Raw genomic sequence first — 53,641 nt, 5'->3', positions numbered from 1 at the left:
ATTTAGTATAAAGTCAAGCGATGAAAATTAGAGGTTTAATAAATTAATTTTGATGCATTCATTTTTGAAATGTTTTTTTGACAACTATCTTTATACAAAATTAATTCAAATGTTTAAAATTTTCATATGTAGACACATCACTCATAAGGTATGCAGGTTTCAACTGTTTGGATTCGTCATCTGAAGCCGATTTGACGGATTTTAGACATGAGTTCACCAAGGGAGTCCCTTGGTCAACTTACGAACACCCTAGTTCTACTCCATTTACATCCCACCAATTCAAAGGAGTTTTTAAATAACTGTTAATTACTTTGTAGAAATTAAGATCTCTAAAACTTCTAACTTTCACATTTCTGAAATCAATTTAATAATTTCTAACTTTCCATTAAGTCATGTTAGCAACAAATTAAAAAAGAGAAGCAATTTGAACTAATTATTTGGCCATAGACTTTATAAACAATTTTTAATAAAAAACTTTACTATGTAGTTTCTAAATAAGAAACTCTTCTATATTCTTAAAATTAAATTAGAAACTGCCACATCAAATTAAAAATTCTAATAATACCAGGGATGTAGATGCTAAAGGAGTTTTAGATGTTTGCTATACTCTCAACAATCGTAAAGACTATTTGACAGCTTTTGTTGAAAGATTTTTGTGGGAAAGAGTAGCTTGCTATATGTAATGTGAAACCATTGAATAATAAAATGGAAGCAGCTAACAGTCCTCCAACTCCAGTCCCTCAAAAATCTCCGGATATTTTCAACTAATTTTGTAAACATCAATACTAAATCCTGTAAATATTAATACTAAATCCTGTAAACTAATTCAACAAATCCTGTCAACATAAAAATGCGTGACAGCTGTTGGGGACCACCTTCTGTGAACATACACATAGTATCCTGTGAACATACACATGTTATCATGTAAACATACACATATTATCCTATAAACCAAGGTTCTAAATAGCGTTTATCGCGTTATAGCGGGGAGCCTCCAAAAAAAGCTATAGCGAATAGCGACGCTATAGCGAAAGCTATTCCAAATAGCGTTTTTTATTTTTATAAAAATTATATTATATATTTGTACTAAATATCAACATTATTTAGTCTCATAGAACAATAAATAATATCAAATTGATTAAAAAATTATAATATTCATAACCAATACAAAGTCCAAATTGCGACTCAAAATATCTATAGTAATACTAATATCATAAACTATCGATCTTTTTTTATTTAAAATATCTTTAACATCATAACATAATTTATTTATTTTCTATTTAAATTTCAAAATAACCTAGAAATTGAAAAGAAAAAAAAAACATACTTCTAGTAAAATAAACAGATGATCCTTGAAGAAATTCTTGTTAGTCCCTAAAATTTCCATAATTTAGCAATTATTTATTTGATTTATCATCAGTTAAAAAAAAACCAAGAGCAAAATGAAAAAAATTATTATAGCGGATCTGAATTTGATATAATGTAATATTCATCAAAATTAAATAATATCTTCACCATTTATTTATTTTAAAGCTCATATAAATTGAAAAAAAAAACAACAAATGTTGCATAGCGCGCGCTATTTGCGCTACACGCTATACACTATAGCGGACCGCTATTACCGCTATAGCGTCTGTAGCGCAAATAGCGTGTTTTAATGCCATAGCATAGCGTTTGGTCTCCAAAAACGCTATAGCGCCGCTATAGCGCGCTATTTAGAACACTGCTATAAACATACACATATTATCCTGTAAACATACATATTGTACTTGAAATTATGACAGTTGAAAGCGCATCAGAACTAAGCTAAAAATAGAAGATTTTTACCTTTTCTCTAATAAAATACATCTTTATTAAAAAAAATTCAAAAGCATGCAAAACTGAAGTTGAGCTTTTCTACATTAATCTCCGACTTTCTAATTCCGCTTGATAACTTTTAGTAGCTCGAAACATTAACAACTCGCAAAAATTGCAATTTTCAACGTTGAGTAGGTTTTTGGCATGCACGTCGGATTATTCGTACCAAATTGAGTTTAGGCCAGAAATTGCGGGACTTGCTCTCGGCCTCACGCAAGGTCCGATATTGAGTTTAGGCCAGGCCCAATGTATGTTCGTTCTATTTTCATTTTAAGGAAGGTCCAATTTGACGCATCTCACCAGTGGTTCTGTTCATATCCTCTTTCATTGGCCAGGTCTCAGGACGCCATAACTCATCAAGGATTCTAAATTGTGAATTTGTGATCCCTATCCTGAAAGGCAATCAAAATCATTGGCTCTTTGAATGATTATCTTTGCACTGCAATCAAAACCATATGTTTAAGGGAAAATTATCAAAATGCCACTCCAAAACCTTCAAATTGTCAAAATGCTACTCTAAACTTTGAAATTGTCAAAATGTCACTCCAAACTTCATTAATTTGTAATTTTGTCATTTATACTCAATTCTTATACTATTTTTATTAAAAATTAATTGAAAAATATTGTTCTGAAATACGTATTTCTGTACCGAGTTGTGCAATTTTGAAATACGTATTTCAAAACAGTATTTTTCAGTTAATTTTTAATAAAAATAGTATAAGAATTGAGTATAAATGATAAAATTAGGAATTAATGAAGTTTAGAGTGACATTTTGACAATTTCAAAATTTAGAGTGGCATTTTGACAATTTGAATGTTTTGGAGTGGCAAATAACCAATTTTCCCTATGTTTAACTCAAAACTAGCTCCAGTCCATTTTTTTCTCTGTTTTTTTAAGTAAAATTTGGAGGTCAAGCTTATCCAATTATACAGAGAGCACTGTCTCTGTCACTAGATCAAAAGCTCTAGTCCAGTTTGATAAATTTATTTAGTCAATCTCTTTTTAAATTGCGCAGAAACAATAAATTTCAATAACAATACTGATACTTGAAAGATATGGCATTTTTTCATGTCAATTTTTGTTGTTGGCCCTTTGAGTTAGACTTCTTCACAAAGTTTTTTTATTTGTTTTTTCATTTACGGACAGGTTTTACTTGAGGACGGAAAAAAAAAAGCCAAAGAACTCGGGGCCATTTTTGTAGAAACGAGTGCAAAATCAATGCGAGCAGAATTAGAAAATTTAAATGGAGAGGCGTAAAATGTATTATTAATGGTCATTGGGATTTGAAATCAAGTATGGACAAATACAAATAAAATTCTAATTACAAGACTATAAGTATACATTTAGCTTTTTACAGGGAGAGTTGAACGTATAAAACTTATAAAAATTAAAATAATTTTCAATATACATAATTTAAAAAAAAAAATCATAAGAATAGCTAAGCACTCCTAACTTACTCTAAATCCGCCCTGAAAATCAGGGGTTCAAGATATTAATATTCATTTTTTTATGTGAAAAGTTAGCTCAAATTCTATATTAAAGATTATTTTGTAAGTGTTCGACTACATGTCCTTGAAATATGATATCAAAGATAAATTATACATTGATGTGTAAAGCGTAAAAATATGAAGAAAAGTTTTGCATGATAAGTTATGCATATTTACTGAGTCCTACTTTTATATATTGTTTGAATTATGTGAATAATATTATCTATAATTTATTAATTTGTCTTATAAAACAATGTCAGTTAAAAGTTTGTCTTTATCTTTTCTGTACATTTTTTTAAAGTTATAAAATTTATTTGTTAAAATAATGTATTTATGAATATTAAAATGAGATGTCATAGAAAGTCAAAATATCACTCAATAGATGTCATATTTTTTAACAACACAATTTAGAAAAAGTGTCTAATTATTCCGCGAAAGAACCGAAGGCAAGAATATAGTAAAAACAAAAATTAGTAAAAAGAGGACAAGTAAAGGCGATTGGGTATTTTTGATCCAGCACTATAATTGCACAAATTTTAACAAGAATCAGATAGTTTATGGTTGAGACATATAATTACTTTTATAAACTTGTGCATCACAAATATTTAAACTAGTAAAAGTTAGGAGACTAGACTAGGAGAATCAATTCTCATTAGAAAAATTAGAAATTTTAAATGGGCTTTTGTCAGCTTATATTCGTTCAAAATTCCAAAGAAAGATAAGTTTTTAAATTTCATTTATTAGCAAAAAAGATAGCAATTGAATCAAATTCTTCTAGCAATTTGGATTTTTAGGCAACCTCATAATTCACTATACACTAATAAAAATTCTTTTATAGCCATCAAAATCGAGATAACAGGAAAGGTTTTTATGGATTTTTAATTATAATTTTTTTTCGAAAGATCATATTTAAAAAAATTTAGTTTTTTTTCAATTTCATATAATATAAAAAAAATTCCCATAACAGGTACGGGAGTAACATAGTTTATTAGTAATATTATGATTACAAAGTATCTTAGTTTTGTAACTGACACATATGAAATCCTCTTTTAATTTATGATTTTTGTGTGGATTTGAAATATATATTTTTTTATTTTACGTTACATTTTTAACTTTGACATATCTTGCTTCTGATACGACACTTAATACAATTGCAATTTTTTTTTTGGTCCATTTATTGTATGAAGATTTATATTGAAATCCATCGTAAATATATAAGGTTTAGCTACAATGCAATAATTCACGGCCATTTTTACTAATACCCCAAAAGAAAAAGTTAATTTTAAAAATAACCCCGCATTTTATTTTTTTTCAAAAATGACCTAACCGCTTGGCCCACGGGCGGTCTTCTTTTTTTTTTTTTTTTTAGAGATCTGAGTATTTTGATTTAAATAATTTTGTGAAGAAAAAGTTTTCTTGTTTAGAGTGTATGCCAAAAGAATAAGACATTTGATAAATTTATGAAGTGATGTCGTAACTCTTTATAACTTTGATTTTATTTGTCAGTTAGATATCACAAGTCTAAATATAACACTAATGAAGGACTTGGCATTTATTCAAAAATTTCTAAGCTCTGACAACTTGTTGATCTTTTTTCTCTTTTTCCGATTTTTATAATATATGTATAATATATACATATATACATATACACATATACATATATACATATATACATATACACATATACATATACACATATACATATACACATATACATACACACATATACATATATACATATACACATATACATATACACATATACATATATACATATACATATATACAAAAAATAAGACATTTGATAAATTTATGAAGTGATGCCGTAACTCTTTATGGTACTAAAACAGTAGTTTAGAGCTACTAAAATATGTTCAAACTCAAATTAGATCTCTGTCCATGAACAAAGCACCCTAGACTGACCACTACTGGTAAATCAGCAAGTCTGGATTGATACAGGGACCAAACTAAAAAAAATGAGTGCACCAGCAGGTAGAGCATTCAAAAATACACATAATTGACACAAATTTTAATTTATTTGGATTTTTCTACAGTTAGTTATGAATTTTCAAAGTTCAACTTTCGAAAAAACTTTAAACATCCATAACTTTGGCTAGGAAAGTCGGATTTGGGTGTACGAGCACTTTTCGGAAAGGGGAGGACGAGACGAATCTGATTTTGCCTGGAAAAATCTCAGGCATCGTTGTATCGAAAGCATCAGAATTTCAAAAAAATATTGTTTAGTGCCTCAAAAACTCACTTTAAGTTTTCGTACCACGGTAGGCATTAAAAAATAGCGATTTTCAAACCATCTTAATAAATAGTAAAAAAATTCAAAAAAAATGTAAAATTTGGTCTCCAAGCACATTTTAATATAGATTAAACATCTAACGGTTTGGATCGACTATTTGGACTTCGAAAATAGAGATGAGCATGAATTAAAACACCCCGTTTAATTCGCGAAGTAGCGTAGCCTTACTCTACATGTATATATATATATATGTATATTAGTATATATAATATAATACATGTATATATATGGATATTATATATATAATAGAGATAGGCTAATGTGCTTTCGGTAGCATATGGGTCGAAATACACACGGTCCAAATTTGAAATTTCAGAATTCAAAAAGTCGATCTGAACCGTTCATCTTGTTCTCCATATTAATATGTGCTTGGAGACCAAATTTTATATTTTTCTGAATTTTTGTACTATTTATTAAGCTACTTGGAAAATTGCTGATCCAACGGTGGCTTAATAAAACAGTAAAACCGTTGGATATGTGTATATGTATATGTGTATATGTATATATGTATATGTGTATGTGTATATGTGTATATGTATATGTATATGTATGTATGTATGTATGTATGTTTGTATGTATGTGTATATGTGTATATGTATATGTATGTATGTATGTATGTTTGTGTATATGTATATATGTATATATTATACATATATTATAAAAAACTGGAAAAAAAAGAAAAAGATCAACAAGCTGTCAGAGCTTGGAAATTTTTGAATAAAGACCAAGTCATTCATTAGTGTTATATTTAGACTTGTGATATCTAACTGACAAATAAAATCAAAGTTATAAAGAGTTACGACATCACTTCATAAATTTATCAAATATCTTATTCTTTTGGCATACACTCTAAACAAGAAAACTTTTTCTTCACAAAATTATTTAAATCAAAATACTCAGATCTCTAAAAAAAAAAGGGGGGGGGGGGGGGAAGAAGACCGCCCGTGGGAGGGGCGGTTTGGTCCCCTAGGAGACCGCCCGTAGGGGGGGCGGTTTGGTCTCCTAGGAGACCGCCCGTGGGCCAGGCGGTTAGGTCATTTTTGAAAAAAAAAATGCGGGGTTATTTTTAAAATTAACTTTTTCTTTTGGGGTATTAATAAAAATGGCCGCAATAATTCATGACCTGCCTCCAATTAATCCTGCAAAAGAAAAAAAATTCAAAATCTATTTGCCTAATACATGTTTATATGCTATAACTGTTTAGAATATTTTCTTATATGCTTTTAAAAAATATTAACATTTTCAATTTTTTTAAAGAAAAGTAAATTTAACAAATATATATAAATGCTAATTAAAGTTTTAGTGTCCGGTCTTCTCAGATTGCATAGTTCAAAGATTTTCAAGACATTTGATTATTGCTCGGATGTAATAAACCAAAAGTCTAGAATGATATAATAAATACATCCGAAATTCTACGTAGAAATAATTTTTTTTTCCAACAATTCAATACAATTATTTTTATTCAGTGAGCAAAAGCAAAAGTAAGATCATATAAAAAAATTGAGTAAAAGTAAGATTAGTCAAAATTGGAGTACAGATGAGTAAAAGTAAGATTATTTTCAACAATTGTATTTGCTGATGGCATACTCATAGCAGAAATTGTAGAAGAATGTAGAATAATAAGTAATTTGTGCCATTCCCAGAGGCACAAATTTCAACAACGAGCTTCACCAACAGAACGAGCTATGCACCTTTTCAAGACACAACAAAGCGTCAGAATTCGAACTAGGCATATTACTCAAGTCAAAAGGGAAAAAATCATGCCTTGTTCCCCTATTAACTGGAAACCTGTTAATTACATCTCCATTGTGACATAAATCCCCCTCAAAATCTCTAAAACTATCAGAACTAAATAAAAGAGGATCAGTATGGAGTATGGACAGAAATTTGGCACCTCAGATGCATCATTATCAAAATTTAACTGGGAGGTTAAACCTGCATAAAAGAGAAGGGTTAATTGCATTTTGAGGGAATCTTAACCAGTGTGTCTCGGCTATATATTCTCCAGGTACATGGATTAAAGTGAACTGTTCTTCTGTAGTCTAATGGGATCCTAATCCGGGTTGGGTTTTATCAGGCGGGGTGAACCCCTACCCACTACCCGCTACCCACATCTCTCCATAGCTATAGATGGCATGGATTTGGCCACATTGCCATTGTAGTGCCATGAACATGAGCATAAATGATATATATTTATATATTTTGTTATGCTGATTCCATTAATACATTCTTAATTTTTACAAGTCTTGCTATTGATCTCGTACATATTGCAATCAGTGGCATAGCTAGGATTTGAGTCACGGATAGACAAAAAGTTTTGGGTTACCAGATTAGTGGGCAAAATTAACTTATATATTTGAATCAATTTAATCAATCTCACCAAATTCTAAATCAGATTCAAACAGAAATAAAAAAAAAATTAACACTCAACAATTTTAGTCAATTATCAGTCGCAATTTGTAATTTAATTCATTCAATTAGATTGCAATATTGAATTGTCAAAGAACAGAGGTAGACAATCTAATTTTCAGAAGTAGACAAGCCAACATATTTATACTACTTCATACTTAATTTTAAAATTTTAGAGGTAGGTAATTTTGCCTACCCCTTTTACATGATGACTCCGCCACTGATTGCAATTAGTTTTTTTTTATTCATTTGTTATGCAGATTTATAACGACCTTCGTCATAAATAAACAAGGTCTAACGACTATCTGCAATAATTCATGACAAATTAATTGCCTCCAATTAATCATGCAATATTTTTCCAAAATCTATTTTTCTAAAATATGTTTATATTTTTGGCTATAATTGTTTAGAATAAATTTCTATGAAATTGACTTTCAGAAAATATTGACATGTTATTTTTGTTTAAAAGGAACAAATGTTAATATGTTCAATTGCTAACTAAAATTGTTGTGACCGGTCTTTTAAAATTGATTAGTTTAAAGTTTAAGAAATTCAATTATTACTTAGATTTAAGGAACTAAAGTCTAGAATGATATAATTTTTGGACGCATTAATTATATCATTCTAGATTTAGTTCATTGAATCTATGTAGAAATAACTATTTTTTTTTCCAACAATTCAACATAACTATTTTTATTCACTTAGCAAAAGAAAACAGTAATCATATCAAAAAAATGAGCAAGTGAGATTAGTAACATATTGATACATTAATTTCTTATTGTAGGCTAGATAGTTCAAACAATTTTAAATAAACAACCAACCAACTTTCAAGCGTATATGTGCCTATGTGGCAACAACATTGTTATTAATTTTGTTCTCAAATGCAGAAACAAATTTCCGTTATCAATAATTTAATGAGTGGCTGGTCATCTCTTTAAAGAAAATTATTGCTATCAAAACTAAGCAAAAGTTATCATTCCTATATCCGTGACATTCATTGGAGTAATCTTTATTTCTAATTACAAATCCATTCTCACTACAATACCCCTTCCAATTCGCCATTCCCAGCTCAACCCCTACTGAAGTTCGAACCTGGGTCTCCATAGGAGAAGACACATGCCCAGAGGTGAAACCAGGTTTTCAAGCTATGGAAGTCAAACATAAATGGGGGGTCAATTATATAAAACTCAAGTACAAAGAAAATGAATTGACCTCCATTCACTATACATGGATCCGCCTCTGCAGGTGCCACTACCATCAGCCCGTGTGTTCAGTGGCACTTAAGAGCAAGTCACAAATTCCATTTTATCAATATTATCTTTATAATATTTAACTCATACTAACCTACCTAAGAATCATCAGGGCTAGGCTCTTTGGGTGTCTCGCTTTCACCGCCTTCTTCTAGCCAATAGCTTTCTAATAACTTTATGGTCTTTTCATAAATAGCATCATTATCAAAATCCTGTAGATTCTCCAATTTATCCAAACCCCCACATTCTTCAATTAATACAGCATATGCATTCATGCCAACTTCATCCTTTGTCTTCTCCATTTCTCCCACCTTAAGTACACTCTCCAGCCCATTCAAGCATGCATATAACAGATCAGGATCACAAAACTTGAGACCATTGCATAGTGTTGGGATACATCCATCACCCACCAAAGAGCTGTAGAAAGTTCAATTGTTGGCCCAATTCTTTGTTAGTTTAGAAAATTGGAAGAAAAAATAAAAATAAAATCTATGCTGCATGATCCGGATATGAGTACCGTATAAGAACTTTTTTCAAACACTTGGGATGATTTTCAACCAAGGTACAATTTTAATTTAAAATACCAGGTATTATTTCATAAAAAATTCAGTACATATTTTTGTTTACAACAAACGCAGATCTGTAAACAAGCCAATAAGGTGTATATGATCATCAGCAGCAACGAAAATGTTGGTGAAGTTCAAAAAATAGATCGAAAACAATTTTTTGGGGGGAAGTAAAAGGCACCCTGATCCAATTTCCAGATCACCAATTTTCACCCACAATACAATGAACAAAAGAATTCAGCATTTGGATACTGCCATACTGGTGGTTGATTATCGTCAGCTGACCTTAAAAAAGTATGTGTGAAGTGTCATAGCTGGTATGTATAGTATGCGTATCCATATCGGATAACTTACCGAATTTGCTCGGGAGAGCCACCAGAGGTGGCATTGGCAATAGCCCATGTTGACTCTTTCTTTATATCTGTCTCACCATGCTGGCTTAGTTGTATAAGAAGAGGAACCATTTTTGCATCAATTATAGCCTGATATAAAATGAGCATTTATTTGCCATACATACTAAATTTGACTTTGTAAAAAGAATAGAAAAGATAATAACTATATAACCACACATATAGTAAAGATTGACCTGAATTTGGGCAGCCATCCCAGCACAGATATTGGAGACTATCATGCAAGCTTGTTTCTTTATGTTTTTTATATAATTTCTTACAAGGAGTTTAGGCAAACATTGGAGTAATCCAGCATCTATAAGACACTGCATACACAGAGATAACAACCCGGGATTAAAGAAAGTTATATTTACCTGTATAAGACCTTATTCTGAACCTAATACTGACCCTATTCACATATAATAACCACTCATATTGCTGCTAACACCGAACTTTCAGTACTTTGACACAAAAGGTCGTGCTAATTCATTTTAATGCAGTAAACCTCTTGGAAATCTAATCTACAGATTTGGGAACCAAACCAATTGGCTTTATTTTGGTTCCAGTAGTAGACGTCAAATCAGTCACATAATATGTATTTTAAATGTACATAACCCATCTATTAACTTGACAGGTTGGCCTCTTTTGCAAATGACCTAGTTGGATTAGGTGCAAACATACAACTTTTGGGAATTATTTACCGAAAGCTCATTGACTACTTGGCAAGATAATCCTTACATAAATTGAGATCTGAGTATTTCTGACATCAAAGCCAAAAAAAGCTATAAAATTTGACCTGAACTTGAGAATCATCATCAGTTGAGACATTAGCAATGGCCAAAATTACAGGAGTAACAACCTTAGGCGATGAATGCCTGGAACGATTGATTTTATACATTACATAAAAAAACAGAACAATTTTAAAGGATAAAAAATGCCGCTTGAATCTTACATCAAAAGCTTCACAAGTTTTGGACAAATACGCGACTCAATCACCATTTGAATTTCATCGGTGCCATGATTGCAGAGGTAAGATATAGCCCAACATGTGTCTGATAGAATTTTCTCGTCAATTGAATTAAGCAGCTGCTGAAGTATCTGTACTACAGCCTTTGTCTAATACACAAAGGCCAGAGGGGAACAATCAATAAGCTAGTAGTCCATCCAGGTTTAAGACTGTTACGGCAAAACAGAAAAAGAAAAAAAAAAAAGATAAAAACTTTTTTTTTTGGTGAAGTCCAGCCAACATTTCTCATATTTGTATCTAGCTAAGAGCCTAAGACTATGTTTTGGTTTTTATCTCCAAGCAATTCAATCTTTGAAGCAATTCAAGGGATTGACTGAAATGCCCCCCAACTTCTTAATGTCAATCAATAAAATATGCCCATAACAATTTCATATGAAATTTGACTCTTATCTTTTAATTTATCTCGCTCGAATTTTAGTTATATAGAAGAAGAAGAAGAACATTACTAAAAAATAATGGTACAATCGCACGAAGTTATCATGACAGGTATTTCTTGCAAAAAGAACATATACCAAAATAATCATTCAAAATAACAAAAGTAATGAAAAAAAAAATTATCCAGCTGAACCTAAAGGATTTTATCAGAAAATTGCCTGAGATTTAGATGGCAGTTTCCCGAAGCAAAGATTAGACAGTGTCCATGTAGCCATTCTTATATTTGATACTTTTGCATGTTCATTGAATTGGGATAGCAGCTGAATGACACCTCCATTATCAATAACAAGTTCTCTACACCTCTGTGAATCAGCTGCTATATTTCCAAGAGCCCACATAGCCTAGCAAGCACATATACAAGGAGACCAAAAATATCATTATCACAGATGAAAAATGCACAGTTGGTATTTCAACTTCAAACCAAGTACAAGATTCAGCACATAATAATTGGCCACTGGCCGATTTCTCACTAATCGTGGTTTTGACTTTGCATTGGGTCAACTGCATGCCCCACCTGACATCAAAAAAGTGCATGGGACTTGTATGTACCAGAAGCACCTGGTTGGTTGTTTAACCATCATGCATTTAATTGGTTCTTCTACAACCACTGTTGTAAACTGAAAACGGGTTAAGCATGTGATTAACAATGTCACATAATTGTGGTGATTAAAATTGCTAAGACAACAAAATGATGCTTATTGTACAAACTAAAAGAGAAAAAGAACTCAAATCAGAAGCAAACCTGTTCTCTAACATTGCTGTGTGGAGATTCAAGAAGTTTAATTAACTTTGGCACAGTCCCAGCATTTGTGACTACTTCTGTATGCTCTGATGTGCCAGCAGTTATATTGGTGAGTGCCCATGCTGCCTCTAACTGCCAGAGAAAGAAAGAAAGTTAATTTTCTAGAAATACATAAATGAAAATGAAATAGAAACTAGCAATACCGGTAGTTGGGGATTCTTGTTACTCGAAAGCAACTCCACAAGTCTTGCCACCACACCTGCTCTAATAACTTCTTCAGCGAGAGAGTTCCCTTCTATAAAATATTTAAGAGACTTTTTTGAATTAAAACAAAAGATTGGCGGAGGAAAGGGATAATAACACCCCCCCCCCCTTCCCCCCCCCCCGGGGGGCACCACCACCTCATATAAATTGAAAATTTGCAATTATGTCTATTAAACTTTGTAAATTTTTCATGTACCAATACTTTTCAGTCCCCCTTATAATAAAACTACACACTAATCCTGCCCTTCAATCTCAATTTTCTGGCTCTGCCCCTGCTTCCATGTGTACAATCACATTCCAAATTTCATTATTTACAACCAGTAATATGTTCTACATACTTGCAAGTAACACCCGATCATCATTCCTTACCTATACACAAATAAACTAAATCAAGTACCAGCAGATGCTACGGGTTCCAGTTTCAGATAAATTATCAATAAGTAAATTTGGCAGAGATCACAACGGATAATTTCTAATTCACAAAAAAAAAAGTAAAGGGATAATTAAGTCAGGATTTTGCAAGTCACCCGAAAGAGTCTGAGCGTTAGTTCAAAAATGCCATTTTTTAATTAAAAGTACAAGAAGAGAACAGGTGAGAGCGTGTTATACCAGCAGACAGAATCTTCCTTATGCTGACGGCTGCTTCTAGTTGCAGAGAAATATTCTCAGACTCTAGTCCATTAATAATTCCAAGAAGATTGCTCGACTAACTAAACAAAAAAGGATGTGGTCAACTTGACTCGAACAAAATCTCAAAAACTGAAATAGTAAAAGGAATCAAACAGATTGATACGCATGATCTCTCGCATAATTGATTCCAATATGCAAATCCCCACATAGATTGAAATGTCACACTCCTAAAACCGGATGCCACATTCAGAATACAATGAAGTTTAAGCTCTTTTCCGGCTATGTTTAATTTGTTGATACAGGACACACAAACAAAGTAATTTGCTAAGCAATTTACATAAATTAGCAACTTTAAAAAATACAAGGAAATTTGGGGTGTTAATTATAGCATTGTCTACTAGGGAAGTAGGAAGGCTTACAGATGGAATTTTCCAATTCCAATCAAACACTCTCCCGAATAAGGTAAATCCATGAAACTCATTCAGCAAGTCTTACGCTTACCTAGTTTTTTTTTTTTTACGCTTACCTAGTTAACTTGCTTCTTTTGCCACCAAGCACGGTCTGAAATACTGTACGAACAAAAAGTTACAAAATCAAAATATAAGAAGTATTAGCTCACATCCGCATCAGTTGTACTTGCAGAAGGAGAAGGATCGGAAGGAGATGGTGGGTCGGACAGTGGCCTAGTGGATCCGAGGTCGGGTTCTGGCTCAGTCGAGGGAGTAGAAGCATCGTCGCGACGCCTCTTGGTAAGGGTATCCTCGCGACGGGACTTGCGGAGCTGGATCAGCTGGTTCTCTCTCCTTCTCCGACCGCTATTCACGTCCGCCTGTCCCTTGTACGCCTTCCGACGCGAGTTCTCCGGCGTTCGTTCCGGCGGAAGTAGCGGCGGCGGCGGCGACATGATAGTTTTTTTTTTTTTTTTTTTCTCTGGATCGCGCTATCGTTTCTCTTCGTCACACTCTGAATTGTATCGTCGTGCAATCTCCCGCGCGAAAATAATGGAGCGGGATCGGCGAGACTCGAGGAGTAATCAACAAAAGGAGCGGACTCAGCGGAGATAGGAGTGTATTAAAATGCGGTCTATCCGTCTCTGTGGCCGAAATATTAATGGAGTCTATCCCGCCGAATATGCAAATAGATCGAGTTTTTGGTTTTTTTTCATGTTCTCGAATAGTTGAATAATGAAAATAGATGGTGAGTGTCTGATCGAATTGATCAAGTTATGTAAGAACACGGTTCAAATATTTCGGTTTCCTAGCATACCTCGGTTGCATATATTACTATACTTCTATTTGACACCTATTGTAATGATAAACGGCTCGTCTCGCTGTGATCTTGTATGTATTTTCGAGATTATGTCAGCTCTAAAAAAGTCAAAATATGAGAGCACTCATCTTAAAGTAGGCTTACTATTTGGCAGCTTTCAACAGTTATCCGCATATTCGGTTGTAACCTGCATAGAAATTTATATGCGATTACGTATATTCGGCCTTATATTACTACCGCATATTCGGCTGCATATTATTAGTTCATATTACCACATACAATATATTACTGCATATTTGTTTAAATGTAATATGAATTCTCATTTTAAAATCTGCATATATAAGTCCGCATAAATTTTCACATATACGGCCGCATACAGCATATGCAATAGTCTTTCGCATACCGCATAAAAACCGCATTTTATAATATTGGCGGAGAGTTATTCAGACTTTTACATCAAAAATAGTCTAACTCTCAACAACAATAAGGAACTTATTTTCAACATTTTTCTACACTTATATATTATTTTGTTGTATAAATAAAGTAAACCACTACGAGTATGGTAAAATTAATTCACATACTCAATATAAATTTCTTATATAATTAATTTTCAATAGATATTTGATGAGGAGAGTTCCAATACCTCATTGTTTATCTTTGTTTTCAAAGTTCAAATTGTCAATTTGAATCGCTCAACATGATATTTGTACTAAAATATGTTTTGGGATGAAATTTTATAATTTTGCAATTTTTTTACTATTTTTAAAATAGGTACAAAATAATCACTGTATATGGACTGCTCAAAAACATTGATTTTCCACCTATTTAATTTTTTTTTTAATTATAAAATTTCATCCCAAAAAAATATTTTAATATGAATATCATATTGAATAGGATTAATATATTAGACTTTAAAATTAAAGATACAATGCATGAAGTATGATGAGGTGTGAAATAGATTCTAATAGTTTAAAAATCTGTCTTGACCCATAACTTTGCCGAAATATCTACAATTTCCACAAACGAGATTTGTTATGAAAAAAAGTTCAGCACATTCATTGCCGACATTTTTATTTTTACCCAATTAAAAAATTATTTTAATAATAATAACCAAGGTTTATAAAAAATTTTAAAAATATCCAACCCGTGGAATTTTTCCACGGGTTGGAATTTTAATTCCCACCGTGGAAAAATTCCACGGGCCCAACTTTTAAAAAAAAAAAAAAAAATTGTATTTATTTTTTATTTTTTGTATTGAAATATTAGAAATATTGGATATATTTCTTTGAAAATAGATGAAATACAATATAATTTGATTTATTAGAAAGACTGCAACAAATAACCCGGATCAATATTTTTCAGGTCGGATTTTTCGCGGCTGTAAGAAAAATTAATATATTTCTTTATGTGTTATTGGAAAAAAATAAAAATGCTTAGATTCTGAGTTATTGATCCCGGTTCAAAAGTCACTTCTATGTAATCTAGAAAATATTATGATCTTTCTAGTACATTTAATTTATTAAAAGTTATATCTATTTTGAAAAAAAAATAAAAACTTTAATTTATTTAATGATTATTATTCAAAAATAATTCTCAAAATAGATAAAACTTTTAATAAATTAAATGTACTAGAAAGATCATAATATTTTCTAGATTACATAGAAGTGACTTTTGAATCGGGATCAATAATTCGGAATCTAAGCATTTTTATTTTTTTCCAATAACACATAAAGAAATATATTAATTTTTCTTACAGCCGCGAAAAATCCGACCTGAAAAATATTGATCCGGGTTATTTGTTGCAGTCTTTCTAATAAATCAAATCAAATTATATTGTATTCCATCTATTTTCAAAGAAATATATCCAATATTTCTAATATTTCAATACAAAAAATAAAAAATAAATACAAATTTCTGTTTTTAAAAAAAAAAAAAAAAAGTTTGGCCCGTGGAATTTTTCCACGGGTGGGAATTAAAATTCCAACACATGAAAAAATTTCACGGGTTGGATATTTTTAAATTTTTTGATAAACCTTGGTTATTATTATTAAAATAATTTTTTAATTGGGTAAAAATAAAAATGTCGGCATCCATTGTACATTCACTATAAATCTGCTTGAACATAAAAATAGCACAGATTTGATAACGATGATGGCTTTTTCATTGTAAATTGTAATACTGGTTAATATTCCTCTCTTCATAACAGTGTCTGATTATAACTATATCGCTAACTCTAACTCAATATCTCCGGTCATTTTTATTAATACCTATAATTTTTTTTTTTTTTTAAAACTGCTCTCGCATTCTGTTTTTTTTTTTTAAAACTGCTCCGATCGCTAGGTTCACGGGCAGCCCAGATCCTCTAGCAGACCGTCCGGGCCAAGGGCAGTCCGCTAGGGACCAGACTGCCTGGGGGCCGGGCGGTTCTCTATTTTTTTATTTTTTTTTAGATCTTGATATTGTGAAGAAAACTTGTAATATCCAACTGACAAATCAAATTAAAGTTATAAAGAGTTACGACATCATTTCATAAATATATCAAATGTCTTATTTTTTGGCATACAATAAAACTTTTTCTTCACAAAATTATTTAAATTAAAATATCAAGATCTCTCTTAAAAAAAAAAAATAGAGGACCGCCCCTGATCCGGACAGTCTGCTAGAGGATCTAGGGGTATTAATAAGAATGCCAGTTTTAAAAAAATCGGGGTAGTTTTTTAAACAAAAAAAGAATGCCAGTTTAAAATTTTTTTTTTTTTTAAAATATTAATAAAAATGGCTGCAATATCTCATGAAAATAACAGATCAACACTCTTTGAATTAGAAGTATACAAATTAAAACAATATTTGTATTATTCCGAACGATACAAAATTAATACTATTTTTCATACATTTAATTAACATTATTTTTCACACTACTATCACACACTCGACTCGGATAAACATTATTATTAATGACAGGCCAAACACAGTCTATTATAGGTACCATGCACGAAATAATATGAAAGAAGACGCAACAGAGAATCGAAAAAAGCCACGAATCGGCTCCTCAATGAACGAAGAGCTGCGTTCTGTCAAGCAAGAAAATGATAAAATTTTCAATACTATGCCAACTACTAACCCCTGCAGTGACTGCACGGATGAGTATGACTGATACAAATAAGTTGGACTCTAATTAATGAATAACTTTCTCAACAAAAAAAACGCTGATATAAGATTATGTACATACAATGCCTCGGTACACGCGCAACATCTTATCTAATTAATTAATGAGGAGAGTTTAAATACACTATGATTTTGTTCTAATATACTTCATATCTTTTATCTTTATTTTTAAAGTCGTCGATTTGAACTGCTCAATATGATCTTCATAATAAAATATTCTTGGAAATTAAATTTTATATTTTTTAGAATCTTTTTGCTATTTTTTTACAGGTACAATATCACTTTATTGGATAGTTTAAAATATTTTTAAAACAATGATTTTGTACCTATCTAAAAAAATAGTAAAAAGATTCTATAAAATAAAAAATTTAGTCTCCAAGTATATGAAGATCATGTTGAGTTGTTTGGATTGACTGTTCGGACTTTGAAAATGAAGATAAATGATATGGAGCATATCGGAATACAAAAATCATGATACATTTGAACCCTCCTCTTAATTAATTGATTTCAAAGCAGAATTTAGCAGGATCTTACCACGAGATTTTAAGCTGTTCGTCAACGCAATCTAAATTAATAATTGATAATAGATAACAGCTTAATTACGTGTTGTTCAAATTTTCCTAAATAGTGACCTTGTGGAATCCAGGCATCCATCCTGCCAACACCGGGTCCAATTATGTAAATACACCAGCTCCAACAACTAAATTTTTAATTTTGTCAATTTCCCCATGATGTTCTCCAACAGATACTTTATCAGCACAAAAACTATTATAAGTTATAACACAATAAAGTGTATTTTCTCATCCACCAACCATGTCTCAGTCGAGTGCGTATCCTCTGAGATATCTCATATTTTGCGTGACCGATGTGTCCGCTTCCTATTCAGGGAAACAGCAGGGAATAGTATTATTTGAGCTTCGAGATTCGTGTAGAACGTATTTGAACGGTTGTGATTTTCCAAAAAGTCACGCAAAATATGAGATATCTCAGAGGATGTGAATTCGTCCGAGTCTCACTAAATTAAATGCGGGCACCGGACCGGAGTCCCTTTTACGGTTCCCATTGTCGGTGCATTCAATTAGGTCTATCATGGGCCCACTCGCCAAATAATACTACATTTTGGTTGCTTAGTCCAAAAGTTTTATGTAACTAAATCAGTTTGATTTGTTCTATGAAGTTAGATCGAGGGTTGCCTAAAGTTGAAGAGGTAAAAAGTCCCTTTCATTTTTCCTCTGCTCTCCTTCGTTATCTTTCAATTTTTATTTAATATAGGACAAGGACATTCTTTTTTTACTAATATATTGTCAGCTGACCTTTAAAAAAAGGACATTATTTTTATTTATTTTATTAAAATATTATGATACATTTCAATATTTTTTTTGATGGTTCATTTCAATATATTTTAAATATTATTTTTAAAAATTAAACACGCATCTCCATATGCATCTCCCTATAAAAATGAGAACTCACGACAATGTACTAAATATGTAATTATGTCTGAATCACATTCTCAATTGACATAAAATAAACAACAAATTATTGATATTGTTATCAGCGGATTTTTATCATTTCCAAAGATAACTTGTTTAGTACGGACGAACTCCAATTACATCGTTACATGCATATTATAGATGAGTTTATGTCGAGATAACCAAATATTTATGTTTAGATTCGTCCAATCAGTCTATATAATATCAACTCCAAAATCTTTTGAATCGATGTCAAATGGTGAATCTAAACCGTTCAAATCAATCTATTTCATTAATTGTGTGTTTACATGTAAAATTTATAACTTTTTGAATTTATTTGGTATCAAGTCAAGCGGTCAAATGTGTGAGTTTTTAAGTTAATTTTAATACATTCATTTTTTAATTTTTTTACTGCTTGATTTGATACTAAAATAACTCGAAAATATAAAAAATTTACATGTAAACACATCACTCATAAAGGAAATTAGTTTGAACGGTTTGAATTAGTCATTTAAAAATCTATTCAATCAATTTTGAAGTTAGTGTCATGTGACACCGATGTCATACTAACCGGACTCATCAATATGATCACAGAGTGATATACTAAGCTTTTGAATGCTGTTCTCAAATACTCGTAAAAAAACACAAAACAGTATTTTAAACAAATTATTTAGCAATTATTTTTGTCCGAGTAATTAGACCTGAAATACTAATTTTGACCTTCTGGGTCAGGATCCGGTGTCACTAATTAGCGCCTCATCCTCATCCTTCACTGACTGCTCATCTGACACACCTACCTCGAGCGCACCGTGAGTCCTCTGCTTCAAATCCTAAATAAAGACGCGCTAATTTTCTCTGCTCTTCGCCTCTTCGCTCCTCTTTTCTTTTCTCCAACCTAATTCATCAATCGTAACTTTTTGATTGGTGGCGTCGAGAAATGCTCGTGGTTTGAGCTCTAGATCTATATCTCTTTCAATTGCCGACACGGTAGTCTCCATTGTTTCTAATGGAGAACTCTCGACCAATTACTCCTGGTCAGGTGCGAAACTTTTGAGATCTAACCGAACGAGTTTCTTCTTACGGATCGTGCATTATAGTTCTCGATCCGAATTGATTTCCTTTCGTTCTGTGCTATTTAGCATCGTGATTTCCTTTTTTTTTTTTTAAGGTGGCAGATTTAGCAAGTAAAATAGTTATTTCACAGAAATTTCCAATGGGTAGGGGCCTAAAAAGCGATTTTCTTCTTGCTTTCCTGTGTTCTGATATGTTGTAATGCTAACTTCATACGAGTGCTAAATACTAATCGGATTCTATCCATCTTATTACATATAATTGTGATTTTCGTTGAGAGCATTCGGCTGATTATCAATTTGGAGTACTGTAGTGGAAACTTGTAAATTGTTCCTAACATAATGACACTTTCTATTTGAGGCAGGTGTCAGCTTTGCTAGGGTTCATACCAGTCTTTGTTGCGTGGTTATACGCCGAATATTTACAATACACGAAGAATGCAGGTCCCTCCAAAGTGTGAGTAATTAATTACACACTATCTTAGCAATTCTTATTATTCTAGGATTCTGCATTGATTATACCATCCATTTTATTTTCAGCAGGCATTCAGATGTGAACTTAGCTATATTGGATAAGTCGTCGGAGAAGGATGGTGAATCTGCTTCTTTAATTGAAGAAGGTCATCAACCTTTATCAATTAAAACCACTCATGGTTCCTCCTCTACATTCTCCCCTCTTCTCAGGTTAGCATTCTGTAATACAAGTACATGGTTCTTTTTTTCTTTTCAGTCTGACCTGCCACCTGTACACTGTACAAGCAAGAGTGTCTTTGTTTGGTTTTGTCTGTTGTTGTGCCAAACCCAAATTGCATATTAAACCTTAATAAAGCTGGTGAAGGGTGCATATTTGATACTGACAAGTATCAGATACAGTTGTAAATTTCTAAGCAGGAAATGGAGTTTAATGAAAGTCATGAAGAAAACACAAATGATGACATAAGCCATGAAAAAAATCAATTTCTGAATATAGTAATCTCGGACAGACCAGTAACCGGAGAGGGAATTAGTAGAGTAATGGTACAGTAATACTTGATTTTCCATCTTGTAGTTTGATGAGTGTATCATCTTTGGATGTTATTTGCTAATGATATGATTTGTTCAGATTCCTGTGGATGGATGAGGCGTTTCTACTAGAGAATCGGCTGACCTTGAGGACAATGTAAGTAAATATTCATGTCATGCAATTAGTTGGCGTATCTGCTTGTATTACTATTATGTGAGTTATGATGATTGGTTTGGGTAAATAATTTTTTTCAGATCTGAATTTGGTGCGTTCATGCTATACTTCTACATATGTGACCGAACAACTCTCCTTGGGGAATCTACGAAGGTACTCTTTTTATCTCAAAGACGGAAAATTCACTGCCAAGTTTGCATTTGTAGTTATACCGTGACTATCCACCAATTTAAACTTAGAACCTCATTTAACCCGTAATTCAGAAAGATAAATTCAACCGTCACAGGGAAAGGATGTTTTACGTGTATCATGATCAGCACTTGTCTAGTATTGTATCTTATATTTGTTTTCCCACCAAAAAGCTAGACGGCACTATTGTTGTTTTTATTTATTGGTATTGGTGGTAATGGTAATATATATATTTTCTGGGTGCAGAACTACAACAGGGACCTATTTCTGTTTCTGTACTTTCTCCTGATAATAGTGGCGGCATTGACTTCATTTAAGGTGCATCAAGATAAGTCAGCTTTTACAGGGAAGTCAATACTATATCTGAACAGACATCAGACTGAGGAATGGAAGGGTTGGATGCAGGTTCTGTTCCCATTCTCATTCCCTCTCCCCTCTCTTTGCGCCCCCCTCATTATTAGTTGAAGTTCTAACATGGATTTAGCTAATGTATTCAAGTTCTTACCTGGTCTAATTTTATACGTGCATAGTCGGTATGTAAGCTAAAATCTTATTAAGAATTAGTCTGTGACTTAATTAAATTCAAGTAAAACTGGAGAGTGCTTACTGTTTCAGGGATTCTCTGAGTTTAACCACAAGATTTTTCTGTCCATCAATTATAGCATAATATTGATTTGTACTGCTTATATGTCATGTAAAACAAGAGTGATTATGTTTTTTTTAACACTTATCATTTGATATGACACACTTTCCCTTCAATATCGGCTAAGATTCTATTTGAAGGTTCTTTTGCATAATTGGATGTTTACAGGCCGCAATGTTCACTCTAATCATGCATTATTGTTGCTTTTACAGGTTTTGTTCTTAATGTACCATTACTTCAATGCAAAGGAGATATACAATGCTATTAGGGTCTTTATAGCCGCATATGTATGGATGACTGGTTTTGGTAACTTCTCATACTATTACGTAAGGAAAGATTTCAGCCTCCCAAGGTTCGCTCAGGTGCTTCCACTAACTTCTTTCTCCGTTTCAACTATTTCAGTTTATCCATTCAAAACAAGGGGCTTCCATTTATGTTATCTCAGTAGGCAGACTGTTATTCCCTATTGGCCCAAGTATTATTGTCTTATCATGTCAATAGTCAGGGTTGATTTTTTACTTTTGTTTTGTTGTATTCAGGTAAGAGAATTTTACCACAGAAAAAGATAATGCTGAAATAGAATTTCAGTAAGGCACAATAGTAAACGTTTTACCTGATGGAAAGGGAAAATCTACGATTAAAAAATCCAGGGCCAAGTAAAACCAGCTGATCTGGTACTAGTCCTGTTTGCACAGAGTACAGGCAGCTCATGTACTCTATAGTCTATAGTACCATCTGCTATATAGTAGATCCATTATTTTAGGGTCTGCAAAATTTTGTTTGTTTGCATGTTTTCTTTATTAAATTGTAAAATTATGGTAATTTCAGTTATCATTTTTGTCTTTCTATGTCAAAGGATCTCTAACATATTTACTATGAATATGCAGATGATGTGGCGCCTTAATTTCCTGGTAGCGTTTTGTTGCATAGTTCTTAATAATGACTACATGCTATACTATATCTGCCCCATGCACACTCTATTCACCCTCATGGTCTATGGCGCGCTTGGTCTATTCAATAAATATAATGAGAGGGGTTCAGTGATTGCTTTCAAAATGGCCGCATGTTTTTTGGTGGTGGTTCTCATTTGGGAGGTTCCTAAAGTCTTTGAAATATTATGGAGCCCACTGACATTCCTTGTAGGTTGGTACTTTTATCGTTTCTTGACTGATATTATGGAGCCCATTCACATTCCTAATGTCTTTGAAATGTTGTTCTTGAAATTTTAAATTCCATATTTTTAAGTTATCCCTTCTTCATTGGCCTTGCTCATACAATATACAATATTATTTCCATTTTCCCAAAAACAAAAAAGAAAATATTGTTGTTGAGGTATGTGCTGTACCCTCATAAAATTAATCAGAAATGCTCAAAATCAGAAAAATAACTTTCAAACAATTAAACATAGTGCATTTTATTGGTATAGTATATTCAGAGCATAGTATAATAAAGGTATAAATGAGAAATGCTCTTTACTTAATTTTTCTATTTCTGGACCGCACAAATGCAGGGTATAAAGATGCAGACCCATCAAAAGCTAACTTGCCTCTGTTGCATGAGTGGCACTTCAGATCAGGGCTTGATCGTTACATTTGGATTGTGGGAATGATCTATGCCTATTACCATCCCACTGTGAGTTCCTTTTCAGAGATACACAGTGAATCTCAAAAATATTAACAACAAGAGAAATAAGGAGGAAAGGCAGAGATTTGAAGAATTTACAATGCAGTTTGTGGTTTATGAAACAGGTTGAGAAGTTGATGGAGAAACTTGAAGAATCAGAAACAAAAGTCAGAATTTCAATTAAGACATTTGTTGTGACAGTTTCTCTTGTGGTACTTCTTTAACTCAGTATAAATTATTATCAACCTCATGCATTCATATATTGTGCTAATTATTGTAAGTATTTTCTTAGGTTGGGTATCTTTGGTATGAGTACATTTATAAGCTAGACAGAATTACTTACAATAAGTACCATCCATACACATCTTGGATTCCAATTACGTAAGCATTCCTCTCTCTCCACTCCCCCCCACCCTCCTAACTATGGATTTTAGGATTTGATTTGATTTTTTATTTTTTTTTGGAAAATGTTAAAGGGTCTATATCTGTTTGCGGAATTTCACACAGCAATTAAGGAGTTGCTCGCTGACACTTTTTGCGTAAGTTTCCATAGCTTTACATAATTCCTTATTTTTTAATTAAGTTTGTATTCACAAGATTGCCAAACATGGTAACTTTTTTCATTTCATTAGATGGCTTGGCAAGATAACACTGGAGACGTACATATCTCAGATCCATATCTGGCTGAGGTAAAATTCTAAAGCATCATTTTTTGTATGTTACCTCTTAGTTATCATTTTGTATTTCCTGAGGATTTTTTTTAAAAATTTATCTTTCTGTATTATGTTTTCAGGTCTGATGTGCCAAACGGCCAGCCAAAGTGGTTGCTCTCTATTATTCCTGGTTACCCAATGCTCAACTTCATGCTTACTACTGCCATTTATGTTGCGGTATGTGTGCCTCATACTTGGGAACGGAATTATAGGAAAAAGATTTGACTGTTAACATACTTGAGTTTGGTTCTCCGCTAGGTCCTCATAACAGAACTGCAGTAATTGCATTGAGAATTGTAGTTAGTACATTTAGGAAATCTTGGAATGTGCACTTTGCTAAACTTGAGAAGACGATGCAGAACCTGAAAATAAAAAAAGAGCATGGTATCTGCTTCATATAGCTCTAGCCATTATAAAGGGATATAATTCCTTTCACTTGTTTGACAATCTTAAAAATACAATCCAGACTGTTGGATTCCCCAAATCAAGCAGCCACGATTAAAACCTACTTTCAATTTAGCTGGTTCTGTCACTCATGTGACTCTCCCTCTCTCTTTTCTCTCTCCTTTACCTTGCATTGCAGACACTGATTAATTATCCTGTTCTCTCTCATGAACTTGTTGTCTCCAAACCTTCAACTCATCTTTAAAGCTTCCTTGGAATCATTAAGTACTGTGTTCTACTGTTCTTTTTTATGGCAAAAAACAATTTTACTTGTACACAAAAGTGCATTTGGAGGAAGCTCCAATTTTTTGGATTGTAGTCAAGTTTTCCTTCATTCTTGTAGAAGTCCCTCATATACCTTTGGAAGTCTTCATTTTCCTTAAAATTCCTTTTTGTGCTTTAATTTTTTATTTTAGTCTGTTTATATCAATCAAGACTCTTGGAGTAGCAGTCTAAAATACTACTATTTGATTTGGATTATTGCAGGATATAAATATCTACAGCATGCCCTGAATATAGAACATCCAAATTTCCATGTCTAATACACCCTAAACATAAACTATCTTTTATAACAAAGCTCTCTAGCCGTTTTTTAACCAGTTCTGAGTGTCTCTAGCGATCTTCTCCGCTGTTAAATTCTGTGGCATGTTCCTTTCCTGGAAAATTCTTGTGTTTCTTTCCTTCCATATGTTACAAGTGACTGCCATAACAAAGGTCTCCCAGGTATTTTTACTGAGGGCTGTAGAGTGCGTCATTATGTCTGTCCGTGGAATTGTCCCAGTTTTTCCATTTCTGGAGGTCTGTGGAGAATAATAGTTTGGGGATATCAGGTTGCAGTTTGTACCAGATGTGTTCCCCACCAGTCAAAGTTTATTTATTTATCCATTCACCTTAGAAATGGGTACAAAATGGATGCTTCCAAGTACGCTTAGGGAGGAAAACAAATCTTCTGTACTAATTAGCTCTCCCTTCCCCAGACGACCAATTACATTGGTTGGATGATTTTTAAGAGAAGCTTGATCACTATTCAATAATATTAGAAACAATTTAACCAAAAAAATTAAGAACTTGGAGAGATGAAGTGGTAAGCAATGAGTGGGTGGTTTGAATTACAAATTTGGAGAGTTCTGCAGTTCTAATGTGTTGATGGACAGGTCTGATGCAGTAATGGAACTGTCTGGTGGCAAACGTTGCTGGTTGAGAGAGAGAAAGAGATAGATGAGAACAAAGAAAATAACAGTTAGAAGGAAAGACACAATAACAAAATTATCTTAAGAGGTGAAAGATAATTAAGAGAGAGAAATCACATGTCACCAGATCAGGCTGGCAATAGAAGTTGGTTTAATCAGTACCGTTAGATATGAACAAATTTAGTGTTTCAGATTGCATTGTTAAAGAATGAGATGGGCGATACATATGTTGACATTTCATTCTTCATAGGGTAAGGAGGGATGTCCCTTATCTGGGGTCGAAGTTAGAAGGAAATTAAGGGATAATATTTAGCTTTTGAAGGGGTAATTGCATGAAATGTATTGCTGAAATATTAACCCTAGGTCTTGATGATTTGTTAATTTGTTTTATGCAGGTGTCACACAGGCTATTTGAGCTGACAAACACACTAAAAGTGGCTTTTCTGCCCAGCAGAGACAACAAGCGCCTTACTCATAACTGTGTTATTGGAATTGCTCTCTCGGGTGCACTTTATATCTTGTCATTGATCATAGTCAGCATACCGGCAATGCTAGTTTAAATCAATCCTCAAATTTTTGACAGGCATTTGTTCAATCATTTACTTCCGCGTGGAAGCAAAAATAAGCATTTTTACTTTGTTGGATGGGGGTAGAGTGAATGGTTGAAATAATTAGTAGGTTTGAAAAGCAATAGTAGGCTCAGTACCTAGGTGAAATGTTGACGTGTAGATAAGCAAGGAGATATTTGCATCTCTTGCTGTTCATTTTTTTCAGCTGATAGTTTTGTTTCTGAAACGAGTGATGGTAGATGGAAATTGTGTATTGGAATACAAGAATTGGAAAAAAAAAAAAAGTAGATATATTGTTCTAAGTAATATAATTGTATCTTTTTTTCATGTTTTGATAATGCATTTACTGGGACCAAAGCTTAAAGCTCATTCCTGTGTTCGTTTTTCCTTAATACATCCTTATAAGATATTCCTGAAATATGAAATTATCATGCACCAAAACATAACTAAATAAACACAGCATCCAAATATTAGAGTGGTGGAGTGAGAAGAGAAAAGTTCAAAAATATAGAAAAAAAAAAGTACAGTGTTGCAATTACCGCAACTACTACCATTTTGTCTTCAAAACCTTTTGATACTTCACGGAATAAGGAGTAATTTTACGGAATATGGAGCCTCATACAATTCTAATTGTAATTCAAACCACGAATGGCTAAATGAAACCAAAACTGACAAGTCGTTCCTTTTTTCATTATGAAGCTAAAATACTACCGAGGTTTTACAACATTCTCACTTCGCGAATTCAATAAAAGTGTATCAAAATAACCACAACCTTAAAAGAAACTTTGGATGAATTATAATCTTGACTACAGTTTACATTAGCAGGAAAAAGAGGAAATATATTAGTAATAATAAATGATACAACTGATATCTCTAGGTTTATTGATAAGTAACTCTCTGGAGCCAGGCCTCTATCTCCAAGTATATAGCTTATCACAGCTGAACCAAACCACTAATAACTACTACACCAGTTCAAAAGATGGGAGGCATAATAACTGCTCTGAATAAAATTTCAGCTATCTTCTGCTTTTGCTCTCTCCCTTCTCTCTCTCACGTTTATTGTACAGCCTCTCAAGAACACGCTTGGCTTCACAGTTGGGGAAGTTGCTCAGGTCATAGTAATGTGGAGCTATGTCTATTAGCCTGTAACAAATATTTTAATTTTCATTATCATCAAAAGAACCATATCTCCAATTAAATTTTGCTAATGAAAAGAAAAGAGTGCGGATAACAGAACATACCACTCTCCCTTGATATCGGTCACAGTCCGGATGAAATTTCGGCTGGTGAGTACATACTCATTGTAGATGACCCACTCCGGCTTATGATCCATACAGTTTGACGGATGCAGATGTACCACCTGTTCACAAGTATAAATAAACATTAGCACAAAAGCCAGATGTGCCTCGTTACCATTTGGTAAAATCCTTTTTCATTTAGCATTACAGATTACTAGTCTAGTTGGTCTTTTGGTTGATCAGATCAAAGCCATACTCGCCAAATGCCAATATGATGTATATTTATAGCCCACTCAATGTCATCAGATTGCAATTCAATTGTTCTTTTCCTCAGTAATTCAATGGTAAACCATATTAATGATTAGCTAAATCATCTCAGAAGGATTAGAACTGACAATCAGCATGTATATCAACAAAATTCTATTTCAAAAATCATGATAAATTTAACTACTACAATTTTACAGAATATCGGTCACAGTCCGGATGACATTTCTAAACACATGAACCCGTAATATTCTCCCATGAGGTGTAAATTCAAATCTATGGCTCTAAACAATTGAAATCTTAGCTCGGCGCTGCTTGAAGCCAGCTCAGTGTACTTCAGATGTAATGGGAACAAAACGTGGAGCTGCCAGATGAAGGCAAGGGAGGCATTGAGTATGGTTGGCTGTGGCCGCCGAGACATGGAGGCTAAAGTGAAGGCGTGGAGAGGTGTGACAAGCCCGAGTCAAGGACTGGAGGGACTACGCAGAAGGGATAGGAACTTAGGAAGTGTTGGGAATTGAGAGTGATATATTGTGAATTTATTACTATAAAATCAATGGTTAAGATCTATTGTAGCAGAATACTTGCCTAAAAATTTATTTGACAGGATAAGTTGGGCTCGGATTGCTAATAATCCTAATCAAGGTTCAAAACTTCGGGTTTAGGAGTGACGAATGTAATGGGTTTATGGTCTACGAGTTGATAACAAGTCGTATGTCAAATCAAATCAACCATTACAAGAGCATTTTTTTCTAGCATAGTATCTCCCTCCAGTCTCCACCTCAGAAGAATTATATTTATTTTGCTCAAGGTTGAGCCAGAATTCATAAAGGCATAGGAAATAGAGGACAATGTGGAGGTAGATAGATATATATATAGAGAGAGAGAGACTTGGCAGCCTCTGCCAAGGTTTCAGGAAAAAAAGAGATATAGAGAGGGTTTGACTTCCTCATGTGTGGCTCATGCTACTGCTTTACCGCCAAAATGATGAGTTGTAGTGTCATATCATCCTATTAGGGGGCATTTGCAGGTATGAACACAACATTGTTCTGTGATGCAAATTGCGAATGTTACAACGTAATGGATTATTCTTTTTTTCCAGAACAAAAACCTATCCTGTTAGTTCAATTTTGGGCGAATGAACCCATTAAACATATTTCTGTGAATCGAATAGCAAACAGTACCAAGGAATGTAATTTATTTCTGCTCCAGAACAAACTAAATCCTATGTGGCCGTTCGGCAATAAAAGTAGGATTAAATCTTAATCCGCGCTAACGACCTCATGTTTGGTCATCTTAATCTGTAGATAGATGCTAAGGAAGCTTAATCCAGGGGTAGAGGTTCCTTAAAATCCAGGCAGGGATCAAGGTTTCAGACAAAATGAGGCTAAAGGAGGGGTCCTTAATCCTTGCTAAGGAATTGGTGTTCAGAGGATTAAGCGACTAAGCGTAAGGCTTAATCCCCCCCCTTGCCGAACAGCCCCTATAAATTATTTTTCTGTCCTCCTGAAGGCCCCAAACTAGTTTAACAATTTTTCCAGAACAAAACAACAAACACAAACAAGTATAGGGTACCAGATTATATTAATACCTGCAGAGCGTCCTGGTAAACCAATAAGGTATAGCGGAAGATCTAATCATATATATAAAAAAAAGTATATGACAATTAAAGACCAACTAGTGTGGTTACAAAAGTTAAATACCTGGTTGTCCTTGACAGTAAGATAGTGGCCAGTACGCTCTAAGTGTGCAACCTGCATGAAGTAGCCAGCAAGCATAGCCTTCCGAATGTTGATGTAGTAGTCACGGCTACTGAAGTCAGTGCTGCACATCTTCAGGTTATACCGGGACATTATCCTCACCAGCTGCGACCTCACGTTATCTGCTGACTTCATAGCCCTGCTGTTTACGAAGTTCTCATAGCACCATTGTGGGTCTTCATCTACATCAGGCAACAACATTAAACTCAAGTTATCCATTCAAGTTTTACACAAACCATTTAGCTTAGTTAAAACAAAAGATGAAATAATAAAAGATTATGGGACTTAGTAGGCCATACTGTTCTGTTTGTAGGCGTGATACACATTGAGAAGAGTGAGGTGGTCCCCGTCAACATGGCCGAACCGGGCCTTCGCCTCATCAGCAGCCTTCTGAGCCTCCCTGGGCCGAAGGAAGCAATTCGGTACTAAAGAAACAAACGCATAATAACAAGTGGGGCCCACGCAGTTTTGTGGGTCAATTCAGCAGAGCAGAGAGAGAGAGAGGCGTGAGTGATGAACAACACCAATAGAGAGAATTAACTGAACAAAGCAACTATCTGCATCAGCCAATACCTCTATGATCATCCCGATCGATTTGGCATAATTGCATGACAGTTGCTCAAAATAACAATAACAAAAATAGTACTAATAATAATAGTAATTAAATTGAACTTCAAAAAGACCTAAAATGGCATCATAGCACATGCCCATGACATGATATGATCCAAACTCCCCAATTATTCTCCCACTTGTCGATGTACATCAAAGATAATATTTTCATGGCATGAGTATGTGCTATGCCAACTTTGCATATGTACATATGCTTCCAAGCCAAACTCTAAATATATAGCATTGCAATTACAGAATTGTCCATTGGAAATGCACATATTTCCCACTTCATTATTAAAAGAACTGACAAAATAACCAAGATATGTCTATGACACATCTATTAAACAAATGTCAGGATAAACCAGTTTTGCACAGAATGAATTAGGTCTTACTTTATACATTTCCAAGGAGCACATCTGATATGCCACAAAAATGATAATTGTATAAATATAAGAATCACCTAAACACCAACAAATCTAAAAAGACAAAAACATGTACCTGAAAGCATAGCTGAAATAGAGAGAATCTCGTTTGAGCAATTGAACTCGGGGCTAACCACGAGCATCTTGGCCATCTGCGGATCCAGTGGAAACTCACTCATAATCTCCCCCAACTTGGTCAGATTCCCTTCGTCATCTAGCGCACCCAAATAGTTCAGCACCTCAAGGGCCCGCATTAGGGTTTCTGGAGCAGGTGGATCCATGAAGTCGAAGTGCACCAAATCGTCAATCCCCAGCTTTTTCAAGGTTAACACAGTGTTTGCCAGGTTGGACCGCAATATTTCAGGGTATGTTTGAGGCTGCAAATCATTGCTGAAGCTCTTTTCGGTGTAAAGTCTGAAGCACTTTCCAGGTTGGGTACGACCTGCACGACCTGCTCTCTGATGTGCACTCGCTTTGGAGATTGGAGATACTAACAGAGATTCAACCCGGATTCGAGGGTTATAAACCTTCTGTTTCGAAAATCCAGGATCTATAACATACACTATACCATCTATTGTAAGGGACGTCTCAGCGATGTTAGTAGACACCACTATTTTCCTCCCAGGCAGACCCCCCTCTGTTAATGCAGGTGGGGCAGGATCAAATATTTTCTGTTGCATAGCGGGCGGTAGAGTGGAATACAACGGTACAGGCTTAATAGGTCCTACCTGATCTCCCAAGTTGCTTATCTCCTTGTTTAATTTTCTACATGCATCCTCTATCTCCTCTTCACCAGTAAGAAATACGAGTATATCGCCAGGCGGCTCACACGTGTGGATTTGCACAACAGTACGAATAGCAGCTTCTAAATAGTCTCTCTCGGGTTCTTGGGTGTAGAAGATCTCTACTGGGTGAAGTCGACCAGGAACCTTCATTAATGGAGCCCCATTGAAGTACCCCTGGAATTTCTCAGCCTCCAGGGTAGCACTCATGACCACAAGCTTAAGGTCAGGTCGGTTCTTTAATACTTCTTTTAGAAGCCCGAAAAGCACGTCAGTAGCTAGAGTTCGCTCGTGTGCTTCATCAAGTATTATAACCTTGTATCGCTCTAGAAGTGGGTCCGTCATTGCCTCTCTCAGAAGCATACCATCTGTTAAGTATCTGATGTAAACAACAGTTTTTCACGGGGTAGAGATTAGATTCATAAATGCAATTCTTACCGACGATGCACTCAAGGTAGGTTCACTAACTGTGATGTATAAAATATAAACCAGAATATATTTAACGCTGTAACCAGCAAAGCTATAAACTATATTACTAATTGGCATTTTGAACAAAGGATGATTCACTTGGGGTAAATCAAGAAATTTCACGTATATTATTTCAACCAGAAAATAATTTACACTTAAACCAGTAAACTAAATATTACCAGTCATGATCTTGAGTTAACAAAAAGATAATTTAACAGCTTACTTGAGCATGGTTTTGTTGCTGCTGCAATCTTCAAAACGAATAGTGTAACCAACCTCTTCTCCAATAGTCACATCCATTTCTTCTGCCACACGTCGTGACACTGACATTGCAGCCACTCTCCTTGGCTGTGTGCATGCTACCATCGGCTTCTTTCCAAGGTCATCTAGGTCTAAAACAAATTGTGGTATCTGTTACATCAAAACCCACAACTATGTAAGTTCAACTCAATATCCACTTAAAGCTTGTTTTAATGTTTTCTTTTATTGGAAGACAGATGGGATTGAAATGGACCGGTAAAACCCCATCGGTGCAGCTGGAATCAATAATCAGAAGTTACAATAAAAGAAATAAAATCACAAAACAGAGTAATTTCCTCAAGATAAACATATCAGGAGGTCATAAGCCTAAATTAGGTACAAAACTCTGCATTTAGGAAATACCAGACCTAGTCAAACAGAAAAAAAACAGTGATTAGAACCAAGGGAGCAACCAAAAACAAAATCAAATCATCTACTTGAGCTAATTTCCAATTCCCTGTTGCTATGTCGCAGCCTCAATCCAATATGGGACTAGCTGTGCTGGATTGTGGTCTGGTCTACACGCAGATATAAGGAGACAAAAGAGAGGGCAGACCAGTCAGATTCCCGGGCAGCAATTAAAATAAAACCAAGAGACTGATGAAAGGACCCACAATTCAAAAAAAAGACCGAAGCCATGAATTCTAATTTCTCATTGCAAAGCAGGCCACAAAATGTCAGAAACAGAGAAGAGCACAGGACCAATAACTCGAGTGTAACAGTAGCCGGTAGTTAGGAATATTGTTACGACAGATCAGCATTTTATCCTTATGTAATATGCTGACGTGTCATTCTGTAATTCAATAGAAAGATCTAGACAAGGGAATTTAGCAAAAAAAATTCAGATAGCATCACCTACAAAAGGCCTATCATTACCAATTCAGACTATGAAAATCAATATCAATTCTTGAATTCTCTCTTTCAATTTTGGCTTTGCCATTAGTGTATCTCCTATCTAGATTCTTTCAAATTAGTTTGATTACTTTGCAAATTTCTATTACCCAATTTTATTAAGCTCTTGAGCGCCACATGCTAAGTAACAACTAGCAATCAATTGGGAACTGTTTCAACTTTCAACAATAACACCGTAATTTGCCTAATATCTCGGAAAAAAAATCTACCTGAGTAGTTTTACCGCTTCCAGTCTCACCAACAAGAACCAAAGTCTGATTGTTCTTCAATATGCGCAAGAAATCATCCTTCTGCTGCCAGACTGGAAGGGTCTTTCTTTTCTCCAGTATCTCGTAGTACCTGGCGGAGTACGGCCGGCCGGTCCACCGGTTCACCGCCGGCATACTCGATCCATTGGGGCGGGCCAGCTTGGCGGAGACGGAAACCTCGTCCTTCACGTCAAATAGGCTTACCTTACGCTTCCTCTCCGTCGTCATAACACTGTAGAAACCCTAAAAATTCTTTAGTTTGGAGGAGAGGGAACCCTAACCCTAGATCGAGAGAGGTCCCGAAGGGTTGAGCGGGAAGGTTTTGGTTGGATGCGTAAACCCTAGTTTCAGTAAGGTAAGAATATACGCTAATTATAGGGGGAATTTCACGTGTACCCCTCAAAAACTTCAAAATTACGTGTTTTCTCCTCTAAAGTTTAAAATTACGTATTTCTCTCTCTAAACTTCAAAAACTCACGAACTTATCCATATTTAGGGGTACAAATGGGTTGGATATTATCTGACTGTATCCAACTTCGTATCCGAAAATTTAGTACGGATATCCGATATCTGAATATCCGTGCGGATACGGATATGGATATGATTTTGAATTTTAATTATCCGTATCCGAATAATAGATATATATTATATAATTTAATATGAATTATGAAAAAAAATATGTTATTCACTATTATAAAATGCGGATATCCGTATCTGATTAATATTCGATTCACATCCGTATTTGGAAAATAAAAACGGATACGGATATGGTTTTACCACTATCCGATCCAAATCCAATCCGTTTGCACCCCTGTCCATTTTATTATATTTTATACTAAAACTCATTCTAAAAATTTAAAATACCCATTTTACCCTTTATTAAAAGCATATAAAGTCCATCAAACTCAAATTTAAATCTAAAAGGTTCTTCCATCGTTCGATCCGCGTACATTGCATTAAAATCTGTGCATAGTATTTCAATATTCGTGCTGATCTAGCATGCACGGATCTTCAACATTCGTCCAACTAGGAATTATATGACTTATTTAACTAAGAGATCCCAGAAATAGGAAAGCGTCTGTAGTCCAACGGTTAGGATAATTGCCTTCCAAGCAATAGACCCGGGTTCGACTCCCGGCAGACGCAATTTTATTAAAAAAATTAAATGTTTTGAATTTTGTTATACTTTTCTCAAACAGCGGTAATGTTCTTTTTCTTCATTCTTCATAAACAAAAACATTTATGTAACCATATATTCTTGCTTGCATCGTCTGATAAAAAAAAATATATATAAACCAGATAAATTATAGCCGGTTTAAAATTTCTCATATCTTTCATGTCTCACATATTTATTTTATTCTTCAAAGTTTAAATAATTGATTCAAACCGCTCAATGCCTCAATATGATTTCCATACTAAAACTTAGTCTAAAAGTTGAGCTGTTCAGACTGACTATTTGAACTTTGAAAACTAAAAAAGAAAACACGAGACACGAACAAGATATGATTTCCATACTAAAATTATATATATATATATAGAGTAAGGCTTGGGTGCTATGGGCATAGAGGGCTATCGTGCTACGGCTCAATATTCGAGTTTTCAAAATCCTAACGGTCGATCCGAACCGTTCATCTTGTTTTCCATATTAATATGTGTTTGGAGACCAAATTTTACATTTTTTGAAAAAATTTTACTATTTTTTTTGCTAGGTAGAAAATCACTTGATCTAAAAAATTATGCACCATTAAGATATTTGATTTTCTACCTATCTAAAAAAAATAGTAAAAAAATTTCAAAAAATGTAAAATTTGGTCTCCAAACACATATTAATACGGAGAACAAGATGAACGGTTCGGATCGTCCGTTAGGATTTTAAAAACTCGAATATTGAGCCGTAGCACCGTAGTCCCCTATGCTATCCATAGCACCCAAGCCATACTCTATATATATATATATATATAGAGGATGGCTAAGATCAAAGTGGTAGTTCCTGAGCTTTGGTGCTACCAATTCGTTTTTCAATTTTCAAAGTTCAAAACGTCGATCCGAACCGTTCAAGTTGTTCTCCATATTAAATTGTGCTTGGAGATCAAATTTTACATTTTTCTGATTTTTTTTTTACTATTTATTAAGCCACTTTGAAAATCGTTGATCCAACAGTGGCTTAACTAAACAGTAAAATCAGAAGTCACCGTTGGATCAGCAATTTTCAAAGTGGCTTAATAAATAGTAAAAAAATTCAGAAAAATGTAAAATTTGGTCTCCAAGCACAATTTAATATGGAGAACAACTTGAACGGTTCGGATCAACGTTTTGAACTTTGAAAATTGAAAAACGAATTGGTAGCACCAAAGCTCAGGAACTACCACTTTGATCTTAGCCAACCTCTCTCTCTCTATATATATATATATTTTTTTTAATTACTATTATTTTAGAATAGTAAACAATTTCAAAAAAATATATACATAAAACTTAGTCTAAAAGTGCATTTTATTATGAAGATCGCGTTGAGCGGTTCAGATTGACTATTTGAACTCTGAAAACTAAAAAAGAAAATATAAGACACAAACAAGATATGAAAGACACAAAACATTAATTTGAACCCTCATCAAGAAATTGATATGCATTATGATTTAGAGCTATAAAAAATAAAAGCACAAACATAACTGTAATACGTGCATAATAATAGATTCGTTCTACTTGTAATTTTGTTTCCGATTACTTTAATTGTGCTATATCACTTTAATTGTTGTACGGTGGGATGTCTTCTACGTGGCAATACAGAGCTGGAAACAACTTCTCACCTGCTAATAGGTTGCGAATATGCAAGAATTTTTTTGAGAGGACTACAGTGAAGGCAGGCGCGAAGCGCATCGGAGCCTCCGTAAATTCTGGTGGATACACTAGTGGAAAAACAGAAATCAGGATCGGCCTATCTGGATCGGTTATATGGACACCCGATCCTAATAAGTATCTGGATCGGTTTATTTAAAAAAACCGATCCTAAAAACTATTCAGATCGGTTTTTAGTAACAACCGATCCTAGTTTATTACTATTAGGATCGGTTTTTTGTGGAAACGGATCCTGATACTATCAGGATCGGTTTTATTTTAGAACCGATCCTAATAGTTCAATCATTTGGATCAGTTTTTAATAAAAACCGATCCTGATAGTATCAGGATCCGTTTCCAACAAAAACCGATCCTGATAATTAAAATATCTCAAATAAATCTTATTAATTGAAATATATCATAAAATAGCATCTGGATCGGTTCTATACATAATAACCGATCCAGATAACTTAAATACATATAACAAATTAAAATATATCAGAAAATAGCATCTGGATCGGTTTTTAGCAATAAAACCGATCCAGATACTATCAGGAACGGTTTTATTGCTAAAAACCGTTCTTGATAAAATTTTTTTTTTTTTTTTTTTTTTTTTTTTTTTTTTTTTTTTTTTTTTTTTAAGGTAGCATGGTAAAATCTGGCCAGCTTTCAAGTACGTTTTTTTTTTTTTTTAAAGAGGTTTATAATTAAATTAATTTCTTTAAAGAGGTCAAATTAAAGATATTTCATTCCCTATGTACATCCTATATATGAACCGTCTGATCAAATTCGAAATAATATGGTCTTGGTCTAACCATATATATTTTGTTATCTCAGGTAATATGAATTCGTTTCCATTTGTTCATGACATCAATTAAGCAATTAATTTTATGGTATTAATTTATAAATAACAAATAAATAATTAAACAAACAATTATACAAACACAAACAAGTTGTTTATTTTTTTTTAAATAATCTCTGGTTATATATATATATCTCAGATAACTTAAATACATATAACAAATGAAATATATATCAGAAAATAGCATCTGGATCGGTTTTTAGCAATAAAACCGATCCAAATACTATCAGGAACGGTTTTATTGCTAAAAACCGTTCTTGATAAATTTTTTTTTTTTTTTTTTTTTTTTTTTTTTTTAAGGTAGCATTGTAAAACCTGGCCAGCTTTCAAGTATATTTTTTTTTTAAAAAAGAGGTTTATAATTGAATTAATTTCTTTAAAGATGTCAAATTAAAGATATTTAATTCCCTATGTACATCCTATATATGAACCGTCTGATAAAATTCGAATCAATATGGTCTTGGTCTAACCATATATATTTTGTTATCTCAGGTAATATGAATTCGTTTCCATTTGTTCATGACATCAATTAAGCAATTAATTTTATGGTATTAATTTATAAATAACAAATAAATAATTAAACAAACAATTATACAAACACAAACAAGTTGTTTATTTTTTTTTAAATAATCTCTGGTTATATATATATATCTCAGATAACTTAAATACATATAACAAATGAAATATATATCAGAAAATAGCATCTGGATCGGTTTTTAGCAATAAAACCGATCCAAATACTATCAGGAACGGTTTTATTGCTAAAAACCGTTCTTGATAATTTTTTTTTTTTTTTTTTTTTTTTTTTTTTTAAGGTAGCATTGTAAAACCTGGTCAGCTTTCAAGTATATATATTTTTTTAAAAAGAGGTTTATAATTGAATTAATTTCTTTAAAGATGTCAAATTAAAGATATTTAATTCCCTATGTACATCCTATATATGAACCGTCTGATAAAATTCGAATCAATATGGTCTTGGTCTAACCATATATATTTTGTTATCTCAGGTAATATGAATTCGTTTCCATTTGTTCATGACATCAATTAAGCAATTAATTTTATGGTATTAATTTATAAATAACAAATAAATAATTAAACAAACAATTATACAAACACAAACAAGTTGTTTATTTTTTTTTAAATAATCTCTGGTTATATATATATATCTCAGATAACTTAAATACATATAACAAATGAAATATATATCAGAAAATAGCATCTGGATCGGTTTTTAGCAATAAAACCGATCCAAATACTATCAGGAACGGTTTTATTGCTAAAAACCGTTCTTGATAATTTTTTTTTTTTTTTTTTTTAAGGTAGCATTGTAAAACCTGGTCAGCTTTCAAGTATATATATTTTTTTAAAAAGAGGTTTATAATTGAATTAATTTCTTTAAAGATGTCAAATTAAAGATATTTAATTCCCTATGTACATCCTATATATGAACCGTCTGATAAAATTCGAATCAATATGGTCTTGGTCTAACCATATATATTTTGTTATCTCAGGTAATATGAATTCGTTTCCATTTGTTCATGACATCAATTAAGCAATTAATTTTATGGTATTAATTTATAAATAACAAATAAATAATTAAACAAACAATTATACAAACACAAACAAGTTGTTTATTTTTTTTTAAATAATCTCTGGTTATATATATATATCTCAGATAACTTAAATACATATAACAAATGAAATATATATCAGAAAATAGCATCTGGATCGGTTTTTAGCAATAAAACCGATCCAAATACTATCAGGAACGGTTTTATTGCTAAAAACCGTTCTTGATAAATTTTTTTTTTTTTTTTTTTTTTTTTTTTTTTTAAGGTAGCATTGTAAAACCTGGTCAGCTTTCAAGTATATATATATTTTTAAAAAGAGGTTTATAATTGAATTAATTTCTTTAAAGATGTCAAATTAAAGATATTTAATTCCCTATGTACATCCTATATATGAACCGTCTGATAAAATTCGAATCAATATGGTCTTGGTCTAACCATATATATTTTGTTATCTCAGGTAATATGAATTCGTTTCCATTTGTTCATGACATCAATTAAGCAATTAATTTTATGGTATTAATTTATAAATAACAAATAAATAATTAAACAAACAATTATACAAACACAAACAAGTTGTTTATTTTTTTTTAAATAATCTCTGGTTATATATATATTTCTCAGATAACTTAAATACATCTAACAAATGAAATATATATCAGAAAATAGCATCAGGATCGGTTTTTAGCAATAAAACCGATCCAGATACTATCAGGAACGGTTTTATTGCTAAAAACCGTTCTTGATAATTTTTTTTTTTTTTTTTTTTTTAAGAACAACTTTGAAAATAAAATAGTATTAGAATCAGTTATTTCAAATAACCAATTCTAATACTATTTTTTTGTATATGGCATATGGTTCAATTATATGGTTGTTGTATATGTAATTAGTGTGGTGATTAATAGAATATATATATGGTTGTTGTATATGGCATATGGTTCAATTATAAATATTTTTTGATGAAAATTAATGTAATTTACATTATTAAAATTTATGTGATAATATAATTAGTTATTTGACATTGATATTTCATTTTGAAGTCATTTTGACTATTGAATTTTTTTATACAATCATGCATGATGCATCAATGACTTGTGCCATATAATAATATACATAGGACTTGAACCCTTGTTGTGTGGGGTTGTGAAGGAACGAATACGAATATTAGCATTTGGTCGATCGGAACCGTTAAAATGAAAGAATGTCATATTAATTTCACCATTATAAAATTTGATACAATTCGAGATTCGTGTACTAGTTCATCAAAGCAAAACAATATAGCAACATCGCACGGCCGTAAATAATTTACGTTGGATCAAAACTTACAGTTGTCGGGCCTTCGGCACTTTTACGTTATTAATGTTCCATGTTATATCTTGATCATTTTAAAAATTATTACATGTCATTTAATTACAGACCCACCGTTGGATGATCATGCAGAAATGAACGGTCTGCATTCCATTTAACAATTTGATGCCATTAATAATAATAAAATTGTACAAAATTGATCATAGTAGAGTTGATTTGGCCATACAAACACAAATAAATAAATTTGATATTTTTCACATTTTTCTTAATATTTATCTGTGTACATGCATTATCAACAGAAAAGAAAATAAATGGTAGCCGTTTGATGGTTGATAGACCATCAATATGAGTGGGGTTTACCGCAGTGATCTTTCTTATATATAGTATCAGGATCGGTTTTTTATAAAAAACCGATCTTGATACTATTTTTTTTCAAAGTTGGTTCTGCAGCAAAAAAAAAAAAAAAAAAAAAAAAAAAAAAAAAAAATTATCAAGAACGGTTTTTACCAATAAAACCGTTCCTGATAGTATCTGGATCGGTTTTTTATAAAAAACCGATCCTGATTTTTTTTTTTTTTTTGCAGAACCCATTTTGAAAAAAAATTTTATCAAGATCGGTTTTTATATAAAAAACCGATCCTGATACTATTTTTTTCAAAGTTAGTCCCGCCAAAAAAAATTAGTATTAGGATCGGTTTTTTATAAAAAACCGATCCAGATACTATTAGGATCGGTTTTTTATAAACAACCGATCCTAATGATAACTCCCTATATAACCTGCTTAGGGTTCTTCTTATTTTCATTCCGCGCCTCTCATTTTCAACTTAGCGTCTCTCTCACTGTCTCCGTCTCTCCCTCTGTACTCTTTGTGTCTCTCTCTCTGTCTCCGTCTCTCCCTCTCCTCCGTGTCTCTCTCTCTCTTTCTCTCCGTCTCTTCCTCTCAAAGCCGAGCCTCTCGCACCTCCGGCTCGGCCGATCAACTATTACGGTATTAACTTTATATAATTTTCTCATTATTATGCTTTAAAAACACATTTTTTTGTATTTTTTATTGTAAAATATTTTTCCATCTAATTGTTACATTTGTTTTTATTTTTAGGATCTTTTTTAATCTCAAGTGATGTGATTGCAAAAGAGGTAATTATTGATTTTTTTATTGTTGTGCTTTACATTAATTGCATAAATGTGTGTTAATTGAAGAAATAGCTCAATTAGTCACTTGTATGTTTGTTAATTAATTTTTTTTGGATTTAAATTTCTTGTTATAATATGTAATGCTTCACAAAACTTTGTATGAACATGAATTTTTTGTAATAATTTAAGATGTGTATGATATTTAATTTATGATGTGTATATGATATTTGATTATTGTTTCTTACTGTGCAAAAAAAAATATATTTAGGATGCTGGCCAGCAAAATATATATGGAAACTGGTTAAATAAATAAAAATATTTTTTTTAGCTTCAATAAAACATCAGGATCGGTTATTTTAAACAACCGATCCAGATTACTACTATTATGATCGGTTATTTTTTTAAAAACCGATCCAGATTTCAGATCCTCATTCCAACAAAAAAAAAAGTATCAGGATCGGTTTTATATAAAAACTGATCTTGATAGTTCGTATCTGGATCGGTTTTTATTTAAAAACTGATCTAGATATGAAATTTTTAATAAAAAAAAATATTCGAAAATATTATCAAGAACGGTTTTTATATAAAAACTGATCTTAATAGTTCCTATCTGGATCGGTTTTTATTCAAAAACTGATCTAGATATGAAATTTTTAATAAAAGAAAATATTCGAAAATATTATCAAGAACGGTTTTTATATAAAAACTGATCTTAATAGTTCCTTTCTGGATCGGTTTTTATTCAAAAACTGATATAGATATGAAATTTTTAATAAAAAAAAATATTCGAAAATATTATCAAGAACGGTTTTTATATAAAAACTGATCTTAATAGTTCCTATCTGGATCGGTTTTTATTCAAAAACTGATCTAGATAACTACTATTAAGATCGGTTTTATGAAAAAACCGATCCTATTAGTTTCTATTTGGAACGGTTCTTTAAAAAATATAAAACCGATCCTGATAGTATCAGTATCGCCTTCATCAGGATCGGTTGGATTCCGTTACTGATATGTGTATATAACCGATCCTGATTCCATATTTTCCACTAGTGATACAGAGACTGAGCATGGATACAGTGGAACGTGATAAATGGGACATAACATGGTCAGAGGGGTGCTGGACTCTCTTGAAGGAGTGCAATAGAAGACTGTTCACCAGGAACGGTGGAACAGTTGCAGGACTAAGCAAAACAAGATATTAGGAATTGGAGTGTATAGGGATAGAGCTACGTGTACGCGGAGTACCAAGTCAGTAGTTAGAAAGTGAGGGTCATGTAATTAAATAAACATTACTGTAATTATGGGTGTTTCTGTAAATAACTTTTTATCAATGGAATTGTCAGCTTGCTGACTTTCAAAAAAAAAAAAAAAACTTCAGGACGAAGCTGTAATATTCCGTTATATCGATTATTACTTTTATACCGATAAACTTAGGAACAACTAATATTCCATTTAATTTTTAAAAATAAATATATTATTTAGCTAGCTTCAGCAATTACGAAGTAAATACAAATCAAATCCTTATTTAAAACCTCGATTTGAGTTACTCCTTTCGATAGCCTTTTTAATTTAGTTTCAGCTGTAATTTTCAGATGGACAACTGTCAGTATTTTAATCACAGATCACTCATATTAATTCGGATTGGAATGAAATTTAATACCTGAAAAATATAACTCCATCATCTACAACTTTCGTGTAGAAGACTATCCCAAATTCTGAACGTAGGATTATCCATAAAATTGTAAAGTCAGTAAACATTTCAGTTCAGAGACTGCAGACCTTCATCGATCATTTTTATCTTTTCTCCTCACTGAAAATTCCGATTAAGGTGAAACCAGTTGTGTTAGAACCGTAACAGAAAAACCTATAACTCTTATATTTTAACTTTCTCTAAATACCGAACTTATAATTCCAGTTATTTCAATCTTTGAAGACAAACATTAAAACAAATTCTGTCATGGACTCAAATCCGAATTTACAATATGTTGGCCCACAAAATCAAGCCCAACACCCGAATTAAATTACTAAACCTAGTTAATCACTATTTAAACCCCTCATAAATCCCCCTCCCCCACAGCCGACACACTCTCTCATAACAAAACAAAACAAAAAAAAATATAAAATATACAAACTAGAGCACCCACTTCCGTCGGCCCCAAGGTAACCCTTTAACTCAAACTAATTTAATTATGGTTCTTAACTTAATAATCCATATGTCAAATAAACCAGTAAGGTCACGGCTGTTCCTATTGATAAGTATATTAATTTTGGTTGTTTTATTTCTTTCTTTTACTTTCTTGAAAATCCAAGGCATAAACGATGTATGACATCTATACGGCTTGGTTTGATTCTTGTTTCGTCTTTTATATTTTTATTTATTTTCTTGTCGTTTTATTTTTAATTCGACCTATAATCGGTGCAAAATACCTACATGGGTCATGTTACGATGACAACCCCAAAAGGAACCACAGACGTTCTAATGGTTGAAGTAATAATAATTTTGAATCTTGTACAATGATTCTGTCAAATCTTTCTTGCATTTCATTTTTCCTTCCAATTAAAAATAATTAATTCCATGAATGTATATATAAATAATATCATGAATTTCTTTTCTGGATGCATCTAACTTATTTTTACTACGAGTTATAATACTCAAGCAAAATGTATGAAGTTAGAAAAATCATTATTATTATATAATTCAATGGTCATCAGAAATGGTACCCTCCTTTAATAATTAATTACTTGCAATATTTTCATCTAAATATTATAATGTTTTACTTATCTGTTAATTTATTTATATATATATTTATTTAATTTATATTGATAGACATATATTGCCTAGTGTTGATAATTCATTTCTAAATCTATCACATGATTCAAAAGTCCAAGATTTCCATTAATAATATCTATATATACATGATTAATAAGATTTCAGCTGTGAATTAATCGCTCATTAAAAATATGGGTTAATTTCTCACATACCCTCAAAGAGTTCTTTAATTTCTTATTTACCCCTTAACACTTGAATATATCTCATTTGTCCCTTAACTCTTACAATTCTTTCTTTTTTACCCTTAGAGTTAATTATCCATTGTTAAAAAAAATAAGTTCCCATTATAGCCTTGTGTGGACCCTCTAATCAAACAGTCTATGGGCCCTCTGATCAAAGAACATTTGTTTCTTAACGAATCCTGATCGATGAATTAAAATTTCTTAATCTGCACCGTTTAAATATATAAGTCAACCCTTCTGATTTGATGGGAAATAAATTTCACATGCTTCTCACGTGCAGAACCTGACGAAACCTGATTCTGGTTAAAAGAGTTGCATATTCTGCTCTTTGTATATCTTTAGCTTTAATTTATACTCGTTCTTTGCTTGAGCCTAACAGAGCACCAAATACCATTTGACATTGATAAAAAGTCTTCCTTAAAGCCTCCTAACAGTCTTTGAATAATTACATTTAAAAAAATTTGAGATCCTAATTTTCTTTTGTTTGAAAAACTTTACTGGTACTCCACTGCTCTATGTTGAGATCTGCCCAGTATTTCATGTTGCATATATAAAAAAAGAGATCTATATGCCTCTATATATCAAGAAACACAAAAAAACCTATCAAATATCTAAATCAAAGTTAGCTCTAACAATTCATCATCCATTATGTTATGCTTATCCATGAACGTCGTTGAGAAGAGTATTGCTGAAAGTTAGATCAGTGTCGTCCTTGAAACACAAGTTCTGCATATAAGTAAGAAAAAAGTTTACTTGAATTAGGAGAACAACTACAGTAACTTCATAAATCAAAAGGGAAGCTTCATATTTAGTAATATTCAGTAATAGTCAAGATATGACTTGTAGAATCCTGAAACGGAAAATCAATTTGTTTCTTAACTTGTAGAATCCTGAAAACCAGAAAACAGTGGTCATCTTGACATTTTTCAAACATAACTTCTATTTAATGCTTATAATTTAAAATTCAAAAATTGTGTTTCCTTTTAGAACAATTTGCAGAGCTTATGCTCCAACTCGGTTCATTCATGTTCAATAAACCTATAACAAGATATGGACTCTTGAAGTGGCTATCCTGAGCATTTCTATTAACAGATGAAAACCATTTTAAAAATCAAATAAAATTTATTTTTACTAGATAAAATTCCATGTTTTACCATAGATAAAAAGCTAGAACTATTGTAGAAGCTTGAATAAGCTTGTTGTGCATGTCATCTTCTTCAATTCATATTTCATCTTTTTCTTACCCCTACAAAACTGTTATATAAAGATCAATACACTTAACATAATAAGCAACAAAAATTTCAATTTTCCAGTAATCAATTTAATTCTTATACTATGAAGATATCCAAAACTCATAATACTGTTAAGAAAATTAAAGTCTCACATAATTGATTACTAATGGAGCCTTTTTATTCTTCGTTTTGTGTTAATACTTTAGATGCATCATATTCATATCTACCCACTACATAATTGCAAGAGATCGAAGCTTTACAGTATAACTAACTGTTCTAGTACACCAAATTGATTTGGTCCCACTATTATTTTAGCATAGTAAACCTTAGCAAACAAGCAAAATTTAATTGATAGGTGAGAAAAACGATTTTCTGAAACAAAGCGAGAGAGCAGAAGGAAAGAGAATGGTTACTCCAATTACCAAACTAATTTTGCGGGGATATTGAATTTGTATCCTTTTTATTTGTCTATTTTGTCTTCATGTGTATTTGTCATAATGGAAGATATCGTTGTACGTAGAAAGCAACAAAAGAATCTTACAGGAAGACCGTGGAAAAGATAAAACAAAAAATCAGATAATTTGCTGGAGAGGCGGGAGAGAGCAGAGCAAATTAAACAATAAGCGCTGAGAAGAACATCGACGAGTGCGCGAGAAAAGAAGATGGATTGACTTCGGCAAAGGATATTTTTGTCATTTATTATTTTAACCATAGATTTAATCATGATTAATTTCAGAAATATTGAACAATGGATAAAAAAGAAACAATTGTAAGAGTTAAGGATAAATAAGATATAGTCAAGTGTTAAGGGGTAAATAAGAAATTAAAGAACTCTTTGAGAATATGTGAGAAATTAACCCTAAAAATATTGTGTTTTTCCTTTACTGCCTCAACCGAACTTAATAATATAGGTTCATGTTTTTTTTTTCACTTAAATTAATAGAGATGGATTTTCTAGATTGAACTTTATTAAACTATTGAAATATTTACATTCATTTCTTGACTCAGCCAATTAAGTTAGTGTATTTCTTTATTCAACATCCATTAAATTTATACGATTATGTTTCTTAGATTGAATAAGCCTTCTTTTATTATTTATTGAATAATCGGTTGCCAAGATAAATCAGTTAGAGAATTAGTAATTAATTCCTTTGTTTAATGCTTTGATTTACTGTTCTCAGAATTTTAATGACCTCTTTTATTGTGCTTCTATTCCCCGTTAGAAGTTTTCATGAATATTTTTCCTTCGGATATAATATCTATTCACCTTTTAAACTTTAATGATTCCTTATCTTCTCTTAAATGATTTAATCAAGTAACCCAGACTATAGGAATTATACATAATCTAGTCAGTAACTAGAGAACTCTAGAATATTTAATATGAAGTATTAACTTAGGGCTAATGTGTGTGTATATATATATCGACTAGGTTCGAACTCTGGAAATTTAGGAGATCTCGGGACGTATAATGACTTCCCTACGACAACAGGTGCGGGTTTCCTAGACTTTATAAAATTATTTTACTTTCCTATTGTTCATTCAACTGTTTATTTTTATTGCATTAGTTGGATTTATCCATGTTGTTTTCGAACCATTCGGCTTGAGTAGACATAAATAAATTGCATGAAATGATATGATTCATATATTGACCAATGGACTTGCATGAATAGGATGTGTTGAGCATGTCATGAACTGTGTGATTGAATGAATGTGTTTTGAAAACAAACGAATATGGTAATTGAACAGGGGCCAATATTCTTGCATATTGGGATGTATACATTGGGTCTAGTTTCGACTGGACCCCTCGTTAACGTGACTGTAGGCGAAAGCGGTCTTGTCACGGATGTGATTGTAGGCTGACGCGGTTCCTTCACGGACGTGATCGTAGGCGCAAGCGGTCCTTTCACGGACGTGATTGTAGGCGGAAGCGGTCCTATCACGCCAAGACCTAGCGGCATATGAATTCACCGTCTAGTGAGGTAAACGGAACAAGATTAACATATTTTTCTTTAAGTAAATAAAAGTAGTAAGTAATGATATGATATGCATTGCATTATGATAAACATGTGCATTTTATTTTTCTTATCATATTTGTGAATAAAGTAAATGTTTTATAAGCTCTGGGCTGGAACTGAATCCAGCACTGAGAGAAGGTTCGATCTCTCACCCGTTCCACTTTTATGTGGGTTCCAAGTAATGAAGAAGAAGAATTCGAGCAAGAACAAGAGTAAGACTAAGCGGGAAGATATAAGAATTGATAAAGTGCCACATGTTGTTTGTTTTGTTTTCATGATTCAATAATTGATACATTAAGTCGGCATGGCAGTGTTTGTGTTACTAGCCATGTCCGTCATGATCGCTTGTGAAAACTCTTTTGCTTATGGAATAAATGTGGCTTTATTTATATTGTTATTGATAATGTATGTGATGTGCATACGCCTTACGTATAAATACGCAGCGGGTTGTCTCGAGGTGTCACAGAAGCCTAACTAAAATACATAAAAACGATTACTTTAATTGTGCTATATACCTTCAGGATGAAGCCTAACTAAAATACATAAAAAAAATCATATTCTAAATTGTACCCAGAAACATGTTTTTATTTTGTAACATGATATAGTTTGGTTTTTTATTTATATTTTTAAATGTTGGTATTCTAAGGTATAAAGTCAACTAATTTAATTTTGTCGACCAACAAGCGAAAACACAACTGTGAAAGACAAAACAAAAGTAAGGCATTACAAAGAATCATAGATTTCCAAAAAAGATCTTCCAAGTCTGTCTTCTATCTGAAAAGATACTTGATTGATCGAGGAACTAGCTCTATAGAATTCTGGATCGATTTGATTTTTTTTTTTTAAATGAAAGAACTATAATATACTCTAATTATATCCAATTGAATTGGATGAAATGGAATTGAAGAAATGAAAAATTTAGAGTTCTTGAAAAAATGAAAGATATATAGAATTTCATGTAGATTTTTTGATAGAATTTATCTATTTTATACATGAAAGATTTATATGTCAATTCCTGGAGAGATTTATTTTAATCTAGATCAAGTTTTTTTTTTTTTGAAAAAATATAAATACAATAGAGATAAAAAAGGAACTTATTAAGCAAGAGGCAATTTTTTATTGATAGCATTAAAAATAAATTAACCTATATCATACATTCCACCAAATCTCCTCTAATGTGTATCTTTCAGAAAATATAAATATATTTTTTAAGTAACTGACTGTTAAAACATTATGATATACATATAAGGACAATGAGAAATACATTGTGCTTAGTAATATATTCCCCTTAAGGTTATGGGTTAAGCACTTGTTTTTTTTTTTTTTTTTTTGTTCTAGTTTATGTTGGTTGGATTAGAGCTTGATATTGCTTATATTTGCATTTCTGATATAGGATTACTGTCTAGCTTGCTCGAATCTAGTCATTTTGTTTGGTTAGACTTGGTTCCCAGTCCCACAAGTAACAAATCAAAAATGCTATGTGAAATTATGTTTCTAAGTAGAAATAGGCTGATTCATTGGGCCAGAAAAGGCTGAAGCCCATTTTAATTTCTTCAAGAGGTATGACTTTGAACTTAATATTGATTTGTATAGTTGTATTTCTAGTTTTCTACTGCAACCGATTCCAAAATTGAGGGTTGTGGTTCAGTTCAGTACTTGAAAATTGTTTCCAGAAGTCATGTTCGGTTGGAGCTTAATAATGAATTTTACAGTTATGGCGAACTACTGACATGCTGTTATATATTGTTAAACATAAAACTATTGCTCATAAATTAAAAGACATGATGCTGAAGTGCATTGTGTTAAATATAGATTCGATTAATTGTTTTTTTTTTAGCAGGGGAAGAAAAACCTAGTGTTCATTAACCAAAATTGGATTACAAATATATTTACAAGGAAGAGATGGAAAAAGAAAGATACAAGATAATACAAAGACAATGAAAAAAAAGCTAAAGAAATATAGACATTTTTTCTACTCCATAAGCCCTGTTGTTATATGTCACAAACATGGATTGCCACATTATTGATGCCACACAAATTTCTGGCATTGAAACTGTCCTGGACTTGATTAATTGATAAAGCTAGCTATCTCAGTTGGATTAGTATATTTGGGGTAGGTGTCAAAGGAACAGCAAGGAAGAGAAAATAAGTTAATTTATATTGCTGATCATGCTTCAGAAAACCTAACAGCTCTATTAAGAACTTAATTTTGAAACGCCGAATTGTCTCAAGTTGTAAATTTCAATTGCGCAATTTGTTGAGTAGTTTGATCTCTTGGTTTCCTTGTGTGGCCATTCAAATTTGTCATATATGGTGCCTTATTTAATTAATATAGATTGGCAATTAAACCACAACTAAACACTCACATTGTATCAACAAAGCTATTCAGGGATGATGCAAATTGTGTTTCATATTGTAGAGATCAATGGAGGAGAGTTAAAATCTGATCTTCTTGTAAAAGAAATCCAAAGAAACCTTTTATCAAGCAAAATACTATCGTAATTTCCAACTTATTAAAGGTTCATCACTACATTATTTTACAAACACAATTCATCTTCAACATGCATTGATTGCTAATCTGATGAATGATAATATGACAAAACCGAATATAAAGTTTGCACAGTAGATAAAAACAAAAACATAATTGCAGCGATAAATGATATGATCGACCATGGGTTGCTGAAGTAGTCACGGAACAACTTTGCCCTGTACTTGTGCAAACTAGAATCACAGTACCTTTTCACTTTCTTGAAGAGCATAGCCAGGTCGTGCTCCTCGTAATCAAGGTAAGAGCAATACCTGAGCTGGTTGAAAAACTCGGCCGCTGCCTTCTCATCTGCCAACTTATTCTCTATAATTCCATTCTGCTGCAATATCAACACATCTCTTGGTGTGTTTACGATGCAATCCATGAACACAGCATAGCTTGTCAGTGGTTTTGTTTCCTGGCCACCGCACTGCTCGAATGCTATGAGGTTCATTAATTGCGGCCTTGTTGCTTCCTCGATCGAGGTATAAGGTATCGTGAGCACACCATTGGAGAATTTTATATTGAAGATGCTCTTTGATTTGGCCTTCTTGAATGTTATCCCCGCATCTTTAAGCTCGGTTGCACAGGGGACCATCCGCGGTTTACGCTTTGCAATCATCTGGAGACGCCGGCGTATGATCCTTTTGATACTAGCCGATATAAGAGGAAATACCTTTCTCGTTCTTAACAATTTGAGCGGAACCTTCTTTAGCTTGTTAGGGAGCTTCTGAGAGGACATGTAGCACATGTAGCTGTGATAATAGAAAGCGAGCAAATGGTCAAAGTTTTGATCTGCATCTGGGATCGGCAAGGTCTCGTGCTGAAGAAAAGTACCCAAGAGATAAGACAAAGAGGCTTTTGGGGGCACACTCTCTTGACTAATGGAGTCAAAGTTGGAGGGGGTATGCGAGCTATAGGTGTCGTCGTCCATGCTCGAATAAAGATCAAACACGCTCTTCAGCACAAAAAAAGGGATCTGGTTCTCGAGCATTAAGATATCACTTTTTATAAGAGGGACGGTCCAGCCGATTTCAAAAATGGTTCCAGGTTTCTCCTCATAAAGATAGGTTTCGGCCAATTGAATGATAAAACAGGCATCGAATAATAGCATCTCAACAAACTGACCAGAATCCATGTCAATTTTCTCATAGTAGCACATCCGTGCCGCCGGCTCCAACCCTCTTAAAACCTCGAGATATTTGTGCAGGGTGATATCAGTGTTTTGAGAGAGCAATTGTTTTACGTACCGCAATTTTTGTTCTTCCATGCATTTGAGGTCCTCACGATCCCTATGGTACGGACCGATTGAGACTATCCGTGGCTCGTAGAAGTTCTTGTTGCACTCTCTGATGTAAGAAGGCACGCGAAAAATGGTGTATGGCTTGCTTGTGTTCACCAATTTATCGAGTTTGTTTTGGATACTTACAGCCAAAGGATCATTGGTTCTTATTTCGATAGCTACATGGTCAACCTGTGCCATCTCTGTATCTTTCTTAATTTTACACCTTATGTGTTATTCTATCTAATGTATGGTTTTTTCTGTTCCCCTCTCTTTCTATGGTGTAATATTCATATCTAATCGCCCACTAGTTCGAAAGTCATGGTAACCCCCATTAGAACCAAGTCCTTCCTGAAAAACAAAAAGAGCAGCGATAAATTATCTACTCTTGTTTAACAAAATTATACAATTTATAAGTACCTTGTTCTGGTGTATTAAAGAGACAGTGTCAGGAAAAAATCATCAGTATGTTGTTTGGTTAGAACCAAAGTTCTTATGTATTACACGATGCAAAAAAAATACTTTATTCAATGTCAATATATCTGTAACTGAGAACCCCGATTTCTTTTCATATATGAATTAAAGCTTAGTTTTCTTTATTGTATTAATTTATAACTTACCATTTAGAAACTCTGAAAACAGAAATTGCAACTTTGAAAAAGGTTACAAGAAATTTTTATACCAGGACTTGGCAAAGTTTCTTGCCTCAAATAGATTGGATTTGATCTCAAATGAATCTAGGCTCGAAATTTTGTTGCCTCAGCCCCCTACTGGTATCGATCCAATAGAAGTATTTTTATACCAGTTTTCATTGAGAATTATTTTACATATACCTACCATGCCAGCTTGGAGGTAGAATAGAAATGTTGAATTTAACGGGTTTTATTTTTCCTCTTATTTAGCCCTGAGCTTCTTCAGTTTCAATGGTTTCTACACTTTGAATTTGTTTATAGATTAGGTTTGTATAACTTTCTTTATAGTATGACTATGGGCTTTTATGGAAACAATGGAACTAATTAGCTTTGTACTTACCAGTTACCAGTCAAAATTAATATAAATAAATAACTAAAAAATTTCTCTCAGAAAAAATACCAGACCAGTAACAGTAATTGTCAACTTCTCTGAGTTGCGCTATGGTGCTTGGCAAAGTAAAAAAAGTGTTGTGCGTTATGTTAGAAATCTGACTATTTCAAGCCGTTCAATGTGATCTACATATTAAAACAATTTGAATTTTTTTATATTCTTTTTAGATTAAAAAAAACTCATTACTTTTGAACGTTTAAGAACTGTTTAGATCAAATGATTTCCTTCCATTAAATTAAAAATAATCCTAGACTTTTGTTTCCAACAAGATTTCAATATATATAGATGACATTGAATGGTTCGGATCCACTATTCAAATTTTAAAATTGACATTTGGATGCAAATTAAAGTACGGGCATCAATTTTATACTTTGTAAAGCACCATAGTAGAACTCCAATTTCGCCTATATATATTTACTACACATAATTTTGCATAAATCAACATTACTATAAAAAAAAAGGATGATTATTATATGATCGAGTTAACTGGACGAATATAATTATTATGTATAATTTTATATTTAACAATTACGTTATAGAATAACATATATAAATTTTTTTTTACTCGTACCTTTAGCCGATAAATTTAAAATAAATGATACACCCATCCTATTGAACATGGCACAAATTAGTTCATTGGCTAAATGATTTTCATTGACACGTAGGGGTGTTCAAACGGTCAGTTCAGTTGAAACCGAACTAAAATAATCAAATCAATTTTTTTTTTCTGTTTTCAAAAGTAAAACCGAACCGATTAAACTTATAAACCGATTAAGAACCGAACCGAACAAACCGAAATAATAAATTTCAGTTTATTCAGCTCAAACCAAAGTAAACCTATTGATTTTATTATTAACAAAAATTACACATGTTCATACATAAGTTGTTCAA

The 53,641-nt window shown here is 32.7% G+C and overlaps 4 protein-coding genes and 1 non-coding gene across 9 annotated transcripts in view; 2 read left to right on the top strand and 3 right to left on the bottom strand.

Annotated features, from left to right (window-relative positions):
- Positions 1–8,899: 8,899 nt before the first annotated feature.
- On the bottom strand, positions 8,900–14,424 carry LOC144555823 (importin subunit alpha-1a-like). The gene is made up of 11 exons (XM_078304255.1): positions 13,988–14,424; positions 13,348–13,444; positions 12,678–12,769; positions 12,475–12,606; positions 11,891–12,073; positions 11,223–11,386; positions 11,067–11,145; positions 10,468–10,596; positions 10,236–10,363; positions 9,414–9,732; positions 8,900–9,210 (listed from the first exon to the last, which is right to left on the bottom strand). The coding sequence occupies exons 1-10, from the start codon at positions 14,270–14,272 to the stop codon at positions 9,414–9,416; spliced, it is 1,608 nt and encodes a 535-aa protein (XP_078160381.1). The 5' UTR covers positions 14,273–14,424; the 3' UTR covers positions 8,900–9,210.
- Positions 14,425–19,996: 5,572 nt separating this feature from the next.
- On the top strand, positions 19,997–27,253 carry LOC144555582 (protein REDUCED WALL ACETYLATION 3-like). Of its 2 annotated transcripts, none has more exons than XM_078303972.1 (15): positions 19,997–20,310; positions 20,707–20,798; positions 20,885–21,025; positions 21,444–21,500; positions 21,599–21,671; positions 21,954–22,112; positions 22,563–22,712; positions 23,238–23,493; positions 23,861–23,982; positions 24,099–24,185; positions 24,266–24,354; positions 24,450–24,512; positions 24,606–24,662; positions 24,767–24,863; positions 26,716–27,253. In XM_078303972.1, the coding sequence occupies exons 1-15, from the start codon at positions 20,278–20,280 to the stop codon at positions 26,878–26,880; spliced, it is 1,641 nt and encodes a 546-aa protein (XP_078160098.1). In that variant the 5' UTR covers positions 19,997–20,277; the 3' UTR covers positions 26,881–27,253. The 2 variants fall into 2 exon arrangements, with proteins under 2 accessions (XP_078160098.1, XP_078160097.1); XM_078303971.1 differs by having other exon boundaries at positions 20,054–20,310; positions 20,882–21,025.
- Positions 27,254–27,558: 305 nt separating this feature from the next.
- Positions 27,559–34,266, bottom strand: LOC144555581 (putative pre-mRNA-splicing factor ATP-dependent RNA helicase DEAH2). Of its 4 annotated transcripts, XM_078303969.1 has the most exons (8): positions 34,173–34,266; positions 33,854–34,139; positions 32,656–32,843; positions 31,259–32,343; positions 30,451–30,576; positions 30,095–30,333; positions 28,131–28,249; positions 27,559–28,032 (listed from the first exon to the last, which is right to left on the bottom strand). In XM_078303969.1, exons 2-8 carry the CDS (start codon positions 34,118–34,120, stop codon positions 27,906–27,908), a joined length of 2,151 nt encoding a protein of 716 aa, XP_078160095.1. In that variant the 5' UTR covers positions 34,121–34,139; positions 34,173–34,266; the 3' UTR covers positions 27,559–27,905. The 4 variants fall into 4 exon arrangements, 2 of the variants coding, with proteins under 2 accessions (XP_078160095.1, XP_078160096.1); XR_013512067.1 differs by having other exon boundaries at positions 30,451–30,708; positions 33,854–34,266; XR_013512068.1 differs by having other exon boundaries at positions 30,451–30,691; positions 33,854–34,266.
- Positions 34,267–34,966: 700 nt separating this feature from the next.
- On the top strand, positions 34,967–35,038 carry TRNAG-UCC (transfer RNA glycine (anticodon UCC)). Its single transcript has one exon. It is a non-coding gene; the product is annotated as a tRNA-Gly (tRNA).
- Positions 35,039–50,345: 15,307 nt separating this feature from the next.
- LOC144555859 (UPF0481 protein At3g47200-like) overlaps positions 50,346–53,641 on the bottom strand; it is a 3,835-nt gene continuing 539 nt past the window's right edge. Inside the window, exon 2 of the mRNA XM_078304293.1 lies at positions 50,346–52,018. Coding sequence (XP_078160419.1) covers positions 50,432–51,868 — 1,437 coding nt within the window. The 5' untranslated portion in view covers positions 51,869–52,018 and the 3' untranslated portion in view covers positions 50,346–50,431. The remainder of the gene's footprint in view (positions 52,019–53,641) is intronic.

This window comes from Carex rostrata, chromosome 6 (assembly GCF_964058835.1).
Source record: "Carex rostrata chromosome 6, lpCarRost1.2, whole genome shotgun sequence".
Classification (NCBI taxonomy): domain Eukaryota; kingdom Viridiplantae; phylum Streptophyta; class Magnoliopsida; order Poales; family Cyperaceae; genus Carex; species Carex rostrata.
This window is presented reverse-complemented; position numbering and strand designations above follow the sequence as displayed.

Excerpts from the sequence above, each read along its gene's own strand:
- LOC144555581 (XM_078303969.1), bottom strand. The coding sequence starts at position 34,120 with ATGACGACGGAGAGGAAGCGTAAGGTAAGCCTATTTGACGTGAAGGAC. Across the intron at positions 30,577-31,258 it reads TATTTCAGCTATGCTTTCAG|TACCGAATTGCTTCCTTCGG; the intron begins GTACATGTTTTT and ends TTGTTTCTTTAG. Across the intron at positions 28,033-28,130 it reads ACCGATATCAAGGGAGAGTG|GCTAATAGACATAGCTCCAC; the intron begins GTATGTTCTGTT and ends TATTTGTTACAG.
- LOC144555823 (XM_078304255.1), bottom strand. The coding sequence starts at position 14,272 with ATGTCGCCGCCGCCGCCGCTACTTCCGCCGGAACGAACGCCGGAGAAC. Across the intron at positions 12,074-12,474 it reads ACAGCAATGTTAGAGAACAG|GCTATGTGGGCTCTTGGAAA; the intron begins GTTTGCTTCTGA and ends TGTGCTTGCTAG. Across the intron at positions 9,733-10,235 it reads GGCTCTCCCGAGCAAATTCG|CTCTTTGGTGGGTGATGGAT; the intron begins GTAAGTTATCCG and ends AACTTTCTACAG.
- LOC144555582 (XM_078303971.1), top strand. The coding sequence starts at position 20,278 with ATGGAGAACTCTCGACCAATTACTCCTGGTCAG. Across the intron at positions 23,494-23,860 it reads CCCACTGACATTCCTTGTAG|GGTATAAAGATGCAGACCCA; the intron begins GTTGGTACTTTT and ends GCACAAATGCAG. Across the intron at positions 24,663-24,766 it reads CAGATCCATATCTGGCTGAG|GTCTGATGTGCCAAACGGCC; the intron begins GTAAAATTCTAA and ends TTATGTTTTCAG.